This window comes from Hesperophylax consimilis, chromosome 25 (assembly GCF_061612785.1).
Source record: "Hesperophylax consimilis isolate HC1 chromosome 25, BYU_Hcon_1.0, whole genome shotgun sequence".
Lineage (NCBI taxonomy): Eukaryota > Metazoa > Arthropoda > Insecta > Trichoptera > Limnephilidae > Hesperophylax > Hesperophylax consimilis.
In genome coordinates, this window is record NC_142860.1 from 26,690,682 (window position 1) to 26,762,770 (window position 72,089).

The window sequence follows — 72,089 nt, forward strand, 5'->3', positions numbered from 1 at the left end:
AAAACGCTACGATAATGGCAACCAAATATCTCAATGACCTAGCTGAAATTCAAATTGCAGCTTCTGAAAATGTGTTGTCCCAATCAGGGTCATCTTACAAGAGACCCATTGCTTTGCATGCTGCTTGATAGGTATTATAAGTAACTCCTTGTACAGTTTTGTGTTGTCCCAATCAGGGTCATCTTACAAGAGACCCATTGCTTTGCATGCTGCTTGATAGGTATTATAAGTAACTCCTTGTACAGTTTTGTGTTGTCCCAATCAGGGTCATCTTACAAGAGACCCATTGCTTTGCATGCTGCTTGATAGGTATTATAAGTAACTCCTTGTACAGTTTTGTGTTGTCCCAATCAGGGTCATCTTACAAGAGACCCATTGCTTTGCATGCTGCTTGATAGGTATTATAAGTAACTCCTTGTACAGTTTTGTGTTGTCCCAATCAGGGTCATCTTACAAGAGACCCATTGCTTTGCATGCTGCTTGATAGGTATTATAAGTAACTCCTTGTACAGTTTTGTGTTGTCCCAATCAGGGTCATCTTACAAGAGACCCATTGCTTTGCATGCTGCTTGATAGGTATTATAAGTAACTCCTTGTACAGTTTTGTGTTGTCCCAATCAGGGTCATCTTACAAGAGACCCATTGCTTTGCATGCTGCTTGATAGGTATTATAAGTAACTCCTTGTACAGTTTTGTGTTGTCCCAATCAGGGTCATCTTACAAGAGACCCATTGCTTTGCATGCTGCTTGATAGGTATTATAAGTAACTCCTTGTACAGTTTTGTGTTGTCCCAATCAGGGTCATCTTACAAGAGACCCATTGCTTTGCATGCTGCTTGATAGGTATTATAAGTAACTCCTTGTACAGTTTTGATGTGTTCAAAAGATGTTGGGCCTTTTACAACATGAAGGGAGTGACATTCTCGAGTTGGGATGAATATATGTACATAGACCCACATGTTTTTTTTAAGGTTTTGCATTCTGATTGCACGTTTTGATACTTTGTCATATATCTGTGTTTTTGTGAAATCGTCTTGAGCACATAACTTTAAAAATGCTGTTAGTGTTGTATCCCCCTGATTAGTAACAACATCACAGTGAAATAAACCTGTTTCAATAATTAATACTACATTTCTTAAAAATTAAAGCTATGAATGGGTGTCTCTAACAATAATATATGTCTATGTCGTAAGGATAACCCACAGTAATCATTTTTATATTGACCTTGAACACGATGATATTTTTACACAAAATTGTAAACAACCTGCTACCCAAATATTTTTCGAATAAAATTGTATACAACAAGGACATACACAAACATAAAACTAGGACGTACAATCAAATTAGACTACCAAAGAAGGACAAAGCGAATACCCAGAATAGTATATTATATAAAGGGATGAAATACTATAACGCACTGCCGGAAAACCTTAAGTCTGCCCCAATTGAAAAGTTCAAGATGTTGTGTAGGAGCCACATCAAGCAAGAAAAAAAAACATAGTATATTTGTATGTAATAATTAATTAGTCATTTGTAAACTTAAATGTACAAATTACTAAAATAAAAGCAATAAATAAAAAATAAATAAAAATATATTTTACAAATATGATAGGTTTTTTGCGAAGCTATTTCGAACAATATAATATTAATCCTAATCTAATCAAATTAGTTACCTACGTTGAGTACTTAATGTAGTTTAATATTGTATTTTACATCATATCATTTAATTGGATATTTTAGAAGATATCATAAAATTAAAATAATGCGCAACAAAAAAAAGAATCAAAAGGCTTCTTTCACCAATATAGTTTCAATCCTTACCCAATTACTCATATTCATTACATTTGGCTTTAAATGTAGATAAAAATTGTTCAAAATCATTCGTAACAATATGGTCGGTCGCACGCACAAATACAGTCAATTCTACGAAAGCTGGAAAATTTGCCACTGTGCGAAACCATGAAATTGACATCCGGTGGGTCGTTCCCTACAATTCACTACTTTTAAAATTTAAATGCTTAGTAAGTAAGATCAATACAATATCTAAATTTATCAATCAAGCTATATTCAGCATACAATCACCAAACCCAGTGGAGAAATATCAATCTGATAATAAATACTTTTTAACAATTTAATTTTTTTCTCGTATATAAAAAAACAGTTGCCAGAAAAAACATAATATAATATATAAGTATTAGAATAATGTAATTTATTACCCAATCAGGTAGATCACCACGCCAATAGAGAGTGAGCAGAAAACAAATAGGAGAATCACTTTTATCAAAATCCCGGTGTTTTGCTCCTTCTGTAATTTGGTTGATGATTTCTGAAATTCAATCAAGTATATATAATAATAAAAATAATTTATTCCAGAATGTATGCAGGGGTAGTGCAATGCAATACATTCCATATTTTGAAATAATATACATAATTAGAATAATAAAAATAATAATACAATAGCTTTTTGCCCGTTCAGGCAACTAATTGGTTATACTAGCGGTTTTATGTTTGAATGTGGATGAAGAAAAGAGTGTGTGACTACTTTTATAAATATGATTTTATTTTTAGATGTTGATGAAGCAGGACGTGTGCGCCCACAAATGTATCAAAATATATGAATGTGGATGAAGCAAGATGTGTGTGCCAAATTTCGTAATTATGATTTGGAGTTTGAATGTGGATGAAGTTAAATAAATTAGCTGTTTCGCCCGTTTCAATTCGTTACCCCGTTGCAACTAATAGGTAAATAATATTTGAGTAAACTGATGTACAAAAAAAAAAAATTTGGTGTTGAAAGTGGATGTGACAAGGAGTCTGTACTTACAAATGTGATCTTTTGCAAAAATGGCACAGTACCATAGACATATGAATATTAGTAGACCTGCCCTAAGTGATTAAAAGCGTATTATCCCCACTCCCCATACCGGTTCCATTGGAGCCGGCTGTGCTCGCGTATGGCCTCAAGTGAAATTTGAAAACGTGACGTCATCATTCTTGTGCGAACTATGGTCGAGGCATCATTGGTTCATTTTACGAAATAACACGGCAAAATGTTGACTTGTACTATGAAAACTTGTAAAAATAGATTTGAAAAAGAGAATAAACCCAATTGTCGTATTATATTCCATATATAAGCATTATTTTACTTTATTTTAAGCATATTCACATCGTATAATATAGATCAGTTTTAGAAACATATACTATCACATCGAGAAACGTCTGGACGCGAAACACAAAGCTGGTTGGTTGCTGGGAAGTAAATTATGAACATTTATAAAAGTGTCTTAACTAAATTTAATACTTAAACGAAATATTCGACTCTGAAAATAGAACCGAATTTTTTTGCCGAATTTGGACTTCGCAAATTTGTTCATAACGTGGCGAGTAATTTGCGCTCCCATGTAAAAATGTCTATTCATTCAAAAGCAGATTTTACTTTTAAGAAGTAAATGGTGATATTATAATGCGAGATGCCTATTTACTGTCAGATTGATTTATTGACGAATCACAGTCAGCTTCACTCCCTTCGTTCTTCAACAGTTGATTTTACCCCTCGCCATTATTTTCTCGTCTATTAATTCCTATGTCTGTGCACAGTACAAATTATCGTAATTGAGAAAAATATGTAAATCAATTTAATTTCGTTTATAAAAAATGTTCAAAAAACAGTCCCTGTAATATTTTTGTAAATATTTATTTTTTGTAAATTTTTAATTTTTATTGAAAATTGTTTTTTTTTTTAATTTTTTTAAAAATAATCATTATTATTTTTAAAATTTTTAGATTTAAATATTTTTTCGAAATTAGAAGTTGTTTTCATTTTTTTTTAATTATTTTGAAATATGGAAGTTTTTTAAATTTGTAATTTGTATGTTGATTGTATGAAGCGAGGAGTTTATATCTACTTTAACATTTATGATTAGATATTTGAATGTGGATGAAGCAAAGAGCGAGTGCCTAATCTAATAAGGTGCCCAGTATATAGCAAAAAAAATCAATTAAATAATTAGTTTTTAATAGTAAAATTACTTTCCCAAATTTCTGTGCTCCTGGTAGATTACAGCGTCCTCGAGCTAATTTTTCACAGAAATGGCTTTATAAAAAATATCATTATGGAGGAAAAAAATTGTCATTTCAAACTTAATTTAATTTCATAAAAAATATATATACAAAATGCAATTAGACCTACTGATTAAAAAATATGTTTGCTAAAGTGCGTTTATTTCGAATTGTATAACTATGGTGTGGTCAGTTATAAAAACAAGAAAAAAAATTTAAACGCCCGCAAAGGTAATCAAACTCCCACAGGATGAAGTAGATATTTTCATTTAACAATAAGTTATTAGATAAAACAGATTTACCATAAAAATAATATGACATTATCGTTATAATGTTTATACATAAGTTCATGTGCGGAACGATTTATTTCTGGATTTGTAACACTTCAAATTCAAATTTCATCATAGTTAATTGGTAATGTTTCCATCGTGTCTTGAATATTGAAATTTTATAATATAATATCATAGATTTAGGTAGTTATTAGTAATAGGTTTTAATATAAATACAAGGTCCCGTTAATTATAGAAGAATGATTACTGTCCCCCGTCATTATTATTTTTATTTTTTATTATTTAATAAATATTTACACAATGATGCAGTATATTTTCTTTTGACTATGTTATTATAAGAAGCAAGTTACGACGTACGTTCCTTTCAAATGCTCCACGATGACGTGCATACGACCACTGCTCAGGACTACTACAGTATTTTAATTACACATTGGAACCTGTAATAATGAAGTCTGAATTTATGTGTTCTAATCGCAAGGCTTATTTTAAGTTTTTTAGAATTTACTTATTTTGTGTGTTAAAACAGGTTCTAAATATCAGAAGGTTGTTTTTAATAAAAGAAGGTTGAAATTCACTGAGTTTATTTGAACACATCGTTATACGCGACAATAAATTTACGTGGAAGATTCTAGAATGTAGACGGTCTGAACCAAAAGACACAACCAGTTGAGGCGAACGAAAATAAAGAATTTTTGTTGTTTGTTTTTGGGGTGTTATGCCGTGTTGCGCTAACTCCTTCTTTAGCCGACGTTTCGGAGTTAGCGCAACACGGCATAACACCCCAAAAACAAACAACAAAAATGCTTTTGGCCGTGAGAATCTAAAAACTTACCCGAAAATCAAGAATGTTTGGGCCAGCGGACTGGCGGACCACTGTGGGTACCATTTACACGGTACCTGCCCAGAATGTTGCCATAATAAGGAAATAATCTTTATGTTGTTCACTGGTAGGTACCGTCTACAGTTTGTTCACTGTACCAGTAGAAGAAGAAGAAATATACTTACATATATATGACCAAAAATTCATATTCCAAATCGTCAACATGATTCTTCATTCATTTCCACAATTAGTACAAAACATACGCTCAAATACTCGACAACTAACCACAACCAAGATTAATTTTAACAAAGCAAAAAATACTATAACATCTTTTCAGATGCTGATTCTTCCATATTATTCAAAATATATATGTGGTCTGTCCTATGTGTTATCTTATGATTTTTTCTTTCTTTTATTCCGTCTATATCTATCATTTTTAAACAAGTATAATGTGTTATTTTTACATAGTTTGGTTTAACGTTATCTATGTACCCACACATTTTAATTTAATTATAGTTTCTTAGAAACTAGATTTTTTTTATATGAATTTTTTACAGTAAATATACAAATAATATATATTAATGGAAACTTCACTGGTTGACCGCAACATTAAATATGTCAAAATGTGAATGCAACTCCCAAATGGCTAACTCAACACAGTGACTATTCAACACACTTTTAAAAAGTGACATAAAGTCATTAAGAACGTTGAAAAAAAAATATTTAACCTAACCTACTCAACCCAGTTAATAAAGATTTTGTTTCATCACTTTCGATGACTTTATATAACTTTTTAAAGATGAGATGAATTATCATTTTGATGATTTATCCGGTCACACTCCCAAATATAATAAAAATAAATTTAAAATACAAAACATGCTCACCATATCCGATATTTTGTTAACAATTGTTATAAAAAAATCGTCATTCTTTTCCAAAGATAATGTTTGGTCCAAAGACTTATTTTCTAAAGGTCTGTTTGTATTTTGATTTAAACCATTCTGTGGTGGTTCCTCCTTATATCTGGTGTCCTGCAAAGAAGAAGAAAATCATAAATATTTTATTTGGTTTTACGCCCAGCTGGCCTTTTACATAAGGTAAATTAGAATTTGAAGGTTTAAAATTTAAATGCACATCAGTTATCCGGAGCTCGAAGAGGGGCGGGTGAAGAAAATAAGATAATTAAATTATTAAACAGATCATTTTTTATTCTTTTATTTTTGATCGAAATCTGCTGGTTTATACAGCTGTAGGTACAGGTTCAAGGCTGACAGATTACGCTACACCCATCTGGCTATGGGGGTTAGTACCAGTCCTTCAGTCGCGGATGTATTTTTAAATAACTTAGAAAATAAGGTTTTTAACAGTTTTGCCTTATTATTAAAATATGTACTTTATTGGAAGAGATATTGGATGACGTGTTTTGTGTTTGGACTGGTACAGTGAAATAACTTTAAAAAATTACAACACACCCTCATTTTACTTCTACTATCATGTAGAATCACCTCCCGAAGTTACTGCACTTTCACCCCGGACACCCTCATTTTACTTCTACCATCATGTAGAATCACCTCCCGAAGTTACTGCACTTTCACCCCGGACACCCTCATTTTACTTCTACCATCGTGTAGAATCACCTCCCGAAGTTACTGCACTTTCACCCCGGACACCCTCATTTTACTTCTACCATCATGTAGAATCACCTCCCGAAGTTACTGCACTTTCACCCCGGACACCCTCATTTTACTTCTACCATCATGTAGAATCACCTCCCGAAGTTACTGCACTCTCACCCCGGACACTCTCATTTTACTTCTACCATCATGTAGAATCACCTCCCGAAGTTACTGCACTTTCACCCCGGACACCCTCATTTTACTTCTACCATCATGTAGAATCACCTCCCGAAGTTACTGCACTTTCACCCCGGACACCCTCATTTTACTTCTACCATCATGTAGAATCACCTCCCGAAGTTACTGCACTCTCACCCCGGACACCCTCATTTTACTTCTACCATCGTGTAGTATCACCTCCCGAAGTTACTGCACTTTGACCCCGGACACCCTGTATATAAATAAAGTTTTTTTTTGATTATTGATAATATTTCTTACATATTTTTTTAATGGTAAACTAATGTTTATAAGACAAGGTTTTTATGCATAGCACAAAGGATAACAAATTATTATAAGCGTTAATTACTCGCCTGAAATATCCATACAAATTGAAAATAGTAAAAATAAGTAAAAAAAATAATAATAATAAAAATAATGAGTTCAGGCGAGTAATTAATGCTTATAATAATTTAAAAATAAGTAATAAAAAAAATAGTAAAAATAATGAGTTCAGGAGAGTAATAAATGCTTATAATAATTTAAAAATAAGAAGTAAAAATAACATTTGAGTTCAGGCAAGTAATTAATGCTTATAATAATTTAAAAATAAGTAATAAAAAAATAATGAGTTCAGGCGAGTAATTAATGCTTATAATAATTTGTTCAAAAAATGTGCTGTGTTTGAAGAATAAATTATTGTTATTTTTCATAAATTTCATCAAATGTAGATTTAATTAAAAAAAAAAACTCACCTCCCGAGCGTTGCTCGTTGGAATCCATATCAATCCCACTCCAAATAACACCCACAGCAGCACTGGAAAAAAATTGTTTTCTTGTTAATTTTTAATCTTTTGTTTATGCATGTGGGGAAAGTTTCTACACTATATTATGAATATTAGAAATTCTTGAAATCTAAAAAAATAAAAAATCTATTTATTCATTTTGCATTGAAGCCAATGCAGCTGTCGTATAGAAAGTACTGCGGTAACCATAGTATAAAGAAGAAATTAATTAATTATGTGTCTTCCTTAGAAATTACCAAATATCTTTTCAACAAGTGTACATTATATTATCTTCTAAGTATCTATTTAAATAAAAATGTTCTTCACCGATTGTTTTGAAATTTTGACCCAACGTTGTATTCGAATATGCGTGTGTTTTTATTATATTATATAGATGTCACCATGCTTTTTTTTAACAGCACCATCTGTTGGATGTAAAAGAAACATGCGCTATTGTTTATCTATCTGCATAGACAGACTGAGCCATAGCAACGCGTGGCGGGGTAAAGCTAGTTAATAATAAAGGTTCTATTATCTCCCTTTTTTGTTACAAGTAGGCATAATGATATCCTCATTGGGATCTCCCGTCGTGCTTTATGCCGCTCTCATTTGGAATATGAAATAGTAGGATGGGGTTAATACATCAATGGGCCCATTACATAAAACGACTAAATAATATAACTTATGAAATCATCGCAGAAAGCTTTTAAAACGTCCCCATAAGGACGTCAACAACAAAAATCTAACTGTTCGACAAGTATACAATAACCTATTTTTAAAAAAATCCTTATTCATCAACTCAAAAAAGAAAAACGGCAAAATCTTCACACAATCATAAAACTCAATCTACTTAACAATAATAAAACGCTTGAATGTTTATGATGAAATATATTGGTCCTGTCTTCACGGTATTTCAATCGACGTAAGTTTTGTGTTTAAAATGTTTTGTGGCCCTTTAAAAACTTTGAAATTTTGTAAATTGTAATTTTGGACTCTTCCGACTCAAAAGGTTGCCGACACCTGGTCTAGGTAGATCTGGATATTTACCGATGCCTGGAAGATTAATCAGCGGCAACGCATACTTTTTTAAAGCACCGCACAATGGGGCCGATGACCCCGAAAGTTGGCATCAAATTAGTGGTTGCAATGACATAAAATCTTTTTCGATATTTAGTTCCGTATAGACATGTTGATAAAAATAAGTGAAAAAAAATGTTCGAAAAGATAAATTGAATAATATAAGATAAATTAAATCAGTCAAAATGCTCACTTTATTTCTCGTGCTATTTATTGACAGTTACACACATAATAAATCATCTTCATCCTCTTGTGACAATATACTATCATCATCACTACTTGATTCAACTATCGAATAATTCCTGGTAGTCGTATTAGGGTCTGGTGTCTTTAGCATTTTCAGTACTTCTTTTGGAATTGTCTTCATTGTCCTTTTGTTTATTTTTCCCAAGCTGGAGATAACTGGATCCGACGAAATCAACAGTCTATTCAAAATGTCCTCATTTGTTTTCAGGCGGCTACACCTTCTGGAGAAGTAGCGATGATAATTTTTTAAATCCTTATTTCTCGCTCGCTTTCCTGGGCCTCCTCTGACAGATTTCCAATTGGCAGAATAGATTTTGTAATGACATCAGCACTGTGAATCAATACCTTATGAATTGTTGGAGGCATAGGATACCACGCGTAAAGGTTTACATAGTCTTTTGCCATTTCTAGACAAAAATTTTTAAACCTGTTTCGGTCGATTTCGAACCCACATGACAATGTTTTTTTATATTTTTTTTTATATTAACTCCACACAGGAGGCCCTGAAGAAAATAATTTCCCTCAGGGCCTATGTCATCTTTGGGGATGCTGTGTGGAGGGTCTTTTTGTGGAGAGGAAGGAGTGAACATGGGTCTTGAAGAGTCCCATGTTGTAGGAGGGAGGAAACACAGAGGCCGGCAGTTCGTTCCACAGCCGAGCTGTTGAACTCAAGAACGAATCGTAGAAGCGACCCGTTCTCATGTGACAAGTGTCAACTGTGTACAAATGTTGGGCACGCGTTTGGCGTGTATCCCGACTACGCACTGGTGCCGAAGGGATCAATGACGCTAGTTCCTCAGAGCATCTTCCATTGTAATACCGATAGAACAAGGACAGCATACCTACCTGACGCCTGTGCTCTAAAGATTGCAGTCCGTTTGTTAAGATTGGGGAATCTATCAAACGGACCGCCCGTTTTTGCACAGAGTCTAGGGTTTTTTTCAGTTATTTAGGGGCTCCGGATCAGAGATGGCTGCCAAATTCGACAGTAGGGCGCACTTGCGATTTGTACAGAGTCAGCAGTTGTGTATTATTAAAGTATCTGCGGGCCCTGTACAGTACGCCCAGCTTCTGAGAGGCCAACTTTACTCTGGCTTTGATGGAGCCCCCGTATCTGAGCTGGTCACTTATAGTTACACCAAGCATATCAATGGAAGGCCTGTTCGGAAGATTGCTTCCGTTGAAGGAGACTAGATTACCATTTGGATCCCTTTTAGATGTAATCAGAACAGGATTGGGTCTTTGAAACATTAAATTCGACGAATGTAATTAAAACAAGATGAAATTTTCGAATGAGATTACTGTCAATGCCAGTTATTTGCGCTGATTCTCTATAATTCTCGAAAAAGCGGCGCGCAGTATTTCCATCGTTAGAGTTGCCAAAACCTGGTTTCGGCATATCTGTCACCAGGCCAGTTTTTGACCCAAAGTCATTTTGTATTGTCTTTTTTCTTGCGGCAACAATATCCTTATCCGTGCCTCTTGCTTGCCATTTTTTAACGGTGATTTTGTACTAGATATGCAACAGTCTCGAAAAAACTAATCCAAGCGTGCAGGATGGAGAGTCCGAAATCTAAAAAATTATCTTTCACAGGTCTTAGCAACATTTTTTCAATTTCGTTGAATTGCTTAGAAGTCGCCCCGCATAAGTAACAAGTTTGTGTCGACTTTGTCTCACTAAGGGCATTACATACTTTTCCATCTATCATGGCAAAAATTAGCCTGTGGTGCACCCGAATATTTCGACCTCCTAAAGCAAGAATAGTGTCCCGCAAATTTAATATTTGCTGATCAACATGTTCCTTTTCTTTGATAGAAACATCACTCGTTTCTTTAATGAATTGTATGCATATGGGTCTACAAAATCTCTTATAGGATGGGCGTTTATTCTCCCAGATAAGTTGACCACTATTCACATCGGAACCAGACACAAGACGTATCGGTACAATAGATGTGAATAAAATACTTTCATCGCTACCGACGACATTTTCAAATTTTTGTTTGTACGCAGAAAAGCCAGAGGTGCCATCAAAGCCTCATTTATAAAATAAACATGTTTCAATTATCTCACTCAGAGAATCGATGACGGGCTGCTGAACTTGTATTAAACGCTCAGCAGTGTGATCCAGCAATTGTTGCAATTTCACTTCCGCTGAAGATTCCGTGACCGTTATGAATTCACTTAATGGGAAACATTTTTTCTTAGTTCCTTGTACAATTTTGTATGAAGGAAATACCTCTTTATCTTTTTCTCTTATTAAATTGTATTGGTAGCGACTAGCGACTAAGTTTGGCATCTACAATCAAAGCGAGTGCTTCATCACCACTCAATACCTTTTTGTTTTGAGTTTTATCGGTAAAAGCTTTTCTGTACTTCTTCTACGCTCTGGTCGGCGTACTTAACGTGAAGTCCTTGACTACAGTCGATGCTGCTGCTTTACCTGCCAACCGAAAACTCATGTGGGTAGCAAAGGCTAACTCAGTACTTAATGTTTTAGATCGCAATAGTATGGTTTTATGACGTTTCGTACGCTCAGACGACATATCAAATGACAGTGTGGGTCGACCTCTTTTCGTTTGGTAAATATTTACCTACGAATACCGTTTTTTACACGCATTTAAAAATAAACAATCATTTGATTCATCTTAATGACAATAAACAACAACTTTTTGCATTTAGGATTTTGAAAAATATTGATATTTAATATTATTTATGTATTTAATAATTTACGAGAAAATTTTCCGTACGACACACCATTTTGACACACCGAGTTCTCGCATAGTTCGCGTTTGTTTTTACGTAGTGTAGGGCACTACCAACATAACAATTAAAAAACACAATCATAGTTTTTTATATCATAGACAATGAAAAACATTTTTTTTAAATGATGTGTTAATTTATTTATACACAAAAAATATTGTAAATAAAAAACCCGTTATTTATTAAAATTAACGTATTAAGGGAAGGTTTTTTGGTAAAGGTTACGAATTCCGCTTCACGGTAAATATGGAATGTTTACTTTGAATTAATACTTGAATTTAGTTATATTATTACTAAAAGTTACTATAAATGTTGGGGAACTTTTAATAACGCCTGCTCGCGTCACTTTTAGAGTTTTTTTTTTTTTTTTTTTTTTTATAAATTTAATTTAGATTAAATTTGATAATATTATTATTAAGTTCTGCAAGTGTTTTAGTTTTTTATTATTGTGACAGCTGTTTCGGCTTACAAGGCCATTTTCAAACTGTGGTTAGTCCACATTGAGACGACGTTTTTATACTATTTCAAATATTTTTGAAATAGTATAAAAACGTCGTCTCAATGTGGACTAACCACAGTTTGAAAATGGCCTTATAAGCCGAAACAGCTGTCACAATAATAAAAGACTAAAACACTTGCAGAACTTAATAATAATATTATCAAATTTAATCTAAATTAAATTTATAAAAAAATTAAATGGAGTTCTACGAATTAAACACAAAAACAATAAATACTTTTAGAGTTATATCCTAGTTTTCAAGTAGTTTGTGGGCTACGCTAGGTTTGTATAGACTGGTTTGTGATTTAATTCTAATACGATATTATGAATATTATCCAACTCTTGATATGAACATAGTCGCCTTATTTGAAAGTGAAATATTGCGTATTAAGAGTGAAGCGGAATAAGAGAAAAATAATGGTTTTTTATATGAAAATAGCCTAATCCAACCTAACCTAACCTATCCTATAATAATCCAACCTAACCTAACCTATCCTATAATAATCCAACCTAAACTATCCTATAATAACCCAACCTAACCTATCCTATAATAATCCAACCTAAACTATCCTATAATAACCTAACCTAACCTATTCTAATCTAACATATATGTATATTAATCCAACCTAACCTAACCTATCCTAATCTAACATATAATAATCCAACCTAACCTAACCTAATCTAACATATAATAATCCAACCTAACCTAACCTAACCTATCCTAATCTAACATAATATAATAATCCAACCTAACCTAACATAACCTATCCTAATCTAACATATAATAATCCAACCTAACCTAACCTAACCTGTAATAACCTATAATAACCCAACCTTACCTAAAATGAAAACGTTTTATTTAAAAAAATCGTAGTAAACCTTTAAATATTAAGAAACTAAATTCATATGATGTTTGGTATCAAAGTTGATCGCCTAACAATTAACGGGTGCGTGTCTAGCGTTCTCGAAAAATTGTCTATTATGCCGATTATGCCTTTCATTCTACACTGCAACTACACAAACAAACGTGAACTATGCGAGAACTCGGTATGTCAAAATGGTGTCGTACGGAAAATTTTCTCGTAAATTATTATTTACGTAAATAATATTAAATATCAATATTTTTAAAATCCTAAATGCAAAAAGTTGTTGTTTATTGTCATTAAGATGAATCAAATGATTGTTTATTTTTAAATGCCTGTAAAAAACGGTAGTCGTAGGTAAATAATTACCTTTCGTTTTTACTGTATCTGGTAAAGGTTTAGAATTCTTAAATATAACGAGGCTTTCGAGCCATTCTTTATTATTTAATAAAAAGAAGTCATGGATTCTGTGACACTTCAACCATTTGGTTTTCAATTTAGAACAGAGCAGCTATTTCATTAAAAAGTTCTTTTTGATTAAAGAGTTGACAATCAGTAAGTTCTAAGAGGTGTTTTTTCAGGAATTTTACTTTTTCGTCAAATTTCTTAACGTCAGAATTCTTCATAATCATGTATAATTCGAATCTCCTAAGAACCACGTCAGAAATTGTATCTAAAACAAAACACATTGATTACACAGGTCTGCAACGTTTTTTTTTTCTTTGAAATAAGAGGTAATTCCCATGTATTTTTGGTTGCTGAATTCGGGAAAATAATCAAAAAAATTCCATCACGTAAGGTTTTTCCGCAAAACGCAAAATACTGTGGGATTGCCTATCTTAAGGCGCAAAACGGGGTTAATTGCCGAAATATATATTTTTTATTATTTACAACTTATTATAAGATAATATTAAGTTTTATGGACTGAAACAAAACATTTAGTAACTCAAAAAGAAGTATAAAAGCTGTTTTACTTCACAACGGGAATAGCTACGCATCAATACCCGTTGGTCACTCAGTGCATTTGAAGGAAACTTATGGTAACTTGGCATTGATCTTGGAAAAGTTAAATTACAAGGAATTCGAGTAGACAGTGTGTGGGGATCTTAAAGTAATTTCTATGATACTTGGACAGCAAGGTGGTTACACAAAATTTCCCTGTTTTCTTTGTGAATGGGATAGTCGTGCCAAAGCTAAACACTGCAACCAGAAAGTGTGGGCGAAAAGAACATTGAATCTTTGGTTGATCCTAAAAAGGTTCTTCTACCACCGCTCCATATCAAACTTGGGATGATGAAGCAGTTTGTGAAGGCATTGTCAAAAGATGGCGAGACATTTAAATACCTTTCAAGCAAGTTTCCTGGTCTGTCTGAAGCAAAGCTGAAGGAGTGAGTTTTTGTTGGTCCTGACATTTATAAGCTGATGAAAGATAACAACTTTGAAAATGTGATGAACGATGTTGAGAGGTCAGCATGGAATTCTTTTAAAGATGTAGTTACAAAGTTTCTAGGGAATCAGAAGGACCCGGACTTTGAAAATATCGTAGAAAATATGTTGTTCAATTTAAAAAATCTGGGATGCTCAATGAGGTTAAAACTACATTTTTTGAACTCCCATTTGGATTACTTCCCGGAAAATTTTGGTGCAGTTAGTGAAGAGCAAGGTGAGAGGTTTCACCAAGATATCAAGGAAATGGAGAGAAGGTATCGAGGTCGATGAGATACAAATATGATGGGCGACTACTGCTGGATGCTGCATAGGGAAAATATAACGTCCCACAAACGAAAAAGCACAAAACGAAGTTTCCAAACTAAAAAAGCAGATTTTATAAAGATTTATAATTGTATATAATGTAAATAAAATATATTTTGACTTAAAATTAATTAAATTTGTATAATTTTATGATTTTTTTCTTTTGAACATTTTCCCTACAGAGGTAGTGTAAGGCGGGTTTTGCCTATATTTTAATTTCCACTTTGCGGAAAATCCTTACGTGATGGGTCGAAATGGATGGCATTCTCGAATTCAGCATACCGAAATACATATAATTCAACCATTACCATTTTAAAAAAAATTTAAAAATGTCAATTTGCAGACCTGTGTTATCAGACGACAAATGTTTTTTTTATGAAAACTGATATGTGCAACTACTTATAATTTAATCTTGTAGCTAAGATACTAAAATATATAAAAACAATTCAAATATGACGGGATCTCGTGGAACTCTAAACTATATACCTCTATGTATTATATTATATTTACAAGAAAATATTTCATTCAAATAGGTGTTTGTTTTAATTTAAATTTTTGACATATAGTATGAGCGTATCAATAACTACTATAATATAATTAAAGTACATACCATAAGACATCGTATCAATATTGAATTGGATCTGTACACTGGATAGGTTTTGCTTTTTATAAACTTGAAAAGTATTGAAATTTACGCGCATTCGAAAACTGAACAGTCACCCGCACAAATGTAAAATGTAAAACGTCAAATAAAAGGGTAGCCAATAGCATAAATCAAGCCAATAGAGGAGAGGCGTATTTATCGTGCCCAGTAAAAGTACCGGGTATTTTTATACGCTACTTTGTACTTGTGACAAATCTCCAAAATACTCACAAGTATTTTATACTGGGACTAAGTATTTATTACTTTCTGTCCCCAGTCCCCAGATAGTTATACTTGTGAGTATTTTTAAACCGGTATTTTTAATAGGTACCTTTAATAACTATTTTTTATATTTATTTTTAACAGGTAATTTTAGTAGATATTTTAGGAGGTATTTTTTAACGGCAAAAGCACCAGACTCGAAAAAAATGGGAATGTTTCGACAGGGAAAACTTTCAAACCACACCCATGGCATGGGTTCGAAAAAATATGGTGGGGAATTATTTCCTTCAGAAATCCTCTAACCAAAATAAAACATTTTATACTGAAACTGCGTATTTATTACTTTCCGTCCCCGGATACTAAGGTCCTAATCTTCTGATCGGTATATAATAATTGAGTATTTTTTTGTACCTGTACTCACTGTACCCAGTAAAGAAAAGTACCTACAGCACCCACCTCTAGAAGAAACCCCAAACCGGGTAGAGAACCTAGCCAGGCCAGTCCAGTTTGGCCACCCGCAGCATATTTTGAATTCGCCAATCTCAGTTTTCAGTTCAGTTTCAGATGAATTTCAGTTTCAGTGCCGGCAACCCGGGCGTTTTTTTTTTTCATTACCCTCCTTGTTTTGTTCTGTTTAATGTGGATGACTTTATATTAAAACACTGATTGTATTTTATGAGATAGACTTTTATTCTTGTGACGGTTATACAGAGAGCTTGTTAGCATGACCACAGACGACAATACAATGTGTTACAAATGTTACAATCACGTTTAGTACTAGTGATGTGCGACACCAATAGTGATGTTACATAGACAAAGTCTGTTCTGAGGCTGGTAATTAACAATTTATATATAAACCAAATGTTTAGTAAAAAATAGTAAAATAAAAATAATAAGAAAAATAGTAGTAAAAAAATGAGTAATATAAAAATAAGTGTAGTAAAAATTATGTATAAAAATATGAAATGAGTATTTCGTATTATAATTAATTGTAAAATTTTGTAATTTTGTTAGAATTTGTGTGCAGTATGGTTTGTAAAATGCATTGGATGTTTAGAATATTTTTAATATCTGTTCTTTCTTTTACAATCAACCAGTTTACAAATCTTTTGAACACCCAATTCAAATTATTTGATAAGACGTAAGTTTTAGTTTGGGTTAGGAACATGTTGAATATGTGAGGAGCCAGGTAAGATTCATGTCTTTTAGCGAAATTTGATTTGATATACGGTACTTGTAATTGTTTGTGTGTGATTGCTTTCGTGTTTTGCAAGTGAGTTATGGGATGTGGTAATTTTTTTATGCAGTTTTTGTAGATGATCTTCTTTATGAACAGTTTATTTATGTCTAATAAGTTATTTTCAATCATTAGCTGTTCTGTCGGATGTTGATAAGGCTTTCTAAACATAATTCGAATTATTGATTTATGATTAATTTTAAGGGATTTGAGATGAGTGTCTGCTGCTACTCCCCATACTGAAATACCATACATTAGAATACTTTGACAAAGTGAAAAGTATATATTTTTTAGCTGATTTAATGACATAATATTTCGTATTGTTTTGAAGATGTATGATAGTTTCCGGATTTTTTTTGTTATTAGGTTAATTTGGAGATCCCATTTTAGATTATGGTCAACAGTTAAGCCCAGATATTTGATATTATCCGCATAATCTATTTTGTCACAAGTACAGCGTGTGTTGTTTGTGGAAGTATTGGTGCAGGGGTGAAGATGTAATTGTGGGCGACTATCTGGCTGACCAGCTTTTGTTTTACTAAAAGTCAAGTATTTTGTTTTAGAAATGTTGAGTGTAAGAAGATTATTCATTAGCCATTTATTTATTTCAGTCATCCCTGCTTCTGTGTTTTTGTAGACCTTTTCCCATGATTGTGCTTTGAATAAAATTACAGTGTCATCTGCGTAACTGATTACTTTGTACTCTATTTTTCCAAGGTTTATCTCAGTTAGATAGTTAATCTAAATAAACCAATCACCGCCAATCTATGTAGTGTGTCCGGGGTTGGTTGTTGCGTTTACAAATTATTTTGAAATTAAATATAAATTTTTACTGCCATCTATCTCTTGGTAATTATTCTAAATATGGAATTCAATTTTAACTAATAGGTTTGTGTCATGGAGAGATTTATCTATATTAATATCTTTTGGGTTTTAAGTAGGTAGTTTGTTACTAATTAACATTTTTTCCTGGATATTTTCATTTTCTTACATATGTAGTACAAATTGGGATATTTAATTCCTTTTATGATAATATGCATTGCAGTTTGATTGCTGTAAATGCAACTTTCTATTTTTATGAAATTCAACACAATTTATTTTGCAAAGTTCATTTAATCATGTTTATTCGGGCCAGTTGTGATTCAATTAAAATCATTTAACTTTTGTTATTACATTTTATCACTTTTATTTTCCATTTGGATTATATAGACATTTAAAAAAATAAAATTCTTCTTGCCTTCAAGAAGTTCAAAAGAAAACTCCTTGGATTCTTCTGAACCCACCAGTAACAACAATCAACCTGCTTCTTCATAAATAACTGCATACCCCATTGACAACCATCCCACAAGATATTATAGAATAGTCTGGTTCCAAGGGTTCATTCTATATGGGAAGTTCTCATCATACTTTATGTAACAGGAGTGTTGCAGTGTTCCCAGGACGGGCTTCGAGGAAGTGCCAGTGTGGACGCCTTACATCTGGCGCCACTGATGAACAGCTGTTCCAAGTTTGGCTGACAGAATAAGAGATTACGAGCAGTATTCTGGTGGCGGTGTTTGCGGTCAGACGTACGGGAAAAGGAGCTCCGCCGGTTGGCGTTCGACATGGATACGTGAGATTCTTCCATCATGCATTCATTCCTTTAGATTTACTTTAAAATTGGTTTACCATAATTTATAAATTTTGTTTCATCCTTATTATTTGATGGAACTGGCGCCCAAATGAATAATCTCATAATGATATGTAATATTATGTACCCGACACTATTATGCACACAGACTGTAAAATAGTTTTTTGCGAGTTAATTACACGCCACAAACCTTTATATTATTTATGTCTCAATTATGAGAAAATTGTTTTCATTCGTTAAACATTTTGTATAATATATTATGCAGATGATACGGCGCTCGTAATATCGCACGAAGATCTGGTTACTGCAATGAACCTTATGCAACATGATTTTATTGCCCTACTGAAATGGTCGCATGATGCAGGCCTCTTTATGAACGCCAAAAAAACTAAAATTATGCACATCAGATCTCCACACGCCAGATGTAATGTAATTCCTTCATTGTATACACACACATTTGACTGCATACATAAAAATGTTGCACAGCCCTGTTCATGTGAAACCATTGATTTTGTCAAAAGTTATGTATATTTGGGTGTTACTATTGACTGCTACATGAAATGGGATGTACACATTGCTAATGTTTGTAAACGTCTACGAGCTATTGTGGGTAGGATTTATAAAATAAAATATTTCGTGCCTATAAGTACTTTAAAGTTAATCTACTTATCTCTGGCTGAATCCACTATACGTTATGGAATTACTTCTTGGGGACATTCTTGTAAAACTAATATAAGCTATATACAAACATTACAAAACTCCATTATAAAATTGTTAATCCATAAATATGCCAATCAACACAGAAGTAACATTAAATTAATATACAAGTCTCTGAATATTTTACCTGTCAGAGGATTATTGTTTTATAATATTGTAAGTCAACATGTTATATTGTCTGATTCATTGTATAGGGAAAGAGTTTGCCATAAACATAACACAATATTCACTCAAAATGAAGGACTGGTAGTTCCGAAATGTACTAATAAATATGGTGAAAGAACTTTAAACTATATAGTACCCAAAATTTTTAACCTATTACCAATGACAATTAAAAATAATAACATGTATACTTCTAATGTTAAATATAATCTAAGGAAATGGTTATTGGATAATAATGATCTATACTGATGCCCCTGAAATGGAATTCATATTCTTAGAAAATGGAAAAACAATTATTTTGTAATACCTGACTACCTACCTCTATTTATGAAACTATTGACGTACTTGTTGATAATACTAATTTGTTCATACATTTATTTTTACTTGCTTATTATATAAGGCTTTTATGCTGCTATTTAAACTTTTCTGCAATGTAACCAATTTATGTAATTATGTACCGTTCAAATTGTATCTTATGAGTGTATAAATGTTGTCTCTATGTCCCTGCCGACAAACTACATAAGTAGTTTAGCGGGTTTAAATGTGAATAAATAAAAAATAAAAAAAAACGACTTTGTAAAATGCAAAAATATTGACTTTTCTTTTTATTGACCGGCGAGTAGTTCAGTCGGTCAGATAGGGTAGCCAATAAAATTCTCAGAACTCAACGGAAAGGGGCTGCGGCAGGCAGCTGGCGGTAAGATACGTCCGAGGCGCGGGGCACGCAGTGGAAGAAGAGGATTTAAAATTAAAAGAAGCCCCTTTTTGTTAAAATTGTGGCTCTACTACGCTATATAAAAAGGTTGGCGGCCTTGGTCTCACTTTGTATCCACCGCCTGCCGGCCATTTATTTATTGTTTACAAATTGTTTATTTTATTGTCAATTTTATAGCTAAGTACATAATGCAGGGTTTCGCGAATGTGGACAATTCCAAATAGTTTATTAATGTCACATCCGCGGATTAACGCAATACACAAAAACAATATAAATGTGTAGCGACCGCTAATTCCAATATCTATAGGCACGTTTATATGTGGTGCCCAATGCATAATACCTGCTCGCAGAGGCGCCCGCCGAAGTTGTCTACGCTAGTACATTGCGAGTGTCTGGATTCGGCGGCGTTCACCAGAAGGATCTAGTCTATCGCTTAGGCATTATTACAGCGCCGCCGAACAATCTGGATTATGCGAGGGTTCGTCAATTTACCGGTAGTTTCGCGAACCTTCCATCGTCGCCAGCTGAGTTCTTTAATGCGATCCGGCGCGGACGTGTACACAGTACAGTACCAGCAACCTTGACACTGATACCGAGTTGATTGCCTACGTTACTCGCGTGAAATTGTATCTCGAACTTTCCTTTGGTAAAAACGTTCTGCTTGTGTTTTCTACGTTTATTTTTGGGTGTATTATAATAAACTGTTCCAACCAAATTGAGTCGTAATTTATTAATATTTAAGAACACAAAAAATAACTACAAATGTAATTCTTCAAATACGACAGACTAACGTCAGATATTTATTTATTTACATATTTGAGGAACATAAACAGTGTTAGTAAAACAATATGCATGAGAGGATAACAAAAAAACCGGACCAATTATTAATGTTCACAGATAGATATTCAGAAACATAAAACTAACCTGTAAACTAGAATATTTAATAAAAATAGAAAAAAAAAAAACAGAATAAAGCAGCAAATAAGAAAAATAATAATACAAACGTAAATTCGACAAACGATAAACCTATAATATGCCTACAATAAACAGCAATAAAATAAATGTGATTATAACTATACTTAAATAGACTTGGGTTGGAACGGGAAAGGGGAGGAGAGGGATAAGGAAAAGTTGCCACGCAAGTAATATTAAAATATTAGGTACAATCAATACAGTCGCGAATATGAGTTAGAATGTGATACAATGAAATTCTGTAGTGATAGTAACTAGCAGTGAATATGTCAGCACGAGTGTCTATATTTGCAAATTTGTTATTATAGTAGTTATATGTCCTTTGCATAAATTCATTTTGATTGGAATTGGTATTGCATCTATCAATGTAGAAAAGGGTATTTTGTCTGCTATATCGAATTGGCGCATGGAAATTTATTTTGTTCAGCAACTCCGGGCAGTCAACTTTTGAGTTAATAATTTTATACAAGAGCATCTGATCAGCGACAATCCTCCTGTTGAGTAGTTTCGTGATTCGAAAATGTTTCTCGATTTCGTCGTAAGAGTTGTATATGTTAAATGATTTAAAATTGAGGAATTTGAGAAATCGTTCCTGAACTCTTTCTAACCTGTTAACATAAACAATATAGCGCGGGTTCAGAACCGGTGAACAGTACTCCAGGTGAGGACGAACATGTGAATTGTAGAGACAATAACAATTTTAAATTTATTCTTAAAATATAACGCACTAGCGTCCGATATATATTAGAATCAATATTTGATTACCCACAATTTTTAACTTAACACTAATTCACAATGACTGGTTTCTTTTTAATATAAAAATAATACCAACCCACTAATTTTTCTTAGAAGTTGGTCACACTCTGGGATTATTTCTATTTTTTTATTTTTTATATATACAATAATATTATTATTGGGTTTATAAAAACAGTTTATTTTTAAACAAGTTCTGCTGTGTAATTATTATTACGCGTGACAGCTGTTTCGCCCTCTGAAGGCATTATCAAACTGTGGGTAGCCCACTTACAGACGATAAATTTATATTATTTCTAGGTAGGTATTTTAATTTCATTTACTGATTTCTTAATTGATTTCTAAGTAAAATATCAAAAATTATTAATGGTTATTACCCCAGCAATTAATAATTTTTGATATTTTACTTAGAAATCAATTAAGAAATCAGTAAATGAAATTAAAATACCTACCTAGAAATAATATAAATTTATCGTCTGTAAGTGGGCTACCCACAGTTTGATAATGCCTTCAGAGGGCGAAACAGCTGTCACGCGTAATAATAATTACACAGCAGAACTTGTTTAAAAATAAACTGTTTTTATAAACCCAATAATAATATTATTGTATATATAAAAAATAAAAAAATAAAATGGAGTTCTACAAATTAAACTTAATAACAATAAATAATTATTTCTATTTATTAATTTTGAGTCTAATGATATAATGTTGTACAATTACACTCTTTATTTATATAGAACTTTACATCCTTATTCTTTACACCTTAAGTAGCATTAAATATATGGTTACAAAGTGCAACAAATACTTTTAAATTCTTAAGAGCGATGTTTTCGCGGACGAAATTTCGACTCCCGCAAAAATAATTATTGTTCTATGTCCCTCTCTAACGGAGCGTGGAGCGGGGAGCGAAAAGGGAGTACCTGGCTTTTAGTACGGCTGACGTTGCAAGCGATCAAAAAAAGTTAGATAATATGAGATTAAATAAAAAAGAAATTAAGTTCAATGCTTGAATATTTGCACGAAGTCCGTGAAATGTCCCTTTCGTTTAGTTCATTCCTTTAGCAGCACAGACAAACAAGGGCTTCCGACCTATTCTTTAATAGTATTGGTATATGCGCATGTACACGTTAGGCACTGACAATATCACGCACTGAAGGCCAGTAAAAGAGAAATGCTTTTTTTTCTTTTGTGCGTGAATATATTTGCATCAAAACGGTGAATCACCCTTTTGTTTAGTTCATTTAAATTAGCAGATACGTGTATTATTGTAGGAGATACGGAAATCTTACACTTGATACTGTGGCAGCTGGCCACAGATGAAATTATAATAATAGTAATATGAAATTATAATAATAGGATTTATGCTTGCAATTCAGGATAGAGTCATTAATACTAAAAATTATAGAAAGCATATAATCAAAGATACAAATCAAATTGATGATTTGTGTAGAAAATGTTTGGCTTTTCCGGAAACTATAGAACATATTATATCGGGATGTTCTATATTAGCACCGTCCGAGTATACATTTAGGCACAATCAAGTTTTAAAAATAATTCACCAAAATTTGGTAATTAAACATAACTTGATTGACTGCCGTAATGTAGTACCATATTATGAATACGAACCAAATTCATTTTTAGAAAACGAATTTTATAAAATATATTATGATAAAACTATACTAACAGACCGAGCGATTAGTCATAATAGACCCGATATAGTTTTACATGACAAAATTAAAAAAATAACTTATATCATTGATGTTGCTATTCCAAATTCCTGTAATATTCAAAAATCTGTTAGTGAAAAAATAAGAAAATACACAGATTTAGGAAATGAAATAAAAAGAATTTGGCATTCTCAGACTATAAAAATATTACCATTCGTTATTTCGGCTACTGGCATTATACCTAGCTCTCTAATTAAAAATTTAGGCGTATTAGATCTATCAAAAAATTTATATATAAAGATGCAAAAGTCGGTCATTTTGAATACATGTAGGATAACAAAAGATTTTTTAAATATTTATGTTGAGGGATCAGTAGGATTTATAGGCCCTGTTAGAAGTTCTACCGAGCCGAACCCTCTGATATGAAAATATCTGGAGACGGTGAATTTATTTTCCCATTTGATATCTGGTGATTTGACGTGTTGTTGTTCTTGTATTGTTTTGTATTTATTTTACTTATATAATGCACTTACATAGTGTTGATTGACTAGCTGATCATTTGTGGAAAAGTGAGTGGAAGGGTTAAGTTTTTCCTTTGGGGAAGACTTAACCCGGACAACTAAATCGGAAGTTAAAAAAAAATAGGTGTATAAGTTCATAAATTAGATAAGTACATAGAATTAACAGCAGTAAATAATATATGAACAGTAAGTAATATAATTGTAGAGAATAGAAATATACACTTACTTAAAATTTGTGTGAGTGCACCGGTAAAGGCCTTACCGTTACTTTTGACATAACCTTTTATTTTTTAATTTTTACATTACCTTTGAAATTTTTTTGTGAATCACATTTTTTTTAAATTTTATCTGGAAGAATGTTGTAAAGTCGTGTCGCTGTGTATATAATTCCAAACACGCACTGACTTTATCACTGGGATTTTGGTCGAGATTATTTTTAAGTGTTATGTAAGAAGAATATTATGTGAACAACAAAATTAAGTAATACAACTATAAATAAAAATAACCATAAAAATAGCAGCACAATAACAGCAAGAATAATAGCAACAAGCATATTTTATTAAAATTGTTCAATGAATCGGTATAATTATTTCCGTCCATTCTAGGCAGTGAGGAATACATTTATGGTAGTTAGTCCCAGATTTTTTATACTGAAAAAAATCCTATTTTATAATCTACACAATACATGTGCACAAGGTAAAAAATAAAAAAAAGTCGGACAGGTGGTAGTTGTATAGTAAGAACAGACTCCAATATAAATAAGCAAATAAATAATTATATAAATTACAGAAAATTATCACACAATCAAAGAGGACCATCGTATGTGTTTAAAAGAAATTGCATTTTCGAAGACACAAACTGTTCAAGCAAAATAATACAAGTTTCTTTAAAATATCTTTAAAACATCACGGAATTAAAGTGGATATTAATCACAGGTAGATAATAATACAATTACAAATAGGACATATTTCACTACCAATCTCTCAATAAGTTGTCAACAAGCTGTATAGTAGTGAAGTACCCTAATACCTCGTCAGATAGACTAATTATTACAAAATGTATACTGTGTAGAATCTAACAAAACTAACACTAATATTTATTTATTTATTTAATACATGTTACATTATTTTGAAATTTACATAAAGTAGATATAATTAATCACTATACTAGGCGGCTGCCTGTTTCATGGTAACCAATTGAGTGTAATTTACTTTGTATGAAATATGAAATCTAGTGTAAACATATGAAATTAGTAACTATAGATGAAGCTAAAATTTTGGAAAAATTGTAATAAAAAGTAGGAGATAGAAATTAGAAAGGAGAAAGAAGTAAATTAGCATTAGATTGTAAAAATGTACATAATTATATATATATAATTTTTAATATGTGTGAATATCTAAACAAAACTATGACTTTAGCTGTTTCTCGGAATATGAACATCTTTTGCGAAGTGGCATCTTCCGATGATATCTTGGATCGACCAATTCTGGCAAAATACATTCCATATAAAATATCTCCAGTGGCTTATCCATTTTATTCTGCCAGAACTGGTCGTCACGTTCAATTCTTTCAAACATCACTCCTAACGGTGTCCAGACGACAAAATAACAAAATAATCTGCGAGTTACGTGAAGCTGCCCCTGAATTTGAAAGAAGTAATCGTGCATTCTTTTCAAAAATAGATTGCCTTCACGCAACTCGCAATACTTTATTTTTCCGGAAAGTATTGCCTCGATAGGCGTTAAACTTGCTGCAGTAAATGGACATTTAATTTCTATAATAGTATCGTTGTCCACAATTCCGTCCGGACTAGCGGCAAGGAAACATTATATTATTCGTAAACAAAGTAACAAATTCGTCAATTATATGTACGCGCGGGCTGACTGCGAATGTCCGACTAACACATATACATACACTAGCAATAATAATAAAAAATGAAGGACGATTGACGTATGCATGTATTTGTTAGGCGGGCGATCTCTCCCGAGCCCCTCCCCCCCGGCCCCCCCTACCTACCCTAGCCAGCCCGACTCAAGAAAGTGCGAATGAGACGATAACAAAAAAGCTAGTTAAATATACGTTGAATTTGTGGCCACCAAATTCGGCTTTTGAAGCAAATAAAACTTTTTTCAGTGAAGATTCAAATTTTATTGTATAGTTCATTATATGCCTGAGACAGGATGTGTGAGATTTTTTCAAAAATATCTTTCATTTGGTCACAAAAAATTGCCAAAGATGCCTCGTAAAATCATGTAAAATCGTCATCTTCTGGGGCCTATATTCTATAATTTAAGGCAAAAATCGAAAATCTGATCCACATCCGTACTTTATATATACCATGTCTTTTAATTAAAAAAAAAAAAAAAAACAGTTTACTCTAGTATTTTAGCCGTAAATCTAAATTTAAATTTTATATGAAACAGGCACCGCAGCCGTTCCTCTTAAAAATAATATTTTTAAACCTATCTAAAAACAGCCATTTTTCAGGTACAGTAGAAGGCAGTATTAAAACTATATTTATTATATGAAATAACTTAATGAGTAAAACTTAAAATTATAATATTTATTATTATTATGTAATGAGCAGGCAGCATTCTGCTGATGCGCTAATATCTGATTTCACAACAAGTTTTTTTTTAAGTTTGAACTAAGTCCTTTCTTCTCTCCAAATGTGAATCCAATAGACCTTTGAATTGATTTATATTTGTTGCATCGATGACATGTTGTGGGAGTTTGTTCCAAGCATCCACTACTCTATTTGCAAGGAAGTGTTTTCTAGGATTAGATGCAAAAGGCGTTTTGGTAATTTTTTTTTAGTGTCCACGGAGATTTATATTTTTATTAGTAGTGAAGATTTCTTGGATGCTAGGGCAACTGTAATGTCCAGATAAAATTTTGAAAAATTAATTATTGAAGACAATATTAGCTATTCCTAAATGAAAATCTGAAACAGAAAAAGATACGGTCACATCTAGGACTCGAACCTTATCTTAAAATCTCAAATCTTATTCGAAGTATGATACAGTTAAATATGACTGAAGGAGATAGGGTCCCATTAGCTCAGTTGGTAGAGCGGTGCCCCGACAAGGTAAGGGTCCCGGGTTCGAGTCCTAGATGTGACAGTACATAGTCTGTCAGAAGTTGTAGGTAGTACCACTACGATTAAGGGAAATTACACCCTTATAGTACCTATACAGAGACGTACATAATAATATAGTTGCAAGCGGCGTTTCGCGCATTTTGCGGTTGCTTTATTCCTTTCCCATAAGTTGAGGTTCAGATCGGCTCGCGTATGTATACGTGGCATTAGTGATGTCCTGAGCACGGTGTGTGGCCCAGTAGCCGCATTAAATGTGGTGTTGCCGTCAGCGATCAATCAACTGTAAACAAATTATTTAACTGGTGTTTAAAATGTAAAACAAGTAGGAATCAGACATTACAATATGTCTGAAGTAGATCAATGTAATGTACATGTTAATCCTTAGCCTCTGACATTTTGAAATGTACGTCTCATTTGAGAACTGTCAGAATGCAGTTTGCGTGGAAAATAGTTGTACCAAGATAAATCGCTGTTCTTCAACAAGCAATATATATACATCAAGGGGAGCAACAAGTAAAATATATATGTATCAAGAGGAGCAACGCTAGAAATTCAGATTTCACGACATTTAAAAGCCAGCACTGTCTGCACCAGGAGTTCTCGATTTGGTTCGAGATTATAAACTTTATATGGATGGATTGGATTCGATCATAATGTGATATTGAATTATTAAACGTTCATTGTTATATCTATCTTTTAATTATTCAAAAGAATATTATTATCATATAAATACTTAACCCTTTCGTAGAGTCTTTTTGAGAGATGTATATCCCAGCCTGACACGGTCTCATAAAAGTTATGCTATCTCTTTTTGTGTTACGGTGAGAAATATAATTTAAACGATGCTAGAAAGAAAAAATACCGCGCTTTCAGTTTACTTTTAAAAATATACCATAAACGCTTACGAAAAATTGAAAAATAATTCTATGAAACAAAATTTAGCATTTAAAAACTATTTGTCAAGGGTAAAAATTTACAATAATTTTTTAATGTTAATTCCTAGCAAAATGCAAAATACTTTTTAACCATTTAATTTTTTTCTCGTATAAAAAAAACAGTTGTCATGGTACTAGAAGGTTTCTAGCCTGTTAAAAACATGTCTTTTTTAATCCATCCCTCTCCTCACTTCTGCACATCTTGTTTATGTGGGACAAAAAAATACCTTAATTTTAATTTTTTCGCACTGGCTTCGCACGGGTGCAATGTGTCGTCATAAGTGCTCGAGTGATTTAGACACATGTTCTATCCAATATATTTTTTGGCTCTTTGACCTTGACAGTTTATAGTGTAAAGTGCGTTTAGCAATAATTTAACGATTTATTTTACTTTATATAAAGTGCTTTTTTTAATCAACCGAATCAAAATGTGTCCAGCCATATTTTTATGAAATTTATTCCACCGAATTACAGAGTCGGTCACTTGACAAAACGCTACGATAATGGCAACCAAATATCTCAATGACCTAGCTGAAATTCAAATTGCAGCTTCTGAAAATGTGTTGTCCCAATCAGGGTCATCTTACAAGAGACCCATTGCTTTGCATGCTGCTTGATAGGTATTATAAGTAACTCCTTGTACAGTTTTGTGTTGTCCCAATCAGGGTCATCTTACAAGAGACCCATTGCTTTGCATGCTGCTTGATAGGTATTATAAGTAACTCCTTGTACAGTTTTGTGTTGTCCCAATCAGGGTCATCTTACAAGAGACCCATTGCTTTGCATGCTGCTTGATAGGTATTATAAGTAACTCCTTGTACAGTTTTGTGTTGTCCCAATCAGGGTCATCTTACAAGAGACCCATTGCTTTGCATGCTGCTTGATAGGTATTATAAGTAACTCCTTGTACAGTTTTGTGTTGTCCCAATCAGGGTCATCTTACAAGAGACCCATTGCTTTGCATGCTGCTTGATAGGTATTATAAGTAACTCCTTGTACAGTTTTGATGTGTTCAAAAGATGTTGGGCCTTTTACAACATGAAGGGAGTGACATTCTCGAGTTGGGATGAATATATGTACATAGACCCACATGTTTTTTTTAAGGTTTTGCATTCTGATTGCACGTTTTGATACTTTGTCATATATCTGTGTTTTTGTGAAATCGTCTTGAGCACATAACTTTAAAAATGCTGTTAGTGTTGTATCCCCCTGATTAGTAACAACATCACAGTGAAATAAACCTGTTTCAATAATTAATACTACATTTCTTAAAAATTAAAGCTATGAATGGGTGTCTCTAACAATAATATATGTCTATGTCGTAAGGATAACCCACAGTAATCATTTTTATATTGACCTTGAACACGATGATATTTTTACACAAAATTGTAAACAACCTGCTACCCAAATATTTTTCGAATAAAATTGTATACAACAAGGACATACACAAACATAAAACTAGGACGTACAATCAAATTAGACTACCAAAGAAGGACAAAGCGAATACCCAGAATAGTATATTATATAAAGGGATGAAATACTATAACGCACTGCCGGAAAACCTTAAGTCTGCCCCAATTGAAAAGTTCAAGATGTTGTGTAGGAGCCACATCAAGCAAGAAAAAAAAACATAGTATATTTGTATGTAATAATTAATTAGTCATTTGTAAACTTAAATGTACAAATTACTAAAATAAAAGCAATAAATAAAAAATAAATAGAAATATATTTTACAAATATGATAGGTTTTTTGCGAAGCTATTTTGAACAATATAATATTAATCCTAATCTAATCAAATTAGTTACCTACGTTGAGTACTTAATGTAGTTTAATATTGTATTTTACATCATATCATTTAATTGGATATTTTAGAAGATATCATAAAATTAAAATAACGCGCAACAAAAAAAAAGAATCAAAAGGCTTCTTTCACCAATATAGTTTCAATCCTTACCCAATTACTCATATTCATTACATTTGGCTTTAAATGTAGATAAAAATTGTTCAAAATCATTCGTAACAATATGGTCGGTCGCACGCACAAATACAGTCAATTCTACGAAAGCTGGAAAATCTGCCACTGTGCGAAACCATGAAATTGACATCCGGTGGGTCGTTCCCTACAATTCACTACTTTTAAAATTTAAATGCTTAGTAAGTAAGATCAATACAATATCTAAATTTATCAATCAAGCTATATTCAGCATACAATCACCAAACCCAGTGGAGAAATATCAATCTGATAATAAATACTTTTTAACAATTTAATTTTTTTCTCGTATATAAAAAAACAGTTGCCAGAAAAAACATAATATAATATATAAGTATTAGAATAATGTAATTTATTACCCAATCAGGTAGATCACCACGCCAATAGAGAGTGAGCAGAAAACAAATAGGAGAATCACTTTTATCAAAATCCCGGTGTTTTGCTCCTTCTGTAATTTGGTTGATGATTTCTGAAATTCAATCAAGTATATATAATAATAAAAATAATTTATTCCAGAATGTATGCAGGGGTAGTGCAATGCAATACATTCCATATTTTGAAATAATATACATAATTAGAATAATAAAAATAATAATACCATAGCTTTTTGCCCGTTCAGGCAACTAATTGGTTATACAAGCAGTTTTATGTTTGAATGTGGATGAAGAAAAGAGTGTGTGACTACTTTATAAATATGATTTTATTTTTAGATGTTGATGAAGCAGGACGTGTGCGCCCACAAATGTATTAAAATATATGAATGTGGATGAAGCAAGATGTGTGTGCCAAATTTCGTAATTATGATTTGGAGTTTGAATGTGGATGAAGTTAAATAAATTAGCTGTTTCGCCCGTTTCAATTCGTTACCCCGTTGCAACTAATAGGTAAATAATATTTGAGTAAACTGATGTACAAAAAAAAAAAATTTGGTGTTGAAAGTGGATGAGACAAGGAGTCTGTACTTACAAATGTGATCTTTTGCAAAAATGGCACAGTACCATAGACATATGAATATTAGTAGACCTGCCCTAAGTGATTAAAAGCGTATTATCCCCACTCCCCATACCGGTTCCATTGGAGCCGGCTGTGCTCGCGTATGGCCTCAAGTGAAATTTGAAAACGTGACGTCATCATTCTTGTGCGAACTATGGTCGAGGCATCATCGGTTCATTTTACGAAATAACACGGCAAAATGTTGACTTGTACTATGAAAACTTGTAAAAATAGATTTGAAAAAGAGAATAAACCCAATTGTCGTATTACATTCCATATATAAGCATTATTTTACTTTATTTTAAGCATATTCACATCATATAATATAGATCAGTTTTAGAAACATATACTATCACATCGAGAAACGTCTGGACGCGAAACACAAAGCTGGTTGGTTGCTGGGAAGTAAATTATGAACATTTATAAAAGTGTCTTAACTAAATTTAATACTTAAACAAAATATTCGACTCTGAAAATAGAACCGAATTTTTTTGCCGAATTTGGACTTCGCAAATTTGTTCATAACGTGGCGAGTAATTTGCGCTCCCATGTAAAAATGTCTATTCATTCAAAAGCAGATTTTACTTTTAAGAAGTAAATGGTGATATTATAATCCGAGATGCCTATTTACTGTCAGATTGATTTATTGACGAATCACAGTCAGCCTTACTCCCTTCGTTCTTCAACAGTTGATTTTACCCCTCGCCATTATTTTCTCGTCTATTAATTCCTATGTCTGTGCACAGTACAAATTATCGTAATTGAGAAAAATATGTAAATCAATTTAATTTCGTTTATAAAAAATGTTCAAAAAACAGTCCCTGTAATATTTTTGTAAATATTTATTTTTTGTAAATTTTTAATTTTTATTGAAAATTGTTTTTTTTTTTAATTTTTTTAAAAATAATCATTATTATTTTTAAAATTTTTAGATTTAAATATTTTTTCGAAATTAGAAGTTGTTTTCATTTTTTTTTAATTATTTTGAAATATGGAAGTTTTTTAAATTTGTAATTTGTATGTTGATTGTATGAAGCGAGGAGTTTATATCTACTTTAACATTTATGATTAGATATTTGAATGTGGATGAAGCAAAGAGCGAGTGCCTAATCTAATAAGGTGCCCAGTATATAGCAAAAAAAATCAATTAAATAATTAGTTTTTAATAGTAAAATTACTTTCCCAAATTTCTGTGCTCCTGGTAGATTACAGCGTCCTCGAGCTAATTTTTCACAGAAATGGCTTTATAAAAAATATCATTATGGAGGAAAAAAATTGTCATTTCAAACTTAATTTAATTTCATAAAAAATATATATACAAAATGCAATTAGACCTACTGATTAAAAAATATGTTTGCTAAAGTGCGTTTATTTCGAATTGTATAACTATGGTGTGGTCAGTTATAAAAACAAGAAAAAAAATTTAAACGCCCGCAAAGGTAATCAAACTCCCACAGGATGAAGTAGATATTTTCATTTAACAATAAGTTATTAGATTAAACAGATTTACCATAAAAATAATATGACATTATCGTTATAATGTTTATACATAAGTTCATGTGCGGAACGATTTATTTCTGGATTTGTAACACTTCAAATTCAAATTTCATCATAGTGAAATGGTAATGTTTCCATCCTGTCTTGAATATTGAAATTTTTAGAAAAGACATAAAATAAAATATACATATTTTAATGAATCCCCTGTTTTTTTCTTGTGAAAATGCTATTTAACGAATTTTTGTTTATTACTTGTAAAAATTACTAAATATTATTTCTTTACAATATTTCTATATATTAATATTATTAGTTCTTCAGATACACATTTTCGATTGAACAAGTACATTATTGACCAATTACATCAATAGTGTATATAAATAAATAATGCGTTTTTATTCCGAATCCACATATTTATTGATGTTATGCATACAAATAAATGGTGTATTTTAATCATAGATTTAGGTAGTTATTAATAATAGGTTTTAATATAAATACAAAGTCCCGTTAATTATAGAAGAATGATTACTGTCCCCCGTCATTATTATTTACACAATGATGCAGTACATTTTCTTTTGACTATGTTATTATAAGAAGCAAGTTACGACGTACGTTCCTTTCAAAAGCTCCACGATGACGTGCATACGACCACTGCTCAGGACTACTACAGTATTTTAATTACACATTGGAACCTGTAATAATGAAGTCTGAATTTATGTGTTCTAATCGCAAGGCTTATTTTAAGTTTTTTAGAATTTACTTATTTTGTGTGTTAAAACAGGTTCTAAAGGACTCTAAATATCAGAAGGTTGAAATTCACTGAGTTTATTTGAACACATCGTTATACGCGACAATAAATTTACGTGAAAGATTCTAGAATGTAGACGGTCTGAACCAAAAGACACAACCAGTTGAGGCGAACGAAAAATCAAGAATGTTTGGGCCAGCGGACTGGCGGACCACTGTGGGTACTATTTACACGGTACCTGCCCAGAATGTTGCCATAATAAGGAAATAATCTTTATGTTGTTCACTGGTAGGTACCGTCTACAGTTTGTTCACTGTACCAGTAGAAGAAGAAGAAATATATATATGACCAAAAATTCATATTCCAAATCGTCAACATGATTCTTCATTCATTTCCACAATTAGTACAAAACATACGCTCAAATACTCGAAAACTAACCACAACCAAGATTAATTTTAACAAAGCAAAAAATACTATAACATCTTTTCAGATGCTGATATCTTCTTATGATTTTTTCTTTCTTTTATTCTGTCTATATCTATAATTTTTAAACAAGTATAATGTGTTATTTTTCATAGTTTGGTTTAACGTTATCTATGTACCCACACATTTTAATTAAATTATAGTTTCTTAGAAACTAGATTTTTTTATATGAATTTTTTACAGTAAATATACAAATAATACACATTTAAAGAATTTTATAAAGTACTTTCATAATAGATTTCCTCACTGTAAGAAGACAAGATAGCAATCAGTGAAGGAATTCAAGCTCAGATAGTAAAATCATATTAGAAAGTGATAAATAAGAAAAATGCAAGATTGTATACATGTAGATTTAGAAAAAAGAAGAGATTTAAAAAAATAATTATAACCTTAATGAACTTTATGTTAGTTTTAGGTAATAGATGAATATAAAGAACGTAGATCATAAATAAAAATTAAAATAAAATGGAAAAAAAAACTCCATTTTATTATTAACATTTTCCATATTTAAAAAAATATATATTAATGGAAACTTCACTGGTTGACCGCAACATTAAATATGTCAAAATGTGAATTCAACTCCCAAATGGCTAACTCAACACAGTGACTATTCAACACACTTTTAAAAAGTGACATAAAGTCATAAAGAACGTTGAAAAAAAAAAAATTTAACCTAACCTACTTAACCGGTCAGCAACGTAAGCAGATATACACGATAAAATAACGATAGCAGTCAAGTACAATAAGCGTGTTTACACGTCAACGCGTGTGTTTCCACAAAAATCGTCATAACTCCGTTATTCTTCTAGTGACATCCCTAAAACAAAAAGTAGAATATTCGTATTGAATGAAGCTTCACATCTCTATTCAAAGTTATCCATAGAAACCCGTAAAAAGACCTACTCAGTGGAAGCAAATTTTACCCGCCAAATCGTAAAACGACGCCAAGAAAGCCGTTTGACGTGCCGACCCGCCTCGAAAGTTTAATTATTTTTTTAAAAATATATTTTGTATGAAATGGTCAAAAAGTGAAGTGACAGAATTGTTTATTGTACATTTGTACGATGAAATAAGTGTTTTTTTTTTACATTATCCGTGATTTTAGTATCGTTTTTACATAAAACATTACAGGTGAGTCATTTTTACAATTTTTTCATGTTTCCATTCTAAATTTAAATATTTACAAATGTTAATATTTATTTATGATACAACAATTTGTAAGCCTATTTTGTAACCTTTCTAAAACAGTTTTTACTATTCGGCTCCGTTCAGTAATGTTTCATTTATAGAGCTTTGATTGTGAGGCGGTAATAACACAACGTTTTCGTGAAATTGACATTTCGATAAAGACATTTTAGCTTCAAGTTCGCGAAAAGTCGGAGGGGTTAACCCAGTTAATAAAGATTTTGTTTCATCACTTTCATGACTTTATATAACTTTTTAAAGATGTGATGAATTATCATTTTGATGATTTATCCGGTCACACTCCCAAATATAATAAAAATAAATTTAAAATACAAAAATGCTCACCATATCCGATATTTTGTTGACAAATGTTCTAAAATCATAGCGGTTTTTTTCCAAAGATAATGTTTGGTCCAAAGACTTGTTTTCTAAAGGTCCGTTTGGATTTTGATTTAAACCATTCTGTGGTGGTGGTTCCTCCTTATATCTGGTGTCCTGCAAAGAAGAAGAAAATCATAAATATTTCAATTGGTTTTACGCCCAGCTGGCCTTTTACATAAGGTAAAATTAGAATTCGAAGGTTTAACATTTAAATGCACATCAGTTATCCGGAGCTGGAAGAGGGGCGGGGGAAGAAAATAAGATAATTAAATTATTAAACAGATCATTTTTTATTCTTTTATTTTTGATCGAAATCTGCTGGTTTATACAGCTGTAGGTACAGGTTCAAGGCTGACAGATTACGCTATACCCATCTGGCTATGGGGGCTAGTACCAGTCCTTCAGTCGCGGAAGTATTTTTAAATGACTTAGAAAATAAGGTTTTTAACAGTTTTGCCTTATTATTAAAATATGTACATTATTGGAAAAGATATTGGATGACGTGTTTTGTGTTTGGACTGGTACAGTGAAATAACTTTAAAAAATTACAATAAACTTCAAATAAGAAAAGGGACTTAAAATGAGGGTGTCCGGGGTGAAAGTGCAGTAACTTCGGGAGGTGATTCTACATGATGGTAGAAGTAAAATGAGGGTGTCCGGGGTGAAAGTGCAGTAACTTCGGGAGGTGATTCTACATGATGGTAGAAGTAAAATGAGGGTGTCCGGGGTGAAAGTGCAGTAACTTCGGGAGGTGATACTACATGATGGTAGAAGTAAAATGAGGGTGTCCGGGGTGAAAGTGCAGTAACTTCGGGAGGTGATACTACATGATGGTAGAAGTAAAATGAGGGTGTCCGGGGTGAAAGTGCAGTAACTTCGGGAGGTGATTCTACATGATGGTAGAAGTAAAATGAGGGTGTCCGGGGTGAAAGTGCAGTAACTTCGGGAGGTGATACTACATGATGGTAGAAGTAAAATGAGGGTGTCCGGGGTGAAAGTGCAGTAACTTCGGGAGGTGATTCTACATGACGGTAGAAGTAAAATGAGGGTGTCCGGGGTGAAAGTGCAGTAACTTCGGGAGGTGATACTACATGATGGTAGAAGTAAAATGAGGGTGTCCGGGGTGAAAGTGCAGTAACTTCGGGAGGTGATTCTACATGACGGTAGAAGTAAAATGAGGGTGTCCGGGGTGAAAGTGCAGTAACTTCGGGAGGTGATTCTACATGATGGTAGAAGTAAAATGAGGGTGTCCGGGGTGAAAGTGCAGTAACTTCGGGAGGTGATTCTACATGATGGTAGAAGTAAAATGAGGGTGTCCGGGGTGAAAGTGCAGTAACTTCGGGAGGTGATACTACATGATGGTAGAAGTAAAATGAGGGTGTCCGGGGTGAAAGTGCAGTAACTTCGGGAGGTGATACTACATGATGGTAGAAGTAAAATGAGGGTGTCCGGGGTGAAAGTGCAGTAACTTCGGGAGGTGATTCTACATGATGGTAGAAGTAAAATGAGGGTGTCCGGGGTGAAAGTGCAGTAACTTCGGGAGGTGATTCTACATGATGGTAGAAGTAAAATGAGGGTGTCCGGGGTGAAAGTGCAGTAACTTCGGGAGGTGATACTACATGATGGTAGAAGTAAAATGAGGGTGTCCGGGGTGAAAGTGCAGTAACTTCGGGAGGTGATTCTACATGACGGTAGAAGTAAAATGAGGGTGTCCGGGGTGAAAGTGCAGTAACTTCGGGAGGTGATTCTACATGATGGTAGAAGTAAAATGAGGGTGTCCGGGGTGAAAGTGCAGTAACTTCGGGAGGTGATTCTACATGATGGCAGAAGTAAAATGAGGGTGTCCGGGGTGAAAGTGCAGTAACTTCGGGAGGTGATTCTACATGATGGTAGAAGTAAAATGAGGGTGTCCGGGGTGAAAGTGCAGTAACTTCGGGAGGTGATTCTACATGATGGTAGAAGTAAAATGAGGGTGTCCGGGGTGAAAGTGCAGTAACTTCGGGAGGTGATTCTACATGACGGTAGAAGTAAAATGAGGGTGTCCGGGGTGAAAGTGCAGTAACTTCGGGAGGTGATTCTACATGATGGTAGAAGTAAAATGAGGGTGTCCGGGGTGAAAGTGCAGTAACTTCGGGAGGTGATTCTACATGATGGCAGAAGTAAAATGAGGGTGTCCGGGGTGAAAGTGCAGTAACTTCGGGAGGTGATTCTACATGATGGTAGAAGTAAAATGAGGGTGTCCGGGGTGAAAGTGCAGTAACTTCGGGAGGTGATTCTACATGATGGTAGAAGTAAAATGAGGGTGTCCGGGGTGAAAGTGCAGTAACTTCGGGAGGTGATTCTACATGATGGTAGAAGTAAAATGAGGGTGTCCGGGGTGAAAGTGCAGTAACTTCGGGAGGTGATTCTACATGATGGTAGAAGTAAAATGAGGGTGTCCGGGGTGAAAGTGCAGTAACTTCGGGAGGTGATTCTACATGATGGTAGAAGTAAAATGAGGGTGTCCGGGGTGAAAGTGCAGTAACTTCGGGAGGTGATTCTACATGATGGTAGAAGTAAAATGAGGGTGTCCGGGGTGAAAGTGCAGTAACTTCGGGAGGTGATTCTACATGATGGTAGAAGTAAAATGAGGGTGTCCGGGGTGAAAGTGCAGTAACTTCGGGAGGTGATTCTACATGATGGTAGAAGTAAAATGAGGGTGTCCGGGGTGAAAGTGCAGTAACTTCGGGAGGTGATTCTACATGATGGTAGAAGTAAAATGAGGGTGTCCGGGGTGAAAGTGCAGTAACTTCGGGAGGTGATTCTACATGATGGTAGAAGTAAAATGAGGGTGTCCGGGGTGAAAGTGCAGTAACTTCGGGAGGTGATTCTACATGATGGTAGAAGTAAAATGAGGGTGTCCGGGGTGAAAGTGCAGTAACTTCAGGAGGTGATTCTACACGATGGTAGAAGTAAAATGAGGGTGTCCGGGGTGAAAGTGCAGTAACTTCGGGAGGTGATTCTACATGATGGTAGAAGTAAAATGAGGGTGTCCGGGGTGAAAGTGCAGTAACTTCGGGAGGTGATTCTACATGATGGTAGAAGTAAAATGAGGGTGTCCGGGGTGAAAGTGCAGTAACTTCGGGAGGTGATTCTACACGATGGTAGAAGTAAAATGAGGGTGTCCGGGGTGAAAGTGCAGTAACTTCGGGAGGTGATTCTACATGATGGTAGAAGTAAAATGAGGGTGTCCGGGGTGAAAGTGCAGTAACTTCGGGAGGTGATTCTACATGATGGTAGAAGTAAAATGAGGGTGTCCGGGGTGAAAGTGCAGTAACTTCGGGAGGTGATTCTACATGATGGTAGAAGTAAAATGAGGGTGTCCGGGGTGAAAGTGCAGTAACTTCGGGAGGTGATTTTACATGATGGTAGAAGTAAAATGAGGGTGTCCGGGGTGAAAGTGCAGTAACTTCGGGAGGTGATTCTACATGATGGTAGAAGTAAAATGAGGGTGTCCGGGGTGAAAGTGCAGTAACTTCGGGAGGTGATTCTACATGATGGTAGAAGTAAAATGAGGGTGTCCGGGGTGAAAGTGCAGTAACTTCGGGAGGTGATTCTACATGATGGTAGAAGTAAAATGAGGGTGTCCGGGGTGAAAGTGCAGTAACTTCGGGAGGTGATTCTACATGATGGTAGATGTAAAATGAGGGTGTCCGGGGTGAAAGTGCAGTAACTTCGGGAGGTGATTCTACATGATGGTAGAAGTAAAATGAGGGTGTCCGGGGTGAAAGTGCAGTAACTTCGGGAGGTATATAAAAGTGAAAAGTTTTTTTTTGATTATTGATAATATTTCTTACATATTTTTTTAATCGTAAACTAATGTTTATAAGACAAGGTTTTTATGCATAGCACAAAGGATAACAAATTATTATAAGCATTAATTACTCGCCTGAAATATCCATACAAATTGAAAATAGTAAAAATAAGTAAAAAAAATAATAATAATAAAAATAATTAATGCTTATAACAATTTAAAAATAAGTAATAAAAAAATAATGAGTTCAGGCGAGTAATTAATGCTTATAATAATTTAAAAATAAGTAATAAAAAAATAATGAGTTCAGGCGAGTAATTAATGCTTGTAATTATTTAAAAATAAGTAGTAAAAATAATGAGTTCAGGCGAGTAACTAATGCTTATAATAATTTGTTCAAAAAAAATTTCTGTGTTTGAAGAATAAATTATTGTTATTTTTCGTAAATTTCATCAAATGTAGATTAAATTAATAAAAAAAACTCACCTCCCGAGCGTTGCCCGTTGGAATCCATATCAATCCCACTCCAAATAACACCCACAGCAGCACTGGAAAAAAATTGTTTTCTTGTTAATTTTTAATCTTTTGTTTATGCATGTGGGGAAAGTTTCTACACTATATTATGAATATTAGAAATTCTTGAAATCTAAAAAAATAAAAAATCTATTTATTAATTTTGCATTGAAGCCAATGCAGCTGTCGTATAGAAAGTACTGTGGTAACCATAGTATAAAGAAGAAATTAATTAATTAAGTGTCTTCCTTAGAAATTACCAAATATCTTTTCAACAAAGGATCTAACGAGTGTACATTATATTATCTTCTAAGTATCTATATAAATAAAAATGTTCTTCACTGATTGTTTTGAAATTTTGACCCAACGTTGTATTCGAATACGCGTGTGTTTTTATTATATTATATAGATGTCACAATGCTTTTTTTTAAAAGCACCATCTGTTGGACGTAAAAGAAACATGCACTATTGTTTATCTATCTCAACGCGTGGCGGGGTAAAGCTAGTTAATAATAAAGGTTCTATTATCTCCTTTTTTTGTTACAAGTAGGCATAATGATATCCTCATTGGGATCTTCCGTCGTGCTTTATGCCGCTCTCATTTGGAATATGAAATAGTAGGATGGGGCTAATACATCAATGGGCCCATTACATAAAACGGCTAAATAATATAACTTATGAAATCATCGCAGAAAGCTTTTAAAACGTCCCCATAAGGACGTCAACAACAAAAATCTAACTGTTCGACAAGTATACAATAACCTATTTAAAAAAAAATCCTTATTCATCAACTCAAAAAAGAAAAACGGCAAAATCTTCACACAATCATAAAACTCAATCTACTGTTAACAATAATAAAACGCTTGAATGTTTATGATGAAATATATTGGTCTTGTCTCCACGGTATTACAATCGATAACTCTGTTAGGCTTTTATTCGCTCAGCGTGGCTGTCTGTGCTAATGACTTCCGATCCTTGCTCGTCCCGCGGGTGGCCAGTAGGTGGGAGGAGAGTCGTTCCCGCCTTAAACTAGCAGCGCCTCTGCCGGCTGTACCGCGAACCACTCAGTGTAGACCCCTGCTTGGCTGACAGAGATGAGAGTGACGCCTCTGATGGCAAATTGGTGAACTAAACGCTGTGGCGGAAGTATTTGAGTGCGCTGCTAATAGGGCCATACTAACCACTGCTTTGACCTCAAAGCAGTTTGCTGAAATAAAAATAAAATAATAATTAGACTGGTTGAAACTTGTTCAGCTCCACAACGGTACTGACGAATAGATTTTACTGTTTGCCCTTCCTGACCATTACTCCGAAATTTGTTTAGCCGGCCAATTCCTCATATTCTCATATGTGACCGTCACTCTGTGAGTGCTGCCGTTGGGTCTGGTACCCAACACGTCAAAGTTGATTGTTCGGCAAGACTTCAACACTTTATAAGGTAAGCTCCGAAACCGACCTTTTAACTTCTTTACCCAGGATTTCCCTTGGAAATTTGGATCAAAACCATATCGCCAATGCGATATGAAGGTTTAATGAATCGTTTCGAGTTGAACCGTTTCATCTGCCGCCTTTGATCCTCATCAAAAAACTTCCGTGCTTCTGCACGTATGACTTTAAGGTCCTGCCTCTCACCAGCCTGCGTGAGATTATTTACCAACACAGCATCGTACAATGCAGAGGGTTTATAACCCATCAACAGCTCATTTTTTTTTCTCAGAGTTTTCAGAGTAGTTCTGTTGATTGCATTATTCAGTTCTTGCTGTGTTGCTTCCAGAGCTTCAACCCACTGATCTTCGGGTTTATCTCTGATGATGGAGTTCAGCGTATTCAATATAGTTCTATTGAGTCGCTCTACCTGACCATTAGCCTTCAGTAATAAAACTGAGTTTATGGTCAACTTGATGCCGTGCTCTTCACAGAAAGCATGCATCGCTTTCGAAGTAAAAGCTGTGCCTCGATCGCAAACATGTCTTCGTGGCACCCCGAAAAGGTACGCCATCGCCGAAAGTGCTTTTATGACACCTTTCGTACTTGTCTCTGCCACCGCCTCTAAGAAGCAGTACTTCGTGAAGCCATCTTGGAGAGCAATGACGTACTGCATTCCCTTCACGCTCTTCACGAATGTACAACGGCAACAGGAATCTCTATTTTGGGAATGGGATGTAATACCAGGGCTCTCGACCTGTATCACTTTTCCCAACTAGACATTTGAAACAGTTTTTCACATATTTCGTGAAAATATTCCTCATCCGCGGAAACCAGTATTTGTTCCGGATGGCAGCCAGTGTTCTATCACCTCGATGCCCACTATCGTGATGGAGAATCCGAAGAATGCCCCATCTGGCATTTCTAGGCACGAACCACTTCGAATCAATTGACGTCTTACGGAAAACTCTGTCTTCCTTTATCTCGTAGTCTCATAGTAAGCCACGGGATGCATTTTCATATCTCGACCTTGCTATAATAAGATTGCTCCCAGTCCTTTAGCAGAAGCGTCCGTGTGGACTTCTGTAGCAGCTTCTGAGTTATATATTTGTAACACGGGTCTATTGGTCAGAGCAGTTTTTATATCTTTGAATGCCTCACTGCATTTGGAAGTCCAACTCTAATCAGCATCTTTCTTCAACAAATCGTACAAAGCTCCGATCCTAGTTGTGAATAAACTGCCTGAAGTAGCTGGCGAGGCCGATGAATTGCCTGTTTGACGGTTTTAGGAACTAAAGCTTTGATAAGACATTATGTTTTTCCGCTGCTTGGTTTTATAGAGCCAGGGCCTATTTCTTTGCCTAAATAGTTTATAGTGGTTTGAAAAAACTCACACTTCGCCAAATTTAAGGTAAGACCAGCTTGCTTAAGACGCAAGACACCTTTTCAAAACTTTCTTCTGTTGCCGACGGAATTATGATGTCATCAATGAACACAAGAACCTCGTCGTTCAAATCGGCTAATACTTTATTGAGTGTTTGTTGAAATACCGAAGAGGCATTAGCAAGACCGAAAGGTGTTCTCAGAAATTCACAATGTCCATCAAGAGTCACAAACCCAGTTTTCTCAATCGAGTCATCTTCAGTGGGAATTTGGTAGAAGCCAGACATTAGATCCAACTTAGTGAAGAATACCCCTTTCTCCAAAGTGTCTATGTGGTCTTGGATCCTCGGCAAAGGTTAACCGACCTTTACCTTAATTCCATTCCGAGCTTGAAAATCAATGCATAGGCGATCACTGCCATCCTTCTTTTTGATGAGCAGAATAGGACTTGCGTAGGGTGATGAACTTGGTCGGACAATGCCGGCCTCAATCATCTCCGAGATCATGGCTTTCACCGTGTTCCTCTCAACTAGTGACAATCGACGAGGTCTCACAAAGATGGGCAAATTTGAATTCAGCAAGATCTTCATTCTGCCAACTTTAGAGCATCCGATATCTTTAAGAGAGGAGGATGAGAGTTCCCAATAGTTTTTCATGAGCTTATGAAGGGATGTAACTCCATCTCTGTCAGAGCTTCAGTGGGAATATCAGTCACCTCAACCACAGCAACCACATGATCGGGCTGCACCTTCTTGTACCGAAGTCTTACTCCGTCCTTGTCAGCCAACACTTCGATACCGGGGTGGCACAGAATGTCCCTCCCAAAGTTTGCACACCAAGCATTAATAATGAAGGACACAGTAAATTTGAAAATAGCTTCTGTCAATTTATTTTTTAATACCCTGACAACTAATCCAATTAAAACATAGATATTTAAGAATTGTTTTTTTTAATAATGTGCACAAGAAGAATATTTTCACTTATGATTTAGTACATACTCGACAAACTAATGAATTCCCAAAGCGTTAAGGGCAAAGCTTTTCGTTGGATAGTTCAGACAAAATCTCTCTGCGATGCGGTATTCCCTAGTTAAAATAAAAGAATTCATGGCATCATAAGGATCACCAATGCAAGATGACTTGACTGGCATTCCTCACAGCCTTGGATAACTTTCAACATCTTTTTTAATAAATATCCTGCAACATAGGGGTCCATACTAAAAATTTTCCCAAATTGAGCTTCTAAATCAGGTATAGTTAAAAAGGAAGTTACATTTGAATTTAAAGTGGAAGAGGTGGAATGAGTATAAATAAAATCAGCAACATTAGACACAAGAACGGTAGAATCATCAGCTTCACAATTGGTACCAGGCGAAGGAGCAGACACTAAATTACAATCCATAAGTGATTTTTATGCAGTCGTAAACAAGGTAGCGGGCGGATTTCGTAAGCCACGGCTTCTAATAGATCCAAAAAAAATTTCGATTGGGTCTTGATTCAGATAGCGACATTTAAAAAAATTTAAGCCGTGATTGCGAAGAAATTCCACAATTCTGTAATTCCATTTATGGAAATAATCCAATTATTTAAAACAGCAGCTAAAGTCCTAATGTTCGCGCCTGTTGTCTGATGGACATATCACCATGCTCATAATTTTTAACGACTCATTACACAACTGAATGTGTGGGGAGTCATTCGATAAAGCCACACAATATTTTTTGCCCCCCTTTGGGGTGTACTGATGTCATTTTATAGTGTCCCATTGACACTATAAAATAAAACATCAAAAAATTGCAAAATTCGTGCAGTCTCTAATGGATTTTTAGTAAACGCTTCTTTACGTATATGGTTTAGTGTTTCCAATGCGGCAGACACTCTGTCACTAAAAACTTGAGAGGCAAGTTTGACTTAATTTTTTTTTATTCTATCAGGAATAATATGGTAGTCCGTTATTCCGTACATTCTTTTAAAAGATTCGGTTGGTGCCAAATTGTAAGCAGTCACCAAAATGTCCCATGAAGCTAACTTTTTTATCCCATCCTCATAAAAAGTCATCGTTATCTAAAAGATTATTACGAATGCTATTCAAAAGATGAGGTGCATCAAACAATGGAAAAATCATGTTTTCATTTATCATAAAGTATTCTATTTTTCATATCACATTTCCCTTAGCCAACTTGTTCGAGTGTCTTCAAGCAAGGCTTTCACCATCCGACTGTTAACGGTGCTTTGGTCGCACACAGTTGCAACTGGCTTGAGACCACACTCAAACAATTTGCCTAAAACAATTTCTTTCCGAAAACGACCCCTAGCACCCCTTTTATTCACTTTCAATAAAAAACACACATGTACCTTTATAATTTTCTGGGACCCCTTTAGCAGGAACAAACGCAACGCCGCTGCTCCCTGGGAAGACATTATGCTCTGAAATATATATATTTAACACCTTAACCAAAGCTTGTAAACAAAACGTAGAATATTATTGTTGTGGCGGCGAGAGCAACAGATTATTTTATTTATGTCTTATTAACTTTTTCTGAACTCTGTAGAAAAACGAGGATTCCACACTGTTGAAGCATACTCTTTATGTCTTACGACATAAGATAATATCTTATACCTACATATTATGTTAAGAATCATAAAGTTAAATGTTAATCTGCAACATAATGCAATTTAAAAGAGATTTAAATACCTTGTTTGATGTAATCGTGGTCTTGTTCGGCATCACTATACCGAGATCTTGTCGGAACGCAGATAGCATAAATAAACCACTCTCACGGATAGGGTCTAAAAGGGAAAAGAATTGAAATTATTGGAGGGTAAGTACCTACTGGTTACATCAAGAACAGCATTGTAAGAACAAATGAAAATTGGCACCTGTATTTTCATCACGATAACGGGTTCCTTTATCAATTGGTCTAGGTGGATCTGGATATTTACCGATGCCGGGAAGATTAATCGTCGGCAACAATCGTTTGCTTTCTATTCCGAAATGGCAGCCACAAACTAACGTCTCACTTGTTAGCATCGGATTTTCAATATAAATTGTATCTGGAAATTCTCCATGACCATTCTCGAAACTGACTCTCGTTACTTACGTAATTCGGATATTTATGTCGAATCCAATATCTGTTTTTTTGCGTCTTAAAACACACAGTAAAGTGTTTCAGATAGGCACAAGAAAATTCAAAATATTTACGTTATTTACTCCGGCTCATAAAGTCAAGTTCATAAATCAACTTCTATAGATTGATAACTTCGTGCTTTTTTGTATGAAACAAATTTGTCCTTAAAAACCATAGATATGCCAATATATAGATAGTAAATTTCTCATTTGCCCCGTTCTGACAGAGCGATTTTAGTTGAACGACTTTTATTAACTAACCATCACGCCGTTTCTCTGCAGGGGTAGGCAGAGAGGACGGACCGCCCAACAATTCGGTCTTGGCACACACTTCTTGCCTCATTCACATTCATACATCGTCTCATACATACTCTTCTATTATTCTGATTCTTGACATGGCCCGACTCGAGTATCTGATTCACTTGATTCCACTACCATTCGCATTTGCATCATATATCCTCCTTACACTCCTATCTTCGCTCATTCTCTACATGCCCAAACCATCTCAACGTCCCTTTCTTAATCTTACTCATTACGCTTACATCAGCCTTGCACTCTTTGCGGATCTCCACATTCCTCACACGATCAAACATGGTTTTACCACACATACGCCTCAGGGATCTCATTTCAACAGCATTTAATCTGCTTTCATCCTTTCTTTGCCAGTTCCTGGGCCTCCCTTCCATACATCAAGGTAGGTACCAGCACTCCGTTGCGGACTGCTAACTTCGCTTCTTTGGACAATTTTTTGTTAGCGCCAATGGCGTTCAGTCCTCCATAATGGAATTACCTGCGACTACGACTAAGACTTTTATTAAACGACAAAAATTGAACAAGATGTCGTTTAGACATTTCAATTTAACTCGAACCAATTTTATTAATCAAGAAGGCGTCAGGTGAAGTTATCGCTGCGTGCGTCCCTATGATTTCGGACCTCCGAAAAAGCACAAAAACCTTCGTATGTGGGCTAAAAAATGGATTATAAGGATATAATTGTAAGGCGTTAGAAGATACCGAAGGATATCGAAATCATTTGCGAATTTCAGAAGAACAATTTGATGTACTGTTGTCTAAGATTCAAGAAAAATCAAGAAGATTCTTTTTCAAGTCTGGCTTATATGCACAGAGTTCCAAAAAATACGATATCTTGGTTTATAAAAGAAGTATTTAAATTAAATATCTGGCTGTGTGAAACTAAAAGTGCCCACCGATAAAGTTCTTGTCACGTGTTGTGTAAAAGGATGTACTGATAGAGACTATTCGACACAAGTTTCCAACCATAACCTCTGAGAGACGATTCCGGGAATGGTGTTGGATAATTACTTTAATAATAAAGTAATTAGACGCACAGCTAAAACAGTATGTTGAATCGTTGACTGCCTTATTGACACTATTTTTTTTCAAAAGCGTTGGATGTTGAAAGAATAATAATAATAATTGGATAATTTGTAGAGCGCCGTATTTGTGAAAAATCACCTCAAGGGCGTATATATTGATACAGTACTTCTTGGTTCACCAATGTGTTTTGTGATTAAATTATTGTATTTTATGTTTATATTTAAACAATAAAATTATTGAACATGTAATTAGGAGTTTGTTTTTTAGCTTCCTTCTGATAAAACGCTGTCCTGAGAAAATGAGCTGTAAATAAAGATACTTTTAAGCTCATTTTCTTAGGACAGCGCTTTGTCAGATGGGACCTTGTGATCTTGGGTGACATTTTATTTATGTTTTTGGCTAATGAATTGGGTTTTGGGTAGGTTCTGAAGCAGAATTATATTGTCTATGGTCACGCCTTTTTCTAAATTTCCTTTATCCTTTGTCCATCGTGTGGTGTGACGTCACCGGTGCCGGTTGTCTTAAAATTTATCAGATCCAAGGTTAAAATCTTGAAAAGTTGGGTTAAATGCCCCTGTCTACGATGATTACGGCTTCTCGGCGAGTATCGGTTAACGCGAACAACGTGGCGGAGTATTGCGTTCCTCCGAGTCTTCACTGTAATTATGCGGAATTATCGTGATTCACAATAACGAATAATGTCCAATATTTCACACTTACTCATAAAAGTCACTGGTAAGAAACGAAACAGTATGTAAACACAAAACAAGCTTGGCGACGCGAAATGGCGGACGGCGAGGCGTCGTTTGGTTTGTATTCGCTCAGCGTGGCCAAGTGCTTAAATAAACCACTCGCGTCAAGCGTCGCTGTGCTAATGGCTCCCATTGGCTTCCATGCATCTTCCATGCTTCCAATCCTTGTTCGTCTCGCGGGTAGAGGAGAGGTGTATGTGCTACACCGGGTGGTTTAACGTTTTAACTGGAAATGACTGGAAAATTTTAAGATACCCTGCATCGGTGAGTCACACCACACCATCGACAAAGGATAGAAGAAATTTGAAAAAAAGGTCTCGACCATAGACAATATAATTCTGCTTCGGAACCTACCAAAAACCCAAAGCCTAAAACATAACTAAAATGTCACCCAAGACCACGTGGTCCCATTTGACAAAACGCTGTCCTAAGAAAGAAATGAGCTTTAAAGTATCTTTCTTTACAGCTCATTTTCTCAGGACAGCGTTTGATCAGAAGGAAGCTGAAAAACGAACTCATAATTACATGTACAATAATTTATTTTTTTCAGTATAAACATGAAATACAATAATATAAGCACAAAACACATTTAGAAGGTGAACCAAGAAGAAATTGCTGTATCAATATATAACTAGCCGTTGGAAATAATAGTTATTTTCTTTCAACATCCAACGCTATTGAAAAAAATAGAGTCAATAAGGCAGTCAACGATTCAACCTACTGTTTTAGCTGTATTAGCGTCTAATTACATTATTATTATTTTTATTTCCCTCCTAATGTGAGCATTACTTATCTATTTACTAAAATATTTATACCTTTAATATATAAAAAGAATGTAACAGTTTAAATAGTAAAGTAAATTTCACAATATGTTATTGTTTTAACAATACATATTGGCACCAGATAAAAAGGGTATGATAATAACAAATAAAAACACCAAATACAAGAGTATATACGCATAAAATAAATTTAAAGAAGGTGTTGATAAAATATTCATTATGATGTCAAGTATGTAATAAAAAAGTAGAACTATATATAAACTAGAAATATAAAATAAACTAATTAGGACTATTTTTTTTATTAACACTAGTCGGTGACTGAAAATGGGCTGCAAACTGAATAATGTAAATGCCCCATCAGAGAATATTTGGCACAAATAAATAAAAAATATATATTTTTATTACATAAATTATTTACCATAATGATAAAAATATGCAGACTTATATATATATTTTTTGTTATTATTCTACTACTCATAGATGTCAATATTCACCTGATTTAGGGGGTTTACGAAATTCCCTGTCGAAAAGTTCCCCACATTTTTCCTATTAAAAATGCATTCCAATCAAAAATACCTACCCGAATATACCCATCAAAAGTACCTATTACAAATAACTGGTTAAAGTACCTATTGAAAATACCAATCAAAAGTGCCTACTCGAAATACCTATTGAAAATACCCATCAAAAGTACCCATTAAAAATACCCATCAAAAGTACCTATTGAAAATACCCATCAAAAGTACCTATTCAAAATACACATCAAAAATACCCATCAAAAATCGCATGAAAATACCCGGTACTTTTACTGGGTACGATAAATACGCCTCACCCCTAGAAGATGTTCTTACGTTTCTTACCAACGTGGCAATGTTACCAATAGACGTAATTTTAGTCGTTTAGGCATGAATGACGATGATTTGAATTTTATATATTAGAAACCAAACTACAACTGGTTGATAACTGCAGGTTACAAACTGGTTGGCAACTAAGCGTCTTTCACGGCACAACTCATGTTTATGATTTCGCCAATTATCTCAGCTTGTTTAACCATAGTTTGAAGAACACCCATAAATAAACCACTCTCAGAACACTTCAACTGACTTCAGCTATCATTATTTATTTATGCAACTGCCACTGTCTATTGAGTTAAAAAATGACCACAGAATCAAATGATAGATAAAATAGATTATGAAAAACAAGTTGTATTTTCCGCGAATGTAATCTAAGAAAAAAATCTTTTTTTCCCTACATAATACCTAAAACTTTTTTTCTTACCCCGTTGGTCGAGGATACCTAAAATTTATTATAATAAAAATATTTTACGCTGCTGGCAAATAATTTTGTCTCAAATCCACGACCATTCTATATTTTCTATGGATAAAAAAACAACATTATGTTCTCTATGGTAACTCGAATTTTCAAATAACTACGATTTGTGACAGAAACATACGAAAAACTAAATAAAGTGATGCTTTGTCAAGTTTATAAATCAAAATATTGATTCAGAAATCAAAAAGCGAGTTACCTTTCTTACAATTTCGTGAGTATCGTTTTTATAAAACGCCCAACCATTACGGAAATCGAATCAAATACCATAATAATATTGACATTCCGACCAACATTTTCGTGTGATTGACACTTTTTGATAAATCGGCATCCTGTCTTTCAAAGTACTGAAATATTGATGATTTTAGAAATTTACGTTCTGATTAGGAGAAAATAAGTATATAGTAAATCAGTCTAATGGCATGTTTACACGATTGCAAGACTACAACGGTTAGTGTAGTCATGCAATCGTTTATCGTTTAAGATTCATGTGTAGTCATGAATCTTAAACGATAACATCGACTGTACCGAACTTCTGTCTCTAATTAATTTTTTATTATTTTTCTCTTATTCCGCTTCACTCTTAATACGCAATATTTCACTTTCAAATAAATGGATTTAGCTTTATTAATTCAAAACATGATTTATTATGTCGGGGGAGACGGAAAAATACGCACTTTTAATTTTAATTTCGTTTATTAAGTCACTTACGCGATAGTATGCGGCGCCGTTATAGTCGCAGCCGACGGCGACTATGTTCATATCAACAGTTGGATTATATTCATAATATCGTATTAGAATTAAATCACAAACCAGTCTATACAAACCTAGCGTAGCCCACAAACTACTTGAAAACTGGGATATAACTCTAAAGGGGACGCGAGCAGGCGTTATTAAAGGTTCCCCAACATTTATAGTAACTTTTAGTAATAATATAACTAAATTCAAGTATTAATTCAAAGTAAACATTCCATATTTCCGTGAAGCGGAATTCGTAACCTTTACCAATTTTTTAATTAATTTTATTTGAGACATACCGGCCATATGGCAATATTCCATAAGTAAAACACCCACCACTATTCTAAACCCTTAGTTAAAAAACAAATGAGGCAGAACTTTTGCACTCTATATGTCATCGGTAATTACAGAATGTACCTACCACAGATAAGAAATTACAAGTTAAAGGTAAACGTAACGTCTATGCGTTCATTTTTGGCATGAATTTAAATATTTTGTGAAAATACACTTTCTGCAAGTTATGCTTTTAAATATTAAAACCAATTATTTGTTTGCGCCCGTGCATGCGTAATATGAATAAATAGTTCATATCTTAATATTTTAACCGTTTCTAGACGCACGGGAAGCATATTTAGTCAGAATATTTGTAACCCAGCGCAATGCGCAGGACAGTGTCCAGCCTATTAAAATACATTTTCTGAGAAATCAGTAGTAGATTCTTAACATCCCTTAATTATGATTATACCAAGTATGACACGTTTATTGAAATACGTATTTTCCTTATATTATTTTAATCTCATATATTATCTGTTTGTTGTTCACTCGTAACAGAGTTATTAACCAGTCAGTACTTGGCATTCGATCCGGTATGTTTATCTACCTGTTCGAGGGCGTAGTACACAAGTGTACAGCGAGCGTCCTGCATAAATATTGTAAAAATATTGACAAATTTTGGCTGATTCTGATAGTGGATATATATTAATTTTTTCCTTGTTACTGAAAATTAACATTGGACGCTTTGTCACAACCAAATTTGCCATTTACGTCCAAGATTGAATTGCAACTGTATATAACAACTTGTTGGAAACAATTCCAAAAGGATACCACATGTTTTCTGATCGCAGAAAAAAGTATTCTATTTTAACATACAGGTATGCGGGGGTTAATTTCAGGAGGTGATTCTACATGATGGTAGAAGTAAAAAAAGAAGAATAACTATTTTCAAAAAATATACTATCATAAAGAATCACTTCCTGAAGTTAGTGCACTTTCTCCTCGGACACCTTGTATGCAGGTACTTTTAAAAAAAATAATAATGTGGTCAACCCAAAAGCTTAGTGTGGCTAACTAACAAAAATGTAGAATATTTATTGTCGGTAGCTTGCAAAGTGTATTTTCATAAAATAATTAAATTAACACCATCTATGAACGCGTAGATTAAAACATTAATTCGTTGGTAACATATTATTGGCACCCGCTATGAAATATTTGTAATATTGTATCATTACCATTGTAACCTATGTGCCGTTTTGTTTCTATAATATAAATGAAATAAATGAAGAAAGAAAGGAGAGTCAGGAAAATATATGATGCGGTAGTGAATGGTACAAGAAGTCGTAGACATCCAAAGAAGATTCTGAGTTAGGTCATGTCAAGAGTCAGAATAACAGAAGAGAAAATGTGAGACGATGTGTGAATGTGAATGACGGGCGTGTGACTCGACAGAGTTGTGTGGTGATCAATCTTCTCTGCCTACCTCTGTGGCAAAACCGTGAGTTTTTTTATCCATAAAATCTACAATAGTATCGCCACCCACCACCTGCAAAGGTGTGCCGGTCCAATTCTTATTAATGTTGAATCGGTTTCTTTTTCAGGTTCCATTTTGTACTAAAAACATGAAGATCCTTCCCAAGCTTCTGAAAGAAATCAGAAAAAATCCGAAAAATTCCCATGTTACGGCAGTTGTAGATTGTTTGAAAAATGATGAGCTGAAAAGTATATACTTTGAAGTCTACAACACCGCCATTACCCATTCCAAACTATCAAAGCTAGTCACCCGCATTGTCTATACCTCCATTAAACGGTTGCTCGTTAATTGGAAGGGATATTACAGGGTACAGGACGACAGATACATGCTTAAAGATTTACTTGAATTCTTGAAAGAAAACTTGGATTATGTTAAGGAAACAGTCAATGAAAAAGTGGCAGAATGTGTAGAGGTGAGCACCAAACCTGAAAAAGTAAATTCTAGAACCACGCTCGGTAGAGTAAATGTGAGAGCTAAACAAGTTAATGCGAACATCAAACCTCAAAGAATATGTGCAAGCATTACATCTGAAAAAGAAAATCCAAGGACCACATGTGACGAAGTAAATGCGAATTCCATACCGGAAAATATCATTAAGTTAATGTGTCCCTACAACAAACTAAAAAGTACATTTTATACAAAGCTCCACCCAATTACGAAATCCTTAGTTCATTGTAATCGGGGGCCGCAAAGGTATCTCAAGATATACTCGTATATTTATAAAATGTCAGAACTTGTTAACTGGCCGGGCATAGAAATCAAATTACAGCTATCAAATTTTGAAATATCACGGCAGAACATAAACAAAAGCGAATTTAAACTGGTGATGTTGAGTCCCGACTTCACAATGAACATTCAAACAGAAAGCACAGGGCTCAAATACAACAAGAAGCAAGGATTTGAAAATGTTTCCTTCCCCAATGAATTTATTTTGGCCTTCTTCCAGCAATTGAAACGGGAGATATCGTCTCTTTCCTATGCGAGCAATTTAAAGAAATCTGTTTTAAGCATTCTCTCGGCATTTGAGAAAGATGTAAGTTTGTGCACGGAAGAGATTGACACGAACACGGAGTATTATTATAACCTCAACAGACATCCTTATGTCAGATTTCTGGCACAGATACCTGGTCATTATTCGCGTCCTCTCATCAGACACCAGGAACAAATCTCTTTAGACATAAACTCTGAAAACATCCGCCTGCAGCAAGTCTTTAATCCATACGTTAAGTTCATTCTTTCCGCTTTCGACGTGACATATGATCTAGATAAGAATTTAAAATACATATTTTCTATACCTCGAAATTACCTTCAAAGCCTATTTCATTACAGTAGTATCACTTTTAAATGTTGTCTGTGTGATTTTCAATGTGTCGGTTTGCATTCCAAAGAAACGTTAAAACATCATCTGAATTTCGTTCATTCAGTGGAGCCTGACTGGTGTTGCCCACTTTGTAAAAAGGGTTTCACCATGCAGTACTTGACCGCTAATCGCTGGCAACACCTTTGCGAAAAATACAAAACAGCATTTAACCCTTTCGGAGATGAATCAAAAACTGGAAATGATAGAACATAAATTTGATGTTTTATAACTCCATGTAGAATTAAAAGAAAATTTGATATAGTTTTTTTTTTTCAATACTTTTGAAGTTATTGTTACTTTTGTTTGATATATTATATTGTTACTTTCGATAACATTAGGTCTCCAAGGGAGTCTTTCTGCAGATGGACACAAGCCCGACCCGAGTAACACCTCAAAATGGAGCCCCTGTTTGTACAGTGTAAAGACAAGGGAATTATATCGCCACTCGGTTGGGCAGCGATGTGAGACGGGTTAAGTTAGGGGCTGTAGGAAGGAATTTATCAATGAGGGTCTTGAAAAGGCTCGGATTATATGTAGCTCGTTTCACATACAAGACGACTTACACAAAAACGAGTCAAAGAAGCGACTCGTTTTCATGAAACCAAAATCAACTGTGCACGGGTTCCGCTCGTGTACGTCGAGTTGAAGGTTTTTTTCTGATTGGCTTCTAGCCAAATTTTGCTTCAGGGCATATCTATGTATTTAGAAATCAGTGGGTTAAATGTGATGCAGCTGAATTCAAACAGGCTGTATAATATAGAGTTCTTAGACTTATACAAATGCGAGTTTAAAGAGTGTTACATTTCATTAAATGGAACAGGTAGGGATGTGATTGGTGCGGGGAGGAGTTCCGGCGCCGACATTACGCTATGAGTATGCTGCCCTGCTGTTTTGTTCTTCTAATATTTTAGTACGCAAAAAGTTAAAGAGGCTCATAGATCATGATTACTGTCATATCTGGATGTGACAGTAAACAAACTGTAAAAAAAATTAAGGTTGAAGTTTTTTAGACTGATTAGGATAAGCGATTCGCAGTGGTACAAAGCAAAAAGGCAATAAATTGCCATACATATTACATTAGTGTAAAAATATAATAACATGAATATTAAATTAATATTTTATAGAACTGTTGAAATTGAGATTGATATATAAGAATAAGTTTTTTTCCAAATGTAGGAAATATAGATTTAATTTAAAAAAAAAAAATGATAATGATACAAAGATTATGTATTAGCAATTAATTTTGTATTATATTCTTTTGATATAGTTATATGTATCATGTGGAACTTCTTTGTTTTTGTATAAATATTATAATTTGAGATTTTCACAGCAAAAGGATTATCATGATTTACTTTTGGGTGTCCAATAGACACTGTCTGAAACATTGGCTAAAGAAGGAGATAGCCCAACATGGTGTAATGCCCCAAAAATATACAACGATAATTATTTATTTAATTTAATTATTTTGTTTTCTCAATATTATTTTTATAATTACCTGGATAAAAGTTTCAAGCATTTCTGGTGATTTTATTTCTTGCAGCAGTCATTTTGATAGATTACATAATATTATTTTTTTTACACATAATTTGAATAAAACGATTATGTTAAAACATTTCAAAAGTTTTCTAAACACGATGCTGAAGAATTCACCATATTATTATTACTTCACACTTTGAAAATTAAAGACAGTACTGAGTTTGGGGGCCCTGCATTAAACTTGTGGGTCATTTTTGAAAGCAAAAAACATATAGGAAAACAACAAAAACACAAAAGACCCGGAGCACCCTGAGACCGAAGACCCACAGAACTGTAAATTCCCCAAAGTTGAGAATTTTTATTTAAAAAGTTGTTTCGAATGAGGTTGTCTTTTTGATGAAAAAAGACAACCTGAACAAAAAGTTAATAATGACATAGTTATACGATATCTCTAAAAATCACAAAGTTATAAGCTTTCAAACTGAACATGGGTAAAACAATGTCACACGAGCAGAGATGTGCAAAATGGGTACCCAAAACCATTTGAAATGCAAAATGGAAATGGGTCAAAAATTTTCCATTTGAAAATGCAAAATGGTTTTTAGAAAAGCATTTCAAATGCAAAATACCTATTTTCAAAATGCATTGAAAATGCAAAATGGTTTCTCAGGTCAAACAATAAAATAATTATAGAATTTTTAAACATTTTTGTCATTTAATAATGGATATCAATGTAGAACAAACATATTACATGATGGTAAATCCAAAAACACCACGACTACAGATTATGAAACCACAAAAAATTTGCGCGGTACTAATGTTGCCAACGTAAAAACATAGAAACTTAGCAGTTAATATTACAGCGTCATGGCCCCATGTTCAGTTTTTGAATCAGTATTTTTTGTAATGGTATCACTAAATTGCCAGGACTCCTACCAGGGAGCAACTTGACAAATGTAAATTATCTCTCATAGCGAGGTTGAGGACTGACTGATATTTGGGGGTTATGAAAAAAAGATGAGTGGAGATAGTAGGAAGAATGTTGCAAAAAGCATTTAAAATGCAAAATGGTTTTTAGAAAAGCATTTAAAATGCAAAATACCCATTTTCCATTTCCATTTGAAATGGATTTATTTGAAATAAAGCACATCTCTGCACACGAGCTATGATTCAGTACAATGCATAATTGGAACGACAGTGCTGCAGTACTGACAGTGCTACGCCATTCATTGTATGTACCTTGATATCACACGCTATCAGCTGGTCACAAATATTAACATTATAAAATTGTAAGATTTTGCGCCCCTTGCCGTAGCCAGTAGACACCGAGGTAGTAGGTAGGAGGCAGTAAGTAGTAGGCAGGAGGTAGGAGATAGTAGGTGGTGGTAGGTAGTAGGTGGTGGTAGGTAGTAGGTGGTGGTAGGTAGTAGGTAGTAGGCAGGAGGTAAGAGGTGGTAAGTAGTAGGTAGTAGATGGCGGTAGGTAGTAGGTAGGAGGTAGTAGGTGGTGGTAGGTAGTAGGCGGTGGTAGGTAGTAGGCAGGAGGTAAGAGGTGGTAAGTAGTAGGTAGTAGATGGCGGTAGGTAGTAGGTAGGAGGCAGGAGGTAAGAGGTAGTAGATAGGAGGTAGTAGGTAGGTGATCACTGCACTCAATCATATTTGGATGATTTGTATTTTTGTGTATTGCCGTTTTATGAAATATAATCTCAAGGGCGATGTGTTAGGTATTATCAGGGCTTTTGTCAATTCGCCCCGGAGTGAACTGCTCCAATTGCCATTAAGGTTGTATATTGGATAAGATGTTAGTTAATAAATAGAAAAATAAGTTAAAAAAGACATGGCTGATATTTGAGCATTTTGTTTAATAAAATGATTTGGTGAGTATTGATACAATGTAAAGGTTCACACAAAAGACCCTATTTCTCTCGGACCATTAAATTAATAACATTTTACGGAGGGCCCTTCTCCGAGTGTTATATTTTATAATAACAATTTAAAATAATTTATTTATTATAATATATATTGAAATGATTCCACAAAATAATCAACTAAAGTTTTAAGTTAAATAAGCTAATTTTTTTTACATCATTATTAAAATGGGAGTATATACAAATGAATAAAGCGGGTTTATAAAATAACTTTACATACTAATAAAATATTTGCCCTGAGGGAGAAACACACTATGCCGAATCTGGTGGTACATTCACAAAATGTTCTTTTTAAATTAATAGTTTATTATGTTATTTTACAATCAGATTATCAACACATGTTTACTACATTATGCTATAGTGAATTGGCAATTTGTAGAAACATTAATGTTCAATATTATTCTCTCAATAAATAATCATGTGTTGTTTTCATTATTTTGTAAAATTATGAACCTCAACACAGGCTTGGGTTAAAGATTCTAACGTAAAAAAGATACAATGTAAAGAAAAAATAAACAATACAAATGTGTTTCAATGAAAATTTTCTTTTCAAAGAAATTAACATTGTCAGGTTGTGGATAGCCTATTTCCAAATGAAAATGTAGTTTATTCAATGATGGGAGATTTAGATAATTTACATAAAATGTAGTTTATTCAATGATGGGAGATTTAGATAATTTACATAAAATGTGGCTTATTCAATGATGGGAGATTTAGATAATTTACATAAAATGTGGCTTATTCAATGATGGGAGATTTAGATAATTTACATAAAATGTAGTTTATTCAATGATGGGAGATTTAGATAATTTACATAAAATGTGGCTTATTCAATGATGGGAGATTTAGATAATTTACATAAAATGTGGCTTATTCAATGATGGGAGATTTAGATAATTTACATAAAATGTGGCTTATTCACAGACATAGGAATTAATAGACGAGAAGATAAAGGCGAGGGGTAAAATCAACTGTTGAAGAACGAAGGGAGTGAAGATGACTGTGATTCGTCAATAAATCAATCTGACAGTAAATAGGCATCTCGCATTATAATATCACCATTTACTTCTTAAAAGTAAAATCTGCTTTGAATGAATAGACATTTTTACATGGGAGCGCAAATTACTCGCCACGTTATGAACAAATTTGCGAAGTCCAAATTCGGCAAAGTAAGGCAGCTTCTATATTCAGAGTCATAGTTAGTTCAGAGTATTTAGTTAAGACACTTTTATAAATGTTCATAATTTACTTCCCAGCAACCAACCAGCTTTGTGTTTCGCGTCCAGACGTTTCTCGATGTGATAGTAACAACTGATTCATATTATACGATGTGAATATGCTTAAAATAAAATAAAATAATGCTTATATATGGAATGTAATACGACAATTGGGTTTATTCTCTTTTTTCGCATCTATTTTTACCAGTTTTCATAGTACAAGTAAACATTTTGCCGTGTTATTTCGTAAAATGAACCGATGATGCCTGGACCATAGTTCGCACAAGAATGATGACGTCACGTTTTCAAATATCACTTGAGGCCGTACGCGAGCCCAGCCGGCTCAATGGAACCGGTATGGGGAGTGGGGATAATACGCTTTTAATCACTTAGGGCAGGTCTACTAATATTCATATGTCTATGGGCTTATTCAATGATGGGAGATTTAGATAATTTACATAAAATGTAGTTTATTCAATGATGGGAGATTTAGATAATTTACATAAAATGTGGCTTATTCAATGATGGGAGATTTAGATAATTTACATAAAATGTGGCTTATTCAATGATGGGAGATTTAGATAATTTACATAAAATGTGGCTTATTCAATGATGGGAGATTTAGATAATTTACATAAAATTAGCTCCACACGGAAGATCCTGAGGAAAAAACATTCCCTCAGGGCCTATGTCATCTTTGGAGATGCTGAGTGGAGGGTCTTTTTAGGGAAAGGTTCTGGAAAGGAGAAAGGTATGAGGGGTGGATCAATGTGTCCAGATGTGACAGACGTATGAATCTATTTATCCCTCTGCGGTGCAAGGCGATGTGCCGGGGTCCAGCTGGAAGGTCAAAAAGTGTCCCTCAATCAGTCTCACCACACAGTAGGCGGGCTAAGGCGTCCGCCGCCAAGTCCTAGACAAGTCTTACCGCGCGAACCCGGGCACCCCTACCAAGTGACCGAAGTAGCAAACCCCTCGGGGCGGCCAATGGCAGAAGTGTTGGTTATCCAATAAATAGTTCCCGGGGCGGCGAACTCCGTGGTCGAGGTCGGTAATTCTATCGACTAGCAAGCTGGAGGACGCGGGTTCAAATCCCAGCGTGCGCAAGTAAATTTAATTTGATTAATTTGTGTTACTTCACAGATTACTCATTTGATGATGATTTCAGATTTTCACAGCTAAAAGTATTTTAGTGTATTATGCTGTATTGCGCTACCTCATTCTTTAGCCGACGGTTCGGACAGCATTACAGTGTCCGTAATCAGGGCAGATGTGTGTAGTCTAACTGGCTCCAGACGATTGGGATCCTCCTAAACTGAACGGATCTATTCCCATCGGCGCTCTATCATTGTTTCATGAAATAGTATAATGATACCATGTGCAGTTTGGTAAATGTTACAGACCACTGTCTGTATGTATTTCCAATCATCCATTTATTCTAGATATCGGTGGTGGTTACTTTAGACAGGCATGTTCCCACCTTTGTACGGATAAATCTTTGGCCTCAAACGGCTTTTTGCACTTGGGACAGAACCAGTCGGGTTCAGCGCCATGTTGGTTGATCACGTGCTGGGACATCTCATACATGGCTAAGAATCCTTTGAATTGCACGTCGCACATCACGCACGAAAACAACAACCAATCGCACTTCTTCAAGAACTTATCCTCCAACGGAAACATGTACAATTTGTTTCTGTCTACGAAATACTTCACATTGAACTTTTTCACTGCAAACTTTACTGTCGGGTTTATTATTTCTTGAAGTCTCATGGCTTGCATAGCTTCGACTTTAATTTGATTTACATGACTCAAAAGACAGTTTGTTTCACTTCTTCTTTGCCCCATATATCTTACGTAGGATTGATTTGCTAGAGGACTGTAATATTCTGTATCTATATCTATGGTGTCCGTACAGAGTGAAAAATCTGTTTTGAATTCGTTAAAGATAGTCATTATATCATTTTTTTTACTCCCATAGATTTCATTTGAGTTTTTTATCGTGTTCATTAGTTGTGAGATGTATTCCATGAAAAAATTAGAAAGCAATGTGTTTTTGGAACCAGCCGGTGGTTTCTTGTATTTTAATTTCTGTTTGCGTTTTTTTACAATTGGCCGGTAGTTGTGGGTAAAGTGTATTAGTTTGTATTGAGATAGGGGAATGTTTTGTCGGAACATTTCAAAGTTGGGGAACACAATGTGAACAGCGATGTGCGGACAATGGAGTACTTCTAGAATGCTGAGATTCGGTGTTTCTGCGTTTGGGATATCATTTGTATAAGTCATGCATATCAACGATTGTCCCGGATGGTTCTGATCAGTGTAGAACATACTTTTAAGTTTTTGATACGGGCAGTAGACTTCCAATACATAGTCACTATCCAGTTTTGTTAAGTCATCGATGGCCCCCTGCTTGATAGAGAGTAAGTAATCTATGTTAGATTTTAAGAATTCTTTTAAGTCTGCGTAGATTTCCTGCTGCGGTTTGCCTTCAATTCGGAAACCATCATATTTGAGGATGAGCTTCTTGATGCAGGTTGTGATGATAAGGTGGTCGGAAGCGCAAAGGAAGTCGTTGTTTTCAGGATATATATCCCGAAAGACCGACAGAAGTTGCGATGAATCCCAGCAGATGACCATCATCTTGGGGTCTGCGCCTTGCACTGACGAAAACACCAACTTGTGTAGCAACTTTTCTGTAACATAAAACATTTTGTATTAATATACATTTCTCTCTCACTAAACTGCTACCCCAAAAACTAGCGGATCATAGTGCATAAAATACTTAAAATACACAAAAAATTAAAACAGGTATTTCGTAAAAACAAAAAACACCGGCTTTCGTTTGAAAAAATTTAGATTTTTCGGTAAAGTTTAGGTGTCATGTTTATGCTTGGGAGAAGACTTATTCAAACCAAAAACGTGGCAGAACAAAACGAACAGAAACACATGCGATAGTTGCTAGAATACACAAGAGTACTAACCAACAACAATAATGAAAGCTCGGCGTTCGAGCACGCGGAGGATGGCTGAATTTGACCGGCGAATTATAGAGCTTGATTTTGTGCTTTCAACTAGTAAAAATAACGGCAGATTATAGCAGTTGGCAGATTATAGCAGTTGGCAGATTATAGCAGTTGGCAGATTATAGCAGTTGGCAGATTATAGCAGTTGGCGGATAATTGGGCGGTGGATGACCGAGAGAGTACTGAACTATTAAAGTTTACGGTAATGCGATATGCCTAAATACAAACACAATAATTTGGTAATAAGATAGCTGTAGCGTACTGCCATTAACATGATTTTAGGCAGACGGGGCAGCCAGCATGCACTCAATTGGAATATCATCAATTATTCTGTTAATCCATCTATATTTAAAACAATGCCTTACAAGGGAGTCATTTTTTAGGAAAAATATTATTGGTTTGTAAAACTACATTTTAAGTGGAAAGAACGCAACACATAACATATATTGATACATTCACATTATTAATTGACTGTACAAATTCAAGATTCAAGACACGAAAAATAATTTCTAAATGGACAGTTTCGTTAAAAAAATTAAATTTCGCAATCAGCTTCGAAATATGTAACTATATTTAATAAATACATTTAAACAAAAGAATGCTTGTCTAATAATATGCATAAAAAATTAAAAATAGCACTTGGCGCTCAACTTAATTACAACAAAAAATAACTATTTATGTCAGGGGAAATGGTAAAAAGTTGCATTAAAGTTCCATTTCTCTCAATCACAGTTAAATTTAAAGGTTAGGAAATACGCTTAAATTATTAAAATAACCAAAACTAACACCCTAAAATCCTATTTTGTGCATATTTACTTAAACCCCCGAGAAGCGGAATTTGACAACTTTACCCAATATCCAATTAGATATATCTATGTATGATTTATACATAAAACGGATGAGGTTAGGTATAAAAATTTTGTTTTCGCAAAATATCTTTGATTTTGAAGAAGGGTGGTGTCTTTATAATATTTTGTGGCAAATGTAAAAATATTTAACATTTAAAAAAACAACACTACATTTCACCATATATAATGGAGACATCTATTTTTGGGGGTTTGTAAACATGCACAAAGTGGGTTTTTAGGGTCTCCCACGACATAAATAGTTGATTCTTGTAGTAATTATGTTGAAGCCGTGCTATTTGTATTTCTTTGCGTATTAAGCGTGCAGCGGAATTCGACAAGTTTATCCAAAAAAGAATACCATCGTCTTATGAATATTAATCCAAGAAATGATTACATTTTAGGTTACATAAATTAAAGGGAAAACAAACTAAAAGTTGACTTTACCTGCATCTGCGTTTTTCTCAATAAATTTTGCATTTTCTGTCATTTTGGCAACACTATTATTGCAGTAAGCTATTTAAAGCACAAAAAATAATGTTCATTGTTGATATAATAACGTAAATAAGATTTTCAATGTAAAACAAAATAACACAAGAGATAAATTGTTAACTGACAGTAAATTATCATTGGCGGAGACATTTTTGATTTTGAATTCACAAATTTAGGGATGCCACTTGTTAAAATATTTTTTCACCTAAATGAGAAGAAAATTTTCCCGATATCTCAAAAAAAAGTTAGGAAAAAATGTACGAAAAAACGGTTTTCAACGGTTTGACAAGGAGAAATTCGAGAAATAAAATATTAATTTAAACAAGAAAAAAATAACACACATTAGCACAAAGTTATTAAAAAAAATAGTAAGAAACAAAACAAATAAACCTGTTAAACAGTGATCGCGTTAAAATGTGTTTTGCTAAAATCAATACAGATTTATATTTAGATATTAAAATATTTTTTTTCATTTTTCATTATTAGATCATCGCATTTCCTCTTTTACCTTTAGTAAGTTCGAATTTGAATAAATCACTTCCTCAAAGATTGATGTCTATTAAACATTAAATGTAAGCCTTGGAAATATTTTTGTTATTTGTTTTTGGGGTATTATGCCGTGTTGCGCTAACTCCTTCTTTAGCCAACGTTTATTTTAAAATAACACATCTGCCCTGATGATGGACACTGCAATGCTGTCCGAAACGTTGGCTAAAGAAGGAGTTAGCGCAACACGGCATAATACCCCAAAAAAATAACAAAAATACTTTTGGCCGTGAAAATCTTAAATCATACCTTGGAAATATATCATTAAAACACTTTTCGTCATTTAAAGATGTACTTTATCAGAATTGTTTGTATTAGGTATGTTGTTATGTATTTTTCTGTTATGGTTTGTTTTGTCGTTATTTTATTGGTCAATGACATAAATACTCTTATCACTGTCATATATGCATGTATAAAGACTGTTTATAAGGGCTAATAAATAACTAAAAACATCAGCAAACATGTCATTTAAAGATTGTAATGATCTGCCCTTTCTACTTCAAACTTTTCCTTCTCTTCTTTCTACGATACATTTTCCTTAAGTCCCGTAGGTAACTTTTCCATAAGGCTTTGGTTATATATATATCCGGGGTAGGAAGGTCCTCCCTGCCGTCTTTTCTTTATTACACACCCCTTCAAGTGTGTACATCCTAGTTTGTCTACGTGACGTACGACCTTGAACGTACTCATTTCACGTGACGGTTCAGTATAAAAAGGCTTCACCGAACGTTGTGTTGGGTTTTTGTTTCTCGGTTTAGAAACCTAGTTATTTATGTTTTGTGTGGTATCCCTTGGTTCTTTTGAGATAGAGTGAGTTGAATCCATTACCGCTGTTTTTCAAAACCATTTCATAAACCTTATCTTCTAAGTCGCCTGCTCACCCCCCCCTAGCTACTCGATTCTACCTATCGTAGGGTAATGTGAATATAATAAAGTGTTAGATTTTATATATGTGATATACATACGATAAATTTATGGTGTTAGTTGTCGGCGCCATCCATGTATATATTTTGGGAGGGGAAGGAGAGGAAAGGAAATGAATTTTTTTTCAAGTTAAGATTGGCTCCTCCGCTTACCAAACAAAACTGATGGATGATAATTTGAGCAAGGCGATCGATATCTGCGTGTCTGGATATCACAACCGGCCGGGTCTCCCCTTGTTCCAAATCGGCAACCTTCACGCCAGAATAAAGAAAACCAGGTCTCATCACCAATTTCAGAATTGCCCCAATCTCAAACACCTCCAGGATAACCTACTTTACTGAGTGTAGAAGGGGAAAGCCATGACATCCCTTGTCACGAATCTAGTCGCGAAAGTGTGACACGTAAGGTCCTAAGTTACGAGCCACCTCTAGAAAACATTGTAACTCCCACGTCGTCGGGGATTTACATCCCTTTCTAGGTCAATACATATATAACACACGACGATCTTGTCGACATTTTGCCCGCTTATTAACGATAGGTTGTGTGCCTACCCATTCAGCCAATTATCATGTGAGATATATGTAAGGTCTACTCGATATGCCAAATTTGGGATGAGGACTGTCTGTATTTTAATATTTGGTTCCAGTATTTATTTTATGAGGTTACTAGCATCCTCGTGTATTAGGTATGGGTAACTCCTACTGAATACCTATCCTCTCAGGTAAGGTATAAACGGATAATTGGTTTGATGTTTTGCATTTAATTTAAAGAGGCTGCCTACCTCTCGAAAGATACCTGTTGAGAAAAGTTGTTCGGTTGGTAGTTTTATTTCGGAGATTACCATCTCCCTCTTTCGACTTTAGATTCGTTTTCGTGCATCCCAATTCGTAACTTAGAAAGTCAAACAATAGATGAAAAGTATTAAATTAGAAAAGTCAAATAACAGAAGAAAAGTTTTCATTTTGTTCCGTCTGGTTGCATCCGAACGCTTTCAATTTGGGACGGCATACGCTAGCAAAACTTCCCCTTTGACTGACTGTACTCCGCGCCTCTCGGCCTATATATGAAAAGTCATTGGCCTGTCTCTCACTCACAGCTGATTGACAATCCGTCTAGGGTTTTCCTTTTAATGATAACATTATTTGGGCGGCAGGTGTCGTAAACTTAGTTGTATCCGTCTTTTAAAGGGGGTCCTCTGGAATTTAATAAATAATATAAAAAACTCACCCAGTTAGTCACCTCTCAATTCTCAGCGTGAAGCTTACCTGGTTACACTATATAGCTAAATCACTTTAATTTTCGACCTCCTCCCTACGCTTATAAAAGGGTAATTAAATATTCCTGTAAATAAAATTGTACCTCCCTAATCTGTTAGGATTCGAACCCACAGTTAATAATCTATTGGATTCTCTGGTTTTCGGTCTCCGTGGATAGAATGCCATCTCGCCAAATCAATAACTTAGCCCGATTAAACACTTCCTGCCTTTATATGTTCACTCTATTTTAAAAACGCGATCATTATTTTTATTATTTTCATGTTTTTAAGACAAGCAATCTAGTTCGAACTGTATACGAAATCACGTTTAAATCAACACAACTTTATAACACAATCGCGATTGCACAACACCTGGCGCCCCTGAGGTGGGTTTTTTACAAAACGGCGCTCTACAAATTATCCAATTATTATTATTGTCATTATTATTAATTGTTTTCCCACTGAGTCGAATCACTTTCACTTCACACAAACACCGGATCAATAATCTTTCACTTTAATTCAATATTCCGCAATATTCTCTAATACCATTTGAATTCAATAATTAACTGCAATTTCAAACAACACTTCTGATTTGTATCCCTTTCTCGGGGCTGTCAATCCACCCAAGTTCAAACCTCGACTGTCCTCTGGTCTCTCCTTTCCCGTGGGAATCTGTTTACTCAAGGCCTGTCTGTCAATAAATCTTCCGTCGTTGTTTAAACAAAAAATTTTTTAGAGCACGTTATTTTATTATTTATCGTTTATTTTTGTGGATGTCCAAAACATCACAGCCTCCCTTTAGTTCTAAGCCCAACGGGTAATCTCGCTTCCTCGTGTTAGTCGATGGGATTAGAAATAACTATAGGTAATTTACGTTTCTCGAATACCTCTGTATTTATTTTTTATTTTTATTTTAAATTTTATTTTAATTCTTCCAAAATGTTGAGCGCCCCTGTTCTTCGTTTCTAACCTAGCATCTGTTTATTTTTTTTGTTCCCGTGATTATCGGCTTGTTCTACTGGTGAGTTTTTTTCCGCCCTCAGCTTTTTCAAGTGTTTTGTGTCTCTATGGGTAGAAATTCAATATGTCATGTCACACTTGTTTATTTTTAAACTCTGAGTTATTTGTTTAAACAGTGTTGTTTCACCTCAATACGTTATTTGTATTATGTTCGAGTGTTATTTATTTTCATGTTGATTTGTTTTTATTTTGTGTCCTCGGCGGTGATCCGATGGTTTTGTCTGTCTTTTATTATTTATGTCTTAAACATTCTCTGCCTTTTAGATCTGGAATAAACAATAATTGTTTACATTTATTCAAATATCAACGGTATAAAATATGCCATATACTTCACGATATCTGAATGCAATGTTTATTTTAGATTTGTCCCAGCTATCTTATTCTTGTGTTATAATTAATCCGATTTCGATGTTTGTTTATCCTTTGGCTTCGTTGTTTATGAACATTTTAGATGTTTTTTGTCGTCACAATGAATTCAATGTTTTCCGGGTCTGTCTGTTTATTCTATTTTGCCTTTGAAGTACGATGTCTCTGTTATCATTTTTGACGATAGGTACCATTTCTTTTGCTGTTAATGTGAATTAATAAGGTTTATGAAATCCATTTTTTTTTTTTTCAACAACAGTAATGAATTCAAACCAGCTTGTATATCTATCTCTCCTGGTTTGCGGCATCAGATGTAATGATCTGCCCTTTCTACTTCAAACTTTTCCTTCTCTTCTTTCTACGATACATTTTCCTTAAGTCCCGTAGGTAACTTTTCCATAAGGCTTTGGTTATATATATATCCGGGGTAGGAAGGTCCTCCCTGCCGTCTTTTCTTTATTACACACCCCTTCAAGTGTGTACATCCTAGTTTGTCTACGTGACGTACGACCTTGAACGTACTCATTTCACGTGACGGTTCAGTATAAAAAGGCTTCACCGAACGTTGTGTTGGGTTTTTGTTTCTCGGTTTAGAAACCTAGTTATTTATGTTTTGTGTGGTATCCCTTGGTTCTTTTGAGATAGAGTGAGTTGAATCCATTACCGCTGTTTTTCAAAACCATTTCATAAACCTTATCTTCTAAGTCGCCTGCTCACCCCCCCCTAGCTACTCGATTCTACCTATCGTAGGGTAATGTGAATATAATAAAGTGTTAGATTTTATATATGTGATATACATACGATAAATTTATGGTGTTAGTTGTCGGCGCCATCCATGTATATATTTTGGGAGGGGAAGGAGAGGAAAGGAAATGAATTTTTTTTCAAGTTAAGATTGGCTCCTCCGCTTACCAAACAAAACTGATGGATGATAATTTGAGCAAGGCGATCGATATCTGCGTGTCTGGATATCACAACCGGCCGGGTCTCCCCTTGTTCCAAATCGGCAACCTTCACGCCAGAATAAAGAAAACCAGGTCTCATCACCAATTTCAGAATTGCCCCAATCTCAAACACCTCCAGGATAACCTACTTTACTGAGTGTAGAAGGGGAAAGCCATGACATCCCTTGTCACGAATCTAGTCGCGAAAGTGTGACACGTAAGGTCCTAAGTTACGAGCCACCTCTAGAAAACATTGTAACTCCCACGTCGTCGGGGATTTACATCCCTTTCTAGGTCAATACATATATAACACACGACGATCTTGTCGACATTTTGCCCGCTTATTAACGATAGGTTGTGTGCCTACCCATTCAGCCAATTATCATGTGAGATATATGTAAGGTCTACTCGATATGCCAAATTTGGGATGAGGACTGTCTGTATTTTAATATTTGGTTCCAGTATTTATTTTATGAGGTTACTAGCATCCTCGTGTATTAGGTATGGGTAACTCCTACTGAATACCTATCCTCTCAGGTAAGGTATAAACGGATAATTGGTTTGATGTTTTGCATTTAATTTAAAGAGGCTGCCTACCTCTCGAAAGATACCTGTTGAGAAAAGTTGTTCGGTTGGTAGTTTTATTTCGGAGATTACCATCTCCCTCTTTCGACTTTAGATTCGTTTTCGTGCATCCCAATTCGTAACTTAGAAAGTCAAACAATAGATGAAAAGTATTAAATTAGAAAAGTCAAATAACAGAAGAAAAGTTTTCATTTTGTTCCGTCTGGTTGCATCCGAACGCTTTCAATTTGGGACGGCATACGCTAGCAAAACTTCCCCTTTGACTGACTGTACTCCGCGCCTCTCGGCGTATATATGAAAAGTCATTGGCCTGTCTCTCACTCACAGCTGATTGACAATCCGTCTAGGGTTTTCCTTTTAATGATAACATTATTTGGGCGGCAGGTGTCGTAAACTTAGTTGTATCCGTCTTTTAAAGGGGGTCCTCTGGAATTTAATAAATAATATAAAAAACTCACCCAGTTAGTCACCTCTCAATTCTCAGCGTGAAGCTTACCTGGTTACACTATATAGCTAAATCACTTTAATTTTCGACCTCCTCCCTACGCTTATAAAAGGGTAATTAAATATTCCTGTAAATAAAATTGTACCTCCCTAATCTGTTAGGATTCGAACCCACAGTTAATAATCTATTGGATTCTCTGGTTTTCGGTCTCCGTGGATAGAATGCCATCTCGCCAAATCAATAACTTAGCCCGATTAAACACTTCCTGCCTTTATATGTTCACTCTATTTTAAAAACGCGATCATTATTTTTATTATTTTCATGTTTTTAAGACAAGCAATCTAGTTCGAACTGTATACGAAATCACGTTTAAATCAACACAACTTTATAACACAATCGCGATTGCACAACACCTGGCGCCCCTGAGGTGGGTTTTTTACAAAACGGCGCTCTACAAATTATCCAATTATTATTATTGTCATTATTATTAATTGTTTTCCCACTGAGTCGAATCACTTTCACTTCACACAAACACCGGATCAATAATCTTTCACTTTAATTCAATATTCCGCAATATTCTCTAATACCATTTGAATTCAATAATTAACTGCAATTTCAAACAACACTTCTGATTTGTATCCCTTTCTCGGGGCTGTCAATCCACCCAAGTTCAAACCTCGACTGTCCTCCGGTCTCTCCTTTCCCGTGGGAATCTGTTTACTCAAGGCCTGTCTGTCAATAAATCTTCCGTCGTTGTTTAAACAAAAAATTTTTTAGAGCACGTTATTTTATTATTTATCGTTTATTTTTGTGGATGTCCAAAACATCACAAGATGTACTTTATCAGAATTGTTTGTATTAGGTATGTTGTTATGTATTTTTCTGTTATGGTTTGTTTTGTCGTTATTTTATTGGTCAATGACATAAATACTCTTATCACTGTCATATATGCATGTATAAAGACTGTTTATAAGGGCTAATAAATAACTAAAAACATCAGCAAACATGGCATGTATAATCTATCTATAACAGAACTGTAGCCTGAAACCGTGGTGTAATTGTTACAATAATACATATTAGAGCAACTTAATCTAATGGTAGAAACATGAAACTGAATCAACATTAATATCAGGGCAATCCAAAAATATTATTATAATAAATCAGTTTTTTTAAACCTTGTTTCCAAGAATACACAATTAATAATTGATGGACACAATTCAAGTTGGCCGGATGATTCGTTCGAAGAGTGACTGCCGTGTCTGAATCGAATACATATAACTGAGCATAAGAGGGGACTTGATCTGTTTCTGGCTCCATCGCAGTTGAAGTAAGATGACATTCGCCTGAAATTTTCAAACAAAACGGACCCCAGCCTGGAACGTTAACAATTTTAGCACCAAAAGCAAAAGCGCTGGCGTTTTTGTATTGTCTGATGAAAGCTCTGAAATTCTTAGCACAGGCAACATTATCTAACAAAAAATCTTTGTGGTCTGGTTGTGGTCTTAAGAAGATCTTTCCAGAGTGGCAACAACTATGTTTCAGACGACTACTCTCTGCTGCACATAAACCGCTCGAAAGTGATTTACGATACATTCACGATCCAAAACTCATAAATAGTGAACAGAAGGAGACATTGCGTTTGAAGTTCCTGAAATGGCACATTTGAATGAAGAAACCCTGCTCCTATTGAAGGGAAGGTCTATTCTGGAAAATAAAACTGTTCCAAAATTTAATACCTACGTCACCAGGGTCGGATGAAGTCACGTTCGTTGCTGGTATAGGGATTTCGTTGATCGCAGATGGACTTTCATCCACCACTGGAACTGTATTACGTTGTTTGAATTTTTTTTCTTTCGAATCGATTTTTCTTTGATTTTTTTTTCTTTTCGTAAGCAGCTTTGTTATACAAACATATTTTATTTTTGCGTTCTACTTCTTTCCTTTCCTCTAGTTCTCTTTCAGCCAACTTTTTGCATTCAAATTCTGCATTCTTTTTCTGCTTTCTCTTTTCATATGCTACTTTGTTTTTAATTTTAATTTTATTTTTACGTTCTTCTTCCATAATAATGCTCTTCTGAACCTTTTCAGCCTGTTTTTTACTTTCATTCTTTGCCTTTTTCTTTTGATATGCTATTTGATTTAAAGTTAGTTTTTTTTCTCCTGTATTTAATTTAACTTCATTCGCTATGATTTTTTCATTACCAAACATTCGATATGCTGTTTTGTTTGAAATTTGTTTTTGTTCCCTTTTATTTCTCTGTTCCGATTTACTTTTATTCGCTTTCAATTTTTCATTGCCAACTCTCGTACTTTCGTTTTCCCGCCTAGAACTGATACCAGCGATAAATTCACTCACTTGATCAATAAGTAATTCTTCTTTTTTCTCAAGATCGTTTGGCACAACATCAATATCTACAATTACACGTTCAGTCGACTTTTCACAAATTTCTGCATCAACACCACGTTTTTCCAGTTGCTTATGCACGCCCTCTTTTAGCAAATTTCGCCTTTCACACTGAGCATTTATGGCACACTTCATAATTATTCCGTAAAATCAATAAAAAATCAGACAATACGAAAAACAGAGCTTCAACGATAAAAAATCGGAGTCGAAAGAAAGCTTAAAACCATAGATATTGGAGTCAAAGAAGCTTCCCTAGGGATGTCAACATAAGAATAAGAATGTAAATTGTCACTGTGACTTGCAGTGATTTCGTCACTAACAAAATTGAAGTAATTTTTTTTTTTAAGAAAACATTATTATTTTTTAAAATATTTAAAAATGAAATAAATCGACATATATAACCTTTTCATTAACTTCTTCACAGTGACGCACGGTAAAAAATCTAATTTATAAGAGGTATTCTACACTATACTGTCTATTATTTATACTGTAAACAAAATGCTGGTGTAATTTTTTTTCAGGTTGATTTGACAAGTATTTATGTATGTAGTCGTAATGTGATTTAGTAATAATAATAATAATTTGCCAAAGATAAATCGATTGTGAGTGGTCCAGAAAAAAAGTGAAGCGTTGTTTACATAGCATAAATTTTCTTTTAATTACTTAATAATGCCCAGCTACACATACTGTTCGATTCCTAGTTGTTTTAATATGATACAACACCGTAAAAGTGAAATTTATTACCAT

The 72,089-nt window shown here is 34.3% G+C and overlaps 2 protein-coding genes across 7 annotated transcripts; both read right to left on the bottom strand.

The window, feature by feature from the left end:
• Nucleotides 1-24,800: 24,800 nt before the first annotated feature.
• Nucleotides 24,801-48,070, bottom strand: LOC149411748 (uncharacterized). 6 transcript variants are annotated; one of them, XR_016304795.1, is made up of 8 exons: nucleotides 45,524-45,882; nucleotides 45,339-45,433; nucleotides 44,999-45,070; nucleotides 39,813-41,046; nucleotides 35,498-35,647; nucleotides 30,609-30,718; nucleotides 27,429-27,603; nucleotides 24,801-27,097 (listed from the first exon to the last, which is right to left on the bottom strand). XR_016304795.1 is itself a non-coding variant. In XM_089646782.1 (5 exons), exons 1-5 carry the CDS (start codon nucleotides 47,830-47,832, stop codon nucleotides 27,600-27,602), a joined length of 330 nt encoding a protein of 109 aa, XP_089502908.1. In that variant the 5' UTR covers nucleotides 47,833-48,070; the 3' UTR covers nucleotides 24,801-27,599. The 6 variants fall into 6 exon arrangements, 1 of the variants encoding a protein (XP_089502908.1); XR_016304796.1 differs by having other exon boundaries at nucleotides 24,801-27,603; nucleotides 45,745-45,882; XR_016304797.1 differs by having other exon boundaries at nucleotides 24,801-27,603; nucleotides 39,813-39,874.
• A 9,809-nt stretch (nucleotides 48,071-57,879) lies between these two features.
• Nucleotides 57,880-62,990, bottom strand: LOC149411749 (uncharacterized). Its single transcript, XM_089646742.1, has 2 exons — nucleotides 62,809-62,990; nucleotides 57,880-61,186 (listed from the first exon to the last, which is right to left on the bottom strand). The coding sequence occupies exons 1-2, from the start codon at nucleotides 62,849-62,851 to the stop codon at nucleotides 59,949-59,951; spliced, it is 1,281 nt and encodes a 426-aa protein (XP_089502868.1). The 5' UTR covers nucleotides 62,852-62,990; the 3' UTR covers nucleotides 57,880-59,948.
• Between the last annotated feature and the right edge of the window lie 9,099 nt (nucleotides 62,991-72,089).

What these genes read in the sequence shown, in the direction of transcription:
- LOC149411748 (XM_089646782.1), bottom strand. An exon ending in CAACGGGCAACGCTCGGGAG is followed by an intron (nt 35,648 to 39,812) that starts GTGAGTTTTTTT and finishes TCTTCTTTGCAG; the next exon opens with GACACCAGATATAAGGAGGA. An exon ending in TCAACAAAATATCGGATATG is followed by an intron (nt 30,719 to 35,497) that starts GTGAGCATTTTT and finishes ATTGAATTTCAG; the next exon opens with AAATCATCAACCAAATTACA.
- LOC149411749 (XM_089646742.1), bottom strand. Translation starts at nt 62,851, where the DNA reads ATGACAGAAAATGCAAAATTTATTGAGAAAAACGCAGATGCAG. An exon ending in TGAGAAAAACGCAGATGCAG is followed by an intron (nt 61,187 to 62,808) that starts GTAAAGTCAACT and finishes TTTATGTTACAG; the next exon opens with AAAAGTTGCTACACAAGTTG.